The sequence below is a fragment of the Pogona vitticeps genome, chromosome 2 (genome assembly GCF_051106095.1).
Source record: "Pogona vitticeps strain Pit_001003342236 chromosome 2, PviZW2.1, whole genome shotgun sequence".
Classification (NCBI taxonomy): domain Eukaryota; kingdom Metazoa; phylum Chordata; class Lepidosauria; order Squamata; family Agamidae; genus Pogona; species Pogona vitticeps.
Window position 1 is genome coordinate 121,958,762 of NC_135784.1, and position 51,785 is coordinate 122,010,546.

Genomic DNA, 51,785 nt, shown 5'->3' on the forward strand with positions numbered 1-51,785 from the left:
GTAAAAGGGAACTAGCAATCACTAAGTACTGTAAATATGCAGTGTGTTATTATAGATGTAGTGCTATGAAATACAATTCTGGAGATTTGAATCCCCACTCCGCTATGAAAATTCACTTTGGCGGGAAACTGCTCCTTAAATATCTCACCTACCTTGAAAGCCCTCTTAGGGTCGCTGCAAGTCAGTCCCAACTTGATGGCATGTAACACCAACAACCAATAGGGCAATACATGCATCAAGTCAAGAGGTGTTGTCATGCCACCAATGTCTTTCCCCTCCTGCCACAACGGTTCACATTCTCACCACTCTTATTGTAGCATTGATTTAAAATAGCAGAATGGCCCTTATCCAAGCCATCCCATTTGTCAGTCATTGTGCCTGGACAGAGTGGCTCCTGTTCACATCAGGCTGAAATGACTGGGATTAGCTCACAAACCACCTAGCAGCACAGACTACCAGGGAATCTCAACTTGCCTGGATACCATATATGGTGGCAGCCATTCACAAGTCGAGAGGAACACAGGAAAAGGATGAGAAAACTGAGAAAGCAGACACATCAGCATACAGTGCTTGTGAATTATTTAATTTTTTTCCTCACAAAAAATGTACAGAAGAACAAATTAGCAAAGTGGTATCTTCTTTGTATCAGGAGGAGAGCATAAGAGCACATTTTGTGAGCAGAGTAGTGGGGCAATGAACACAATAAATTCTAAATTATTTCCTTAAGTAACAACTGTCTGGCCATTATGAATTTTTAAAAACTCCATTTTGACAAGATTGCAATAATCTCTCATCAGCCCGTACCTTTAACCCATAACCTGCTACAAAGTTCCATAAAAATAAAATTACAAAACAACTTGCATACCCTCTAGACATAACTTGCTTCACCGCTGTGCCACATTGAACTGTGTTTGCCTACACATTAGCATCAATCAACAAACGCATCGAAAAGAATTGGGAAATTTTTGCACAGGTAGAAGCCACTGAGCAGTGCCCTATGATTCTAAGCAGTCTCGCCTCATCTTACTCTGTTACAACCTAATGTCCCCCTGAATAGAAGACCTAAAAATTTACAATCACACTGTTTGCATGCTGTTGAACACTCAGCTGCAAAGTAAACTATATTATAACAACGTCCTTTGTGGTCGTCATCTAGAACCTGTAGAGGAAGCCTGGAACTGGGAAATATGATTTGAATTATTCCACATGGTTAACTGTTTTGCCTAAGTTCAGAAATTCTCAGCAGAAGCCAAAAAGAAAAAAGCAGGGACTTTTTAACAATAGTCAGCTCTCTAACTAGAACGTTGTGAGTAGATGGCTGCACAGCATGAAAGTTTATTACCAAGATCATACTATATACATTCAATTATGGTACCCACCTCTGAATAGAAGTGACAAGAATTTGTGACCTTTTCCATTTTTGAAGCAATAAATTCTACAGACGGTTTGGGTAGCTTTTCATTCACCCATTTAGTGCATGTTCCTATAAGCATGATTCAGCCCATTAGTACTGTATATAGGCAGGCATGTCCCCATTAAATGCAATGCTTTTCACCTCCAGTGTGCCATAAAATAAGACCTAGCCCCTCACTAAAATCAATTACCCTCTTAAAATTCCCTTTAGCAAAAAGTATACTTTTTAAAAAGAGACTATATTCATTTGTCACCTGTATTATACATTTGTGATGAATGTAGCCAAGCAGGTCCAACTTTCACAATTCACCAGGTATACTTCTGAAAACTTGTACCCCACCTCCCCAACACATAAACAGCCCCTCATGCTGTTGGCCAAAGAAACCAAATTCCACACTGGCTGTATCTCTATAGCAAAAAGCTCTGCTTTGCAAAACTATGTTAACATTCCCAGCCCCTCCTCCTGTAATTCCATTTACCTACTGCAGGAAACGATGAAACCTAACATAACTATACCTGGTTTTCATTCTCATTGGCTCTACTATTTAGGTTTTCCCAAGCTCTCGTGCGTGTTTTTGTGTTCGGAATGCTCAAGACAGATCTTCACCAACAGCTGCTCAGTATATGCATGCTCTCGCCTTATTAACTCTTCAGCAATAATTCCTGTCAAGATTCTTTTTACTGGAACATGTATCAGTTCTACTTGTACGTGAAGCCTTTAACTCATTGTCTGCACTTGCTCTACTCCAGTGTATTTATTGTTGACCTTTCTTCTGGTAATGATTAGTAAGAATGTTTTTGTTGTTGTTAATGAGTGCCCTAAATGAAGCTAAATGATGAAGATCCCGTACTGTTCAAAAAACCAAGGTAAGTACTATCTTTGTCAACCCAGTTAAGAGTAATAATGTGGTACATCAAAATGGCCGCTCAGTGGAAGCAAAAACCCATGGTGCATGTGGATACAAGAAATATTTCTGATTATCACTTGGAGGTTAGGCAGTAAAACATTCAGTGTTTAAAGAGTGCAACTCAAGTAGACATAGTACTGTATTTTCTTTGAAACCAACTGTCATTTAGTATCTTAAATCACTGACTGTTCATCCTTCAAAGACATTTCTCCCTGTTGCAGAGTTCATTTTGAAAAGGACAGATCATCTAGAAGGCAGTCAATAGCCCATCTTTAAACATCCTCCATATGATTTACTTGCCAGAAGACAGAATCATTAGTTACTTAAATATACATTTCCTAGGAAATGATATTTATGTAGTTTTGTCACCTTGCCAGAATAGAACTGAAGTGATAATAGTTATGTTTATACAGAACTTTGCTTTAACAAAGGATCCCAAGCAAAAACCAGAAATATTTGATTCCTCGACCATCTAATATCTTACAATTATATGACTGAACCTTTAAACAGCAACAAAGATCCAGTGGGAAAGGCTGCAGAAGACCTCCATTTTTAAACTATTAATTAAGGTGACTGTCCAGTTTAGATAAAAGCATGCATATGGATGCTTTGAAAGTAGCTATTCAATAATTGTTTCAGGGACCAAGCAAACTTTTCCTTATTTTTTTTCTATCCAAAAATATTTCCTTCTAGTTAGGAGTTCCCTCTGCAGTCATGTGTGTGCCTTTTCCCCTAGTCACAAAGCACATCAGGAATTCTAATTACATCCACTACACCTCTCCAGATTTCTAGCTTGTTAACCAATTCAGCATAGACCTTGGTTACATGTTCTTTATTATGAAACTGATACAAGTTGTCCAGAACTAAGTTAAAAAAAAAGTAGCCTGTTTAAATATTACAAGGGAGGGGGGAGATCAATTATTATTTCATCCAAGGTAGCTAAATAATCTTTGGTTGATTGCAGAGTGTCTGGAAAGGAAAAAATACAGCATATCAGTGAAATTGCATTCTAGTTTTCATCATTTCAAGTCCTAATGTCACTTTTCCTTTAGTGCTCAGACTACTGAGTCTAGTCATCCATATTTTAGGCAACTGTTGCTAAGCAACCACCATATTATTCAATAATCAGCATGTCCTTGATTCACTTTATGCCCTTTCAGTGGGACATTTCAGGGACCCACTTTGCTGAATGGAAATCAAGACATTATTTGCTATACTTACCATAATCCCATGAAATTGGAGGTTGCATTATGGGTACAGAGACTGTGCCAGTAAATATGTCAGATGCTTTTTCAAATGTCATGAGAGGAACACCTGTCAATGACATGTGGCTCAGCCTGTGCTCCTCAGGAACTTCAAAATTCTCAAAGTCTGTTCAATAAAATATCAATAATGTAGCATTACCTTCCATCCTTGAGGAGTAGAGACAACATTTAAAATCAGTCTACTTAAGTTTCAATCATATTTTACATACTATACAAATATTAGGTACATATTTACAGTCACGGCCAAAAATATTGTCACCCTTGCAATTCTGTCAGAAAATGCAACCCTTCTCTCAGAAAACTGTTGCAGTTGCAAATGTTTTGGTACTCACAAGTTCATTTCTTTGGTTTGCGTTGGAACAGCACAAAAAAAAAGAAGTCAAATCTGATACAGTCCTACACAGAAACCCAAAAATGCACTGTCCAAATCAAGCATATAAAGTCCATTTAATGTACAATGTTTGACATCCCATCATAGCCCACTGTCTGGATGGTTAAAATTTGTCCCTTGATGTTGCTAGCTATAAGAATCAAGCTGCCCTCTCCATTTTGTCAAGAAGACCCAAAATGTATTATTTAATTACCTAGAGGATTATAGAAAAACAGATTCTCCTTCTCTGGACAATCTTCAGTAACAACACTGCAGCTTTCAACTGTGTTCGTCTTCTCAGTAGCCTTAAGAGAAAATAATTATAAAACATGAGAACAAAAAGACTATGCCCTCATGTGTTTTCCCCTTCTGGATACCTTAGCTAGAATTTCACTACTGAAGTCAATGCTGGTAGATTACACCCCTTCAATCCTCCTCTACTGGGCTATTCTTATTCCAGGTCCAAACTATTGTCTAGACTAATAAGAACTCCTATAACTCTTGTAGAGGGGGTGCCCAAGTTGCTTGTCCTTATATGACATAATTCACATTGGAAGCCAATGAACAGGGACTGTCTTTTTGTCATGCTCTTATGTGAGCTGATCTGAGAGGCTTTCTCAGCTGAAGAACTGAGGATGGAAACTAAATAGGGTTCCCACAGTTACCACAAGCACAGTGTGGGTAAAACAGGACTGTTTTTGCAAGCTTTGCTGGAACAATAGCACCCTTTCCCTGGAGCATCCCATTAGAACTAGAGAGGGAAAAGGTTTCCCAGCAGAGTAATTTTCCCAGTCATTCATGTTCCTAAACAATTTATTTTCCAATAACACATAAAATTGGTAAAAGCTATACTGATGTGTTCCAGGCAAGCAGTGAAACATGTTACATCTGCACCTGCTACCTCAAACATTAAAAGGAACCACTGTATATTTAGATTGTTATAGCATATCACTAAATTCTCCTCTCCTGGCAATAGGTAGTGTAGATCCCATAAGACAGATTATTCTAGTCTTGAAAAGGGCAAATATAGCCTGCATTGAAATAAGTTATGCCCATCTTATGCAGAACTCCTTGACAAACACCTGCATTGTCTTCTGATCTCATTATCTTACTGCTGATACTTCAGATTACTGACTCTGCAGTGGGACTTCATTACAGAGAAAGCCACCAAGAAGTTTATTCTTTATTTTTACTTTGCTTAACTTTAGAAAATATTTTTAAGGTGTATTTTTTTCCTCTAATTTTTTACTCCATTATTGTGAGAGAACCAGAAGACAAGGAGTAAAGATTTTCTTCAGATGTCTGCCATGCAAAGGTTATCCTCAGTCTGTGAAATTTGCATATGATCACTGGATCTCTCAAATCCTGGGGTAAACAAAAAAAGGATTTCTCCTTTAGAGTTGGATCTCTATCTTTAGTTTCCCCAGATCTGGGTTCAGAAGCCCTGCCACTAAGCTTTTCCACAAAAGCTCTAGCTCGTCACCCACTTCTTCACCTCAGACCTCTGACTAAAAGGTACCCATGGCTCCAGAAAATTCAGTTTTAAACCTTGGCTTCACTGGATTATTTTGTATCCCACCACTGGACACCAATTGTGACGTTTACCCCATGGCACGTTTATTTCACCAAATCCAGAGCTCACGAAGGTATCCCAACACACCTTTTAACACACTGCCACCAGTTGATCTCTTTATCAACCTACATTTCCTATGAAAGACTGAAGTCCATTCAGTATTGAACTTTTAAACAGAAACAGGTTTATTAATTACAAGTTGTTTTAGGACCAGTTCTTAAGCACATTCTTAAAGTTACACAAAGCTTCGGTATTTTACTTTAACCTCTTCTGTCTTAATACAGATCACACTCTGACTAATCACTCCTTAAACACTCTCCCTGCCTCAAACCCAAACTATCTTCTCTCCTCTCTGTCTCTGACTGAACTAACTAGACTCTGACTCACCCCTTTCTTCTAGTTTCTCTGGCTCTGCCTCCCAACAGCTCTCATTGGTACATGCCAATAATCTTCTACCTGAGCCAAAGCAGGGTGATGGCTACACTAACATTCTACTCCATCACCACTATGAGTTTGGACCAGTATATGATTTTTGCTTATAATAAGGGCTATTTAAATGCCAACATTATCAGAGCATTCCTCATATCATTGATTGCAAATGTGTATTCTTCCTTTACATTTCTTAGTATCATGTCTTTGGGATGTAGGATTGTAGTTTCCTCAGTGTATGGTTGAGAAGCCTTTAATTTTTACTTTCAAGGAATCTACCACTTAGTTCCATCATTTTTCTCTATGCCAAAAAAAATCCATTAGGGATATCACATTGTCCCCGTTATCATTGTGCTTTCCCCAGTGAGGAGACCTCAATGTGCAACAAAGCTGATTCCAAGGTTGCTGGCTGAAGCTTCATTCCTACCACTGGCACAGATGTTCAGAAGGCTTCACCTGCCCTGTGCCTTCCCACTTTAGGAAAGACAAAGACAGGCAAAGGCCCACACCCTGCTATCTGACCAGAAATAACAGTAGTTTCCTTTTATGTCACTTGTGTTCAGAACTGGGAGAGCAAGCAGCTCTGGGCAGGAATACTCCTGTTGGTATCCCTGTTGGATCAAAATGTGATCCATCATACATCCACAACCCCAATCAAGAGGGTGAATGGAGCAGGTGTCAGAGAGGGCAATCTGATGAGGGCACTCACAGTACAAGTTTGGCCTGCAAGCCACAAGTTCTCCATCCCTGGTTTACTGCAAATTAAGGAATCCCTGACTTGCTTGTCAAAGCACTCCACTTTTTTGTTACTAATCCAGAATAAATAAAGAGAAAGAGCTTCAGTTACTTAGTGTTTTGACTTTAGGTCAGCTGACAGGCACTACTCATTACTGCCGGATAGACTGAGGCACATGTCTGAACCATCCTGTTCAACTTACCTAACTAAAAAGCTAGCATGAGCTTTTTGATTTTTTACTCACAATTGTTATCTGGTCAAAATTCAGCACCAACACACTTCGGTCTCTGTTAAAATTTTGAATTTATTTTAGACAGAGTATTGGTTCTACTAACCTTTTTTACAGAGAACTTTTTTCCTTTACGAAACTGAGTCATTGTAGTTGACAGAGGCCGATTCAAGTTTCCTAGAGCCTTCCTGACCGACTGGGATGCTGCTGAATTCACATTGGCTGTTCTTCCAACAAGTGGAGTCCTAGGATGAGACTTTTCAACAAAAGTCTTTGCTGTGGAAAGAAATAAAACTCACTAAAAATGCTTGAAGAAACTAGCACATTTTAAAAATCTCTCTTTTACATGCATGCTATTACACATAATAAGATTAGATTGACCAGAAGCCTATTGCGCATATAACCTGCAATCTTGCAACCAATTCAAACAATAGGGCAGTTGCTAGAAGTCTAATTTTAAAAGTGCTAAGTATAACAACTGAAGTTAAGATGGTATATTGCAACTCCACTCGGCCTTCCTGAGATGCAAGGGACAAATTTCAGTATACTGTAGGTTGAACTACCATGAAGCTAAACAGAAGGGTGATCAATGATATTTCTCATAGAACTGCAAAGCACTCAAAATATTAATCCAAATTAGTACTTTTAAGCAAATTGCTGTATCAATTATCTAAATTAGTTTTAAGTGTACATTAATACAAACTCACCAGGTGCTGAAAGAAGTCTCAGTTGATCCTTAGAAGTAGCAGTCGTGCCAGTTTCACCATTCTCTTTGTCTATGAATATGTGTGTTGCCATGACTTTGGCATCAGATGGCCACTGAAACAGATAGCGACAAGTACTGTTAGGATTGCTTGCTTAGCTATTTCACATAATTATGTTAAAATATTAGTTAATTTGGCCTGGGCTGGATGGGGTTATACTCCCTTTGAAAACAGAAGCTGTTGAGTTGCTCCTAGATTTATCTCTGAGCCTAGATGCCCAGGTTTCAGTGGTGGCCAGGAGTGCATCTGGCCAATTAAAACTAATGTCAGCTGTGCTTTCTTGGAGGTCTGATCTGGCTACGTTAACATATTTGTATCCCAGCTGAATTACTATAATGCAGTCTATATGGCACTCCTTTTGGAACATGCTCAGAAACTTCAGCTGGTCCAGAACAACACAACCAGATTGTTAACTGAGACAGGTCACAAGGATCAACCCTATCGCTGCTATCTTTCTGCAAACAGATGAAGACCTCTCTCTTCAGATAGACTTTCCATTAATGATTGGCTGTCTGAGAAGGGCTTTTTAATGGAGTGTTGTTCCTTGTTGAATGCGTTTTTGGTTTTAAGTGCCATTTTTAGTGTGGTATTTAATTATAAAATATTTGTATACTTACAGTTTTTAGCTTTTAAATATTGTCTTTTAATTATGTAAGCCACCTTGGTCCTTTTTAAGGAGAAAGGTGGGGTAAATAAAATATTTTAGTTAAGTAATAAATAAATAATATCTCACTGGCAATACAGCAGTACCATTCAAAAGCTCTCACAGAATTCTTCAAACCTGCAGCAACCACTGTTTTTACACAAAAATATGTAATGCTTTCTTCAGCTGTCTGACTCAGGTTCTTTTATTTACCAGCACCAGTTCATTCCATCTCAGGCCCAAAGAAAAGCTATTCTCTACAGCTGTTTAAACAAACTAAACCTGTTTAATTTGATTTAACATATATTAAGTAATAGATATATATTGTCAAGTATATCAGTACAGCCATTAGGATAATTTGGCTGGAATCCTGCTGTTTGGTTAATTGCACTACAGTAAACCCATTGAATCTGTGGAGTTTGATGAGCCTAAGTTACTTTAGCATATTAAGTTGCAAATAGAGAAATTGATTTACCAAATTCACAATGATTCAATTTCCTAAACTAAGCAATACAAGTTCAGTCTTTATTTTGAAAAACACGGTGCACACTTCGATTTAAACAAAACTATGTTTGTACTGTATCTCTAAAATACAGACTTGTTACATGTTTAGAGACCTTTTTTCCCCAGGCTGGCACAAAGGCTTCAGATAATTCTATCATTAGGTGAACATCCTCCACTAAAAACTCAGCATTATATCTCAATTGGTAATGGTCTCAAGTAAACATGGGCAGAATTGAACTCTTAATTGCCTCCAGTTACCGCAGCTCATGAGTTTAACGGCGATAGAATTCACGTTTTTAGCTTAATCTATAAAAATTTCCCTTACTTACCTAGACTATAGTCTTTAAAAGAAATCCCGGTACAGCGACACTACCAAAGGAAACACCACGGTAAGAGAAACTATCCTGGTCTGTGAAGAAAAACTATGAGACTTTAGCAAAACTACCCTAAATAAAGGCAACTATTAAAAAATGCAAAACATAACATGCTTACCAATTACACCCTCTACTCTTTCCCCTTTGTCATCCTTTTAATTATCGCCGCAAAGGAAGTCTGAAGCATTTGGAAAACATCCACCCGTTAATTAACAACAAACAAACTTACCGCAACTCTAATGCAAAGTATATCGCGGTTCCGTTTTGACCACCGAACACTTTTAAATCATGGTTCTCGCACCTCATTGGCTACCGCTGCCCTCGTGCGCCGCTAACGCCTGTGATTGGCTGTTTCGCTAAACCCATCGTAGGGAAGAGGGTGGGCTTGGCCTTGGTCCCGCCCCTGACACAACTCCCGTTTGCAAATATAAATGCAAATACTGTACTGTACAAGATGCTCTAGAAGCCCCCTTTACCTCGTTGGGAAAAAATCCAATGCATCCTAAGGCTTATTTCAAACCAACCACCCGTCCCAACATAGAACTGTAGCGCTGGAAGGTCATCAAATCGAACCCACTACCAAATAAATAAAGCATTCCTGACCTATGGCCAGGCAAGATCATGAAGGAGTTCCTACCGCTTTCCCTGTCCATTCCACTGTTGGTGTCATACATACTAATCCCAAAGTAGATGTTATTCGTCTTGTATTTGTCAGCAAAATAACAAAATTCCGTGACATTTCTCTTAATCTTCAAATTGCCTACTATGGACCAAAAAATACAATGGATTCAAGCAGCAAAGTAGTTCTTTCAAGGGAGAGTTTAAACGTGTTACTCGAACATCGGGTACCATCATGTTAAGCCCTCCCTTATGCAAAAAAAAACAACAACAACAACAACAACGAAGTATCTTGTACTATAATGACTGACTACAATTGTGTTCATGTCTGTTAAAAGTCCCATCTTTCCTTACTCTTTCGGTCAAGCATATGTAGGAGTGCGGCCTCACACACTTTTATCAAGACGCAAGCTTTCACAGATTGAAACTCACGTCATTAAGTGCATGAAGGGGCTCTACCCACCGTTGCCCCGTCTGCTATTAGGAGGCCGACTTAAATTCTAGAGCAATCCTATATACGTACATCTGTTAAAAGTGCCGACAGGACTACAACCTGCGCTGCTCGGGAACAGCAGCAAAGAAGCCTTTGTGGATAAATTTTAAAAAAACGCGAATTTCCTTCCTGTGTAATCCGGGGCTCCAATACGGTGCGCATTTAATTGGGAGTAAAACCCATGGAAGTCAGTGGGGTTTAACTCTGAAAAGATGTCGATAGGATCAGGTGTTTGGGAGGAATGTGGTTGTTCTCTACGTATTTCTCTTTACCAAGGCGCCAGAAGGAATCTCTCTCTCTCTCCCTATAGATATATATAGGGAGAGAGAGATTTTCCAATCACATTCCTCCCAAACACCTGATCCTATCGACATCTATTATCTCTACGTATATATGGAGAGAGAGATTAAATAATCGGCATGACGAGTTTCGACGACCGCAAGCGCTCCATCCAGTCTCCGCCCCCTGATCCTTGAACGTGGCAGTCACCGTCAGTTCAATGGGACACAGAAAAGAGAGACTCAATCGGGGTCGGGCGCCTTGCTTTGGCACTAAATAGAGCGAGGGCCCTTTAAGAATAGCGACGCCTACGCGGCCGCGCTGCCTTATGGGAGGCCTGCTCAGTGTCGTAGCAGAGCTGGCGTAGAACAACCAGCAGAGGTTGGTCGTTTGGTGAGTTGGGGAGGAAGGGTCCTTCGGTTGTTGAATGGTGTTCGGAAGTGTGTGGGGGTGGTGAGGTGAGTCCGTGGGACGCGGAGGTGCTCTCCCTCTCTCTCTGTGTTAGTCTTTCGGCAGGTTAGGTCGGCTCATAGAGGGCGGACTCGACCTACTTCCGCCCACCCTATAGAAGTGTACAGTGTCTTCTGGGCCCCTTCGTCTAGTTCCGATTTCAGGGCTTCCTCGGCAGTCAGTCCTGATTATCCTCTTCCCGGCAATCGTCGGGTTTTGAGACCTCCTCCTTACTTTTCTGAGGTGACTTGTCTAAATGAAAACAACGACGGCAATGTCCTAAGCATTTCCTCCCTGTAATTAATTCCTTCCTCTGCCTTCGGGCTCTCTCTTCGGGTCCTGCTCCTCCATTGCCCACCAGCCCCAGCCGGCGTGGAGAAGAGGGAGGAAGAGGATTGGGGTTTTAATCATCAACATCTGTAGAGCCACAAGTTTGGGGGTTGGTTTTTTTTTCGTGTGTTTGTTTCCACGTCTGGAGTATGTTTCGTTGTTAATGGTCCCCAACCTTGAGCCTCCAGATGTTCTTGGACTACAACTCCCAGAAGCCTTCACCACCACCTCTGCTGGCCAGGATTTCTGGGAGCTGAAGTCCAAGAACATCTGGAGGCCCAAGGTTGGAGAACTACTTACCCGCCATTCTCCTTAAAAAGGACCCAAGGCAGCTTGTAACAATTAAAAATCAGTATCTGGGATTAATAGCCATCAGTATGCAATATTAAAGGATCAATGAAAAGCAGGAGCAACACCAAAATGCATTCAGAGCAGTAAGGCACAGCAATCCATTTTTAAAACTCCACTCAGCAGTCTGCACTGAAGGAAGGCTTGCCTGAAGAGACCCGTTTTTGCTTGCTTGAGGAAGGGTGGGAAAGATGGGGCTGGGCTGGCCTCCCGTGGGAGGGAGTTCCAAAGTCTAGGAGCAGCAACAGAGAATGCCCTCTCCCCTGTTGCTCCTGTGAAGGTGGTGGACCTGACAGAAAGGCCTCTCATAAAGGGTTAATAACATTTTTCAGAGAGAAACTTCAATGAGTGTTAGCACTGGCAGTATTGGAACTCTGTATGTGCTGTGCTACAATCTGAGTGAATTGTAAGTACTGTGTATAAGAATACACAGAACTTGGAAATGTCTTGTTGGACTACAGTATCCAGAATCCCCTGTTAACCTACATTATGCTGGTTGCTGGATTCTAGGAACTGACAAATATGGCAGTCAAAAGTGCCTATATTATGGGAAGAGAACTCATTTGGGAATAATGTGCATGCTTACTACTTTAATCCACAATGTTTCTAGTTACAAGGACTTAAAGCATCAGGGCTAAAAAAGACAACCAGCTACAGCTGGATGCATGGACTTTGAATTCAATAGCTTCCTCAATGGAAAAACTTCTATTTATTCAAGTAACAATGTGAATTGTACAGGTGTTTAGAAGTTATTTCATAGCTGATCTAATATAACTAACAGATTCTAGCCATAGTTATACAGTCCTGCATGCTTTTGTTCTGGAACCTTGATTCCAGAATCATTTCTTAATTCCCTTCATCTTTCTCTATCAACTTGGCACCACACTCATCTCTGCCTCTCTCCAGGACATGAAAAAACTATAGTGTTCAGCTTCTTATCATAGGTCCTCTGCAACATATGGTAGCAAACCAGATCCCACCTACTATAAGGAGGCTGATGGTACAATAGGGTAACAGGGAGGGAATATATCTGAGATGCTTGATACTGTATATTGAACTCATAATATTTTACTGATAAGGACATTTATTAAACTGTAGTGGTCTGTTTGTGTAGATGATACGTCTGCTTATGTTAGTAGGAAAAAGACAATGGAATCTGGAAGTGTGGAAACGATAGCCACTAACCCTTCTGGAGGGTCCAATGGCTTAGAAGAGCCTAAGAAGATGACAAGGGAGGACTGGAGGAAGAAAAAAGAATTGGAAGAACAGCGAAAACTGGGCAATGCACCAGCTGAAGTGGATGAAGAGGGAAAGTAAGGCTTGTGTGCCATTCTAAATATAATCTTCTCTATTACCTCTCCTAGCAGTTCCCTCTGATTATTCTAAAATTTATGCATAGCCTTCTATGCTTTTTAAGTGCACTCTTAGACAACAAGAGTATGTCTTGAAAGAATCTGTGGCATCTTTGTTTGTATAAGTTATTCTGCAGCTAATTTCTAAATGAAGTATGAAGTTTATCCCTGCCTTAAAACTGTGTGATCTTCTCTAGCCTTTCCAGAGTGGACAGGCAGTTGGATAGGCTGGCAGTCGTAACATGTGAGCTTGTAAATACTGTAGAACCCTAAGTGTTCTGTTGCAATCTTTTCCTTACATTTAGCTCAATTATATGTATATTGGTTTGGAAGGACGTCCACCACGACTACCAGGTTCAATAGACTTACTTCCTAGAAAGTGTGCACAGCTCTGTGGCTTTATCAAGCAGTTTAACAAGACAATCTGAAAGGCAAGGATCCATTGATTCGCTGGAGGCTGATCTGTTGGAGTTACCTTGAGGAAAAGTCTGCTACATCTGAATATTAATTAGCAGTAGAGGGAGGACAGTCATTGGGAGAAGAAAATCAATGCTGGCATAGAAAAAGAACCAGTAATTACCGTATGTCTGTCATGCCCATGGGTATTAAACAGCCAGTTGGCCATGACTGTACCATCCTGAAGAATCCTGATCCCATCTGATTTCAGAACCTAAACAGGGCTGGGCCTGGTCACACTTTGATGAGAGACCACCAGGCAAAACCATGTGTTGTGTTGGGGAAGAGCTGTATCTCAATGATACAGCACATGCTTTGCATGCAAAGGGGTCCCAGGTTTAATGCCCAGCAGTGCCAGGTAGGGTTAGGAAAGAGTCCTGCCTAAATGCTTGGAGAATTGTTGCCAGTCAGACCTGACAATACTGGGTCATCTGCCAGTTTCAACACTTGCATATAGGTCTTCTACAATGGCAGCTAAGGGTGCTAGTAGTCCAGGTGCCCCTGTATGCATCAAAAGACCTTATACAGTAGTACCTCGGTTTATGTAATTTCCAATTTATGAACAGAAATCTGTTCAAAATAATGCCTCTGTTTATGGAGGGGAGGTTTCGGTTTCTTTCACTTTGCAAAGGAAGTTCCCCCATGCCTGGAAGTTTGTAGCACCACCGCTGCCGTTGCTACAGCAGTCCGCGTTCCAGTTTACAGATTTTTTGCATGATGTAATGTCCCAGAGGACACATTGATTTCATAAACTGAGGTACTTCTGTACATAGTCCCTTGTGTAGTGGAGAGTGGTTTGTGTCTTGCTTATGTAAAGTTGAGATATTGAGTGAGGAGTGTTTCTCTGTGCTGTGCAGAGGTTCACAAGAGTTGCCCCTTGCAACCCCCAGGAGTGCATGACACTGAGAGCAGGGAGAGAGCAGCCTTATGCCACATGACTGGCCATTTGAATTACAGCCCTTGTGTATCTGGGAAAGAATGGGTGGTCTCCCCCAGAATGAACTCAAAAAATGAACCATAAAGTTTGTTTAGCAGATAATTTTAATCTTTTCCATGTTTTAATCTTTTATTTTAAATTATATATTTAATTTGTCTTTTAATATTTAACTTTTTGTGTTTTAATTGTGTTAATTTTAATGCTGTGAGCCGCCTTGGGGCCCTTTATTGGGAGAAATGTGGCATACAAATAAAACTAACAACAACAACAACAACAACAACAACAACAATAATAATAATATTGATAGTCAGGTGCACTCATAGAGTGCTGAAAGCTAAAACTGAGTCTGATTGTTCCAGCACAAGGAGGCCAGGGAAGGATAGCTTTTCTGAGTTTCTTGTCTTCCCCTTCCATTGAACTCTGTGGAAGGAAACTTAGTTAGTGCAGCCCTTCCTTTTATCTGATCTTACATTATCAAAATTAAGAGGATTTGAGTGATGCATGCATGTTTTCTGTTTACATGACAAAGTGTGGGAGCCCGAGCAATCTAAGGTTCTTTGCCTAGTTAATAAGGGATTTTCCACATTTCCTTTCACGACTAGCTTTCTAGACCTTGTAGAGCAGTAAGGAACAGCGCCATGCCATTGTATCTTCCTTCGTTAGATCCTGTCTTCACTGAGTCTTACCGTACAAGAAGTCTCTGTAACAGACAGCTGTCTCCAATATTTTTCCTATTTATTACAGGGACATCAACCCTCATATTCCTCAGTATATTTCCTCAGTCCCCTGGTATATCGATCCTTCCAAAAGGCCTACACTAAAGCATCAGCGACCTCAACCAGAGAAGCAGCGTGAATATACATTGCTAGGGGAATGGTACAAGCGAGGAGTCAAAGAAGTAGGTAACCTTGTATAAGTTAAGAATAGCAGAAGCTAGAGGGTGAATAAATCCTAACCAGTTAACTATTCTTTTTTCTCCCCCCCCCCCTTTTTTTTTGGTCTCATGGGCAGGGTGGGGGCGCATTCAGAAGGTTGACACTGTATCTTGCATTTTGAGTATCAAGTGTTGCAAGGTTTTATATTGGATGGCACATTGGATACACACATCTCCTTAAGGATAAAATGTCATGAAATTAGCATTTTAGGACAATTTCAGTTGTCTAGCCAAGATGCTTTTTTAGAGTTCAAGTGCATCCCATCATATTTCGATTGAAGGAAGGTGGTTGTTGCTGTGAAATACTCATTTGTTTTTCTTTCAAGAATGCCGTTACAACTAAATATCGCAAGGGAGCATGTGAGAATTGTGGTGCCCTGACGCATAAGAAGAAAGACTGCCTGGAGGTAAGAATCATGTTTTTTGGTGATCATTTAGATTGGATGCAGTTATATTGCAAAGATGCTTCTGTTTCAACTTTAACTGCAAGATAATTATGAATTAAAGCTAACTTCTTAAGAACAGTTGGTGTGCTGTTGCATGCGTTCTCCTTTTCACAGTTTTAAAATCAGTTCCTTGAAAGCCTGCTAATGCAGTGTTACGGTGGGAAGGCCTACAAATTTGTCTCTTCTCTAAGTAGGCATCTGAAGTATGGCAGAAAAAACGATCTATCTCCAGATTGCAGTTGAGTTGTGGGGGGTTTCAACTTAAAAGCAAATGGTTTTCTTTAGGAATGTCTCTTTGAAGTAGACTTGCTTTTGGTTATTGTGGGTTTTTCGGGCTCTTCAGCCATGTTCTGAAGGTTGTCCTTCCTAACATTTCGCCAGTCTCTATACCTGGCATCTTCAGAGGACAGCACTTTGTGCTCTGGTGCAGTTGTCTACACCAGAGCACAGAGTGCTGTCCTCTGAAGATGCTGGCCACAGAGACTGGTGAAACGTTAGGAAGAACAACCTTCAGAACACGGCCGAAGAGCCCGAAAAACCCACAACAACCATTAGATCCCGGTCATGAAAACCTTCGCGAATACATTAGACTTGCTTTCTCTGGCAATTCTTTTTCGTTGGCAAGTGGCAAACACTTCAAGAAGGTGCCTAAACACCCAGAATTGTCCTAAGGGGCACATTATAAAATGGTGCAGTATTGAGGTGTAGTGGTTATTTTGTGCATACTCCCTATGTTTATGCTCCTTGATAGAATTGGGTCTAGGAGAACTGAATTTGTCCTTTCAGTGGTGGAGACTGGGGTTTACTATGTTGTCATTGAAGCGTGGTTGCTGCTCTCATACAGTCAGGGCAGTGTGAGAGTGACAGATGACATAGTTAACTTATTACGCTGGAGCTGAAGTTCCATGGGATTGGTGGTGCTTTGCTTTGTAAGCAACCATATTTTTTCCAATTTTATGTTGTTGTTCTGTTTCCAGTCCTGGTACTGTTGGATGAGACCCAGCCACTTGGGGGCAACAGACATATAGATTATGAGAGTGGAGGTGGTCAGATTTAAGACAAACCTGCAAAAAGGACAAAAATCAGAAAAAATAATCTTCTGTGCTGTGTGAAAAGTTGATCCTGATGTGTGCTGCTTTGCCACACTTTTCTGTTAAGATGCAAATAATGATACAGCCCATTTCCTTTCCAAAGACCAGGGGTTTGGTGATTGTATTTTGTTTCTTTCAGAGACCCAGAAGAGTCGGGGCAAAATACACAGGAACAAACATTGCACCTGATGAGCACGTGCAGCCTCAGTTGAAGTTTGATTATGATGGGAAAAGAGACCGTTGGAATGGCTACAATCCAGAAGAGCACATGAAGATTGTGGAAGAATATGCTAAGGTTGATCTTGTAAGTAGCACTTTCTTCTTTTCTTTCTTGGTCATACTAACACAACACTTCGGTAGCTGTGGTAGAAAATGATGCAAAAATAGAGAGATTTTGCCTCTACAGTCAAATTAACACACATTAACTGAAATGACCATAAAACATTTGAGGTAAGGAACAGGGGAAGCCCCCTGAGTCCCAGCCTTGGTCTTTTGAGCTCAGTGTTGTCTACCTTTACCTGAAACCCTGGAAAGCTGCCCACCTCTCTAGACAGCACTGACCAGTGGCTTTCCAGATTTCCAAACCTTTCCTTGCCAGAAATCCAGAGTTCTGTATGCGAAGCATGTGTTCTGCTACCAAGCTATCCCTCCCCATTCGAGATCAGCTAGCCATTAGCTTAGAATGTAGTGGGTTTAGTGTACTCCACTTGGTTCTTAGTTGATCATTAATGCTTAGTCAGCATTAGAGAAGTAATGTTGGGCTAAACAGCAGTTTTTCTCTTTTTTTTCTCTACTTATTAACATTAATTTAACATTAACTGGACATTAATTGCATTATGATTAAATGCTCACCATTGTTCCCTTGAAACCACAACTTGAAGCTACGGTCTGTAGTGGGTTTGCAACTCATTGGCTAGATCCAGCTGTAGCCAGTATAGGTAGAGGCTGGCCATATGGCACAGTTTTCTTCCTTCCTTCCCATATTACAGCTTCCTGAAAGCGACACCCAATGGGTAAAGAGATCTTTGAGAAATTAGGAGAGTTTAATAAGCTTGTGTCATGCAAATGAAAGTGCCTTTCCATTTGCACAAACCTGTCTGTTTCTAAATGCAAGCTTTCTGGAGAATCCGGATAGTTGAGGGCAAAGTATGTACCACTGTTGACCATGAAAAGCAAAGGTAGGGCGGGGAAGCAGAGGCATGCTCCCATTTGCAAACCACCATTCGCAAGGAACTATCTGCATCTGGAATTGGACCTCTTTGCCTTGAGATGGCAACTAGGATTTTAATAGAACTACTTTTAAGGACTTGGGAACAGGGAAAGAAAAGAAATGTAGGAAAAAATTTAATGGGTCATGGATTTCTATTCTGAGGTTTGCCCATACTTACCCTAGTTTCCTATGGCAAGACGTAAAGTGAGTTGAGAGACTGTGAAGGAACAGGAAAGTAACTTTCAGACAAAGTCTGGTGAAAGTCTGAAGTCGAGCGATAACCCTATCATGGTTTTCTTTCCACGGTCATTTGTAATTCTGTATAATAAACTACAGATAGCATGATGAATGAAATTATGGATTCTTTTCATACAATGTGAATAGTAATCCCGGTTTCCTTTTAATATAAAGGCTAAACGCACACTCAAAGCACAGAAGCTACAGGAAGAACTGGCTTCAGGAAAACTGACAGAGCAGGTGGTAAGTGAACTGAAGAATTAAAAGACAATTTTTAAAACCAAAGGTTGTGTGTGTGTCTTTCCTTCTCACATACCGTATTTTTCGCACCATAAGACACACTTTTTCTGCAAAGAAACATGGGGGGAAAAGTGTGTGCGTCTTATGGAGCAAATACTGTCCTCCCCATACCACCATCGCTGGCTTCTGAGGCCTCCGTAGGCCTCAGAAGGCCCCGTGGGAGGTCCCCCCGGCAGCATCGCTGGCTTCTGAGGCCTCAGAAGGCCCTGTGGGGATCCCCCCCGCCACCATCGCTGGCTTCTGAGGCCTCCGTAGGCCTGGGAAGGCCCCGTGGGGGGTCCCCACCGCCACCATCGTTGGCTTCTGAGGCCTCCGTAGGCCTCAGAAGGCCCTGTGGGGGGTCCTCCCCGCCACCATCGCTGGCTTCTGAGGCCTCCGTAGGCCTCAGAAGGCCCCGTGGGGGGTCCCCACCACCACCATCGCTGGCTTCTGAGGCCTCAGAAGGCCCCGTGGGGGGTCCCCCCGCCAGCATCGCTGGCCTCCATAGGACTCAGAAGGCCCCGTGGGGGGGTCCCCCCACCAGCATCGCTGGCTTCTGAGGCCTCCGTAGGCCTCAGAAGGCCCCGTGGGGGGTCCCCACCGCCACCATGGCTGGCTTCTGAGGCCTCAGAAGGCCCTGTGGGGGGTCCCCCCACCAGCATGGCTGGCTTCTGAGTCCTCCGTAGGCCTCAGAAGGCCCCGTGGGGGGTCCCCACCATCACCTTCGCTGGCTTCTGAGGCCTCAGAAGGCCCCGTGGGGGGTCCCCCCGCCAGCATCGCTGGCCTCTGTAGGCCTCAGAAGGCCCCGTGGGGGGTCCCCCCACCAGCATCGCTGGCTTCTGAGGCCTCCGTAGGCCTCAGAAGGCCCCGTGGGGGGTCCCCACCGCCACCATGGCTGGCTTCTGAGGCCTCAGAAGGCCCTGTGGGGGGTCCCCCCGCCAGCATCGCTGGCTTCTGAGGCCTCCGTAGGCCTCAGAAGGCCCCGTGGGGGGTCCCCACCACCACCTTCACTGGCTTCTGAGGCCTCAGAAGGCCCCGTGGGGGGTCCCCCCGCCAGCATCGCTGGCCTCCATAGGCCTCAGAAGGCCCCGTGGGGGGGTCCCCCCACCAGCATCGCTGGCTTCTGAGGCCTCCGCAGGCCTCAGAAGGGACCGTGGGGGGTCCCCACCGCCACCATGGCTGGCTTCTGAGGCCTCAGAAGGCCCTGTGGGGGGTCCCCCCACCAGCATCGCTGGCTTCTGAGGCCTCCGTAGGCCTCAGAAGGCCCCGTGGGGGGTCCCCACCATCACCTTCGCTGGCTTCTGAGGCCTCAGAAGGCCCCGTGGGGGGGTCCCCCCACCAGCATCGCTGGCTTCTGAGGCCTCCGTAGGCCTCAGAAGGCCCCGTGGGGGGGTCCCCCCACCAGCATCGCTGGCTTCTGAGGCCTCAGAAGGCCCTGTGGGGGGTCCCCCCGCCAGCATCGCTGGCTCCTGAGGCCTCCGTAGGCCTCAGAAGGCCCTGTGGGGGGTCCCCACCACCAGCATCGCTGGCTTCTAAGGCCTCAGAAGGCCCCGTGGGGGGTCACCACCACCAGCATCGCTGGCTTCTAAGGCCTCAGAAGGCCCTGTGGGGGGTCCCCCCACCAGCATCGCTGGCTTCTAAGGCCTCAGAAGGCCCTGTGGGGGGTCCCCCCACCAGCATCGCTGGCTTCTGAGGCCTCCGTAGGCCTCAGAAGGCCCCTTGGGGGGTCCCCCTGCCAGCATCGCTGGCTTCTGAGGCTTCTGTAGGCCTCAGAAGGCCCCATGGGGGGTCCCCACCGCCACTGTGGCTGGCTTCTGAGGCCTCAGAAGGCCCTGTGGGGGGTCCCCCCGCCAGCATCGCTGGCTTCTTATGCCTCAGAAGGTCCTGTGGGGGGTCCCCCCCCGCCAACATTACTGGCTTCTGTAGGCCTCAGAAAGCCCCGTGGGGGGGCCCCTCGCCACCATCGCTGGCTTTTGAGGACCTCCAGGAGGCTTTGGACCGGTAAGGGGCTGCTTTTTACTTTTAAAAAAATGTTCTGGGTGGGTTTTGGAGGGTAGATTTGGACTGCGGGTGTCTTTCTATGTTTAAAAATTAAAAATTAGGTATTTAAAAATTAGGTGCTCTCTGTTTATTTTTACTTTATTTTTTGGTATTTAATTATTAGGTGGTGCTTTTTACTTTTTAAAAAATGTTCTGGGTGGGTTTTGGAGGGTAGGTTTGGGCTGGGGGGTATGTTTCTATGTTGCTTTTTTGTGATTTTTTTACAGTCCAAGCGTGGGACTTGCTCTGTTTATTTATTTTTACTTTATTTTTTGTTATTTAAAAATTAGGTGCTTTTTACTTTTTAAAAAATGTTCTGGGTGGGTTTTGGAGGTTAGGTTTGGTCTGGGGGGTATGTTTCTATGTTGCTTTGTTTTTTGGTGATTTCTTTTTTGCAGTCCCAGCACGGGACTTGCTCTCTTTATTTATTTTTATTTTATTTTAAATTTTGGTATTTAAAAATTAGGTGCGTCTTATGGCTAGGTGCATCTTATGGAGCAAAAATACGGTAATCGTTCTCTACTGTAGAGCGGTGATAGCTACAGTAAGCACTGGACAAGTTTTAAAGCCATAGGAATGAATGAGCTTGCCCTTCATTTTGCAGGAAATTCTGTTATTTCTTCACTAGGTGGCAATATAAACTGTGCTAATAATGCTGAAGCTTCCCCACAGTGGAGGAACTAGAACTATTTCTGGGTCGGATATTTTCATTCTTTGAACTCTCTTGATCTGTTTCAACGATTTGATCATATGCTTTAAAATATGTACTCTTCTGAACTTTAATGCAGAGAAATAAAGTAGAGTTGCTAGGGTTTGTCACAGCCTCTAATCTAATAATGTTCATGCTGTTACATCAGTGCATAGATACAGAGATGTACCACATGAACATTTGGAGAAGAGATGTATCGGAAGGAAGAGGAGGGCTAAAATCAATATAAAGTAACACCAATAATCTTCTGTTACAACATGGGAACAACCTTCACTTTAATCTTAGACAATAGTTTCTGAGAAGTATCTGAATAAAATATTAATCCATTATCAGATGAGACTTCTGATAAACAAGTGTGCTGTGGCACCAACAGGAAGGTATGGAATAAAACCAGCTGTTTCTTTCTAAACATCTTATTGCATTTGGATTGCTAGCAAGCATCTTTCCTCAAAAATGCAAAATCTTCCTCAGTCATGTATCTGTAGCCCATTAAAGCAAGCTGACCTGTCACACTTGTGCTGCATCAGCTGTTGTATATAAACAGTTACAGTCTCAATAAAATTCATTTTGATTCTGCTTAATGCTGAATCCAAAGGAATGAATTAGAAAATAAATAGCATTTTAAAGGTTTCTTTGGAGGATTATTGCAGTGACAGATGATGAAGGGAACAAAGCTCCATGTTTTCAGGCTCTAATTTTTGGATTAAATTAAATATTGAAAACAGCCATCAGACCACCACTTCACTTACTGAGAAGGTGCCAGGCCAGGAGCTTTTTCACACAAATCTGCTCCATCAAAGCCAGTTTTCCAGGAAGTGGGCAGAACATGTGCTGTGTAGAAGGTGCATATTCTGCTGCCTCTCACCCCAGGATTGCAGAGTGCATCACATTTGAGATGACAAGAACGGAGGGGGTGGTTGCAGAGGAGCTGTGGTTTCAGGAATCTTCTGCAGTCTGGGCCAAATGGCATCACAGTCTGCTCTGGTCCTCACCTCTGCTTTTAAGGAGTTGAGTGTTTCCTAAATTTGATCAGTTCTGCTGTGATGTGAACTAAGGTTGCTTCAGGATTTTTCCACTCCGGAATACTCAACAACTAGGATGATACTTACAAGTGAAAACTGGCCAAATGATCTCTCAACATACCCTCTAATTTTCGGGGGGGGGGGGGCGCACTGGGTTCCATCATGACCAGAACCTCAGGCAATCGCTATGTGGAGGAGGAAGATAGCTGCACGCAGGGAGGCAGAGACAGGCACAGGCGCGCGCACCGAGCTTAGCTGGAACCTTGCATATAAGCATTATGTGGAAAAGTTAATTCTCTGAACTGCAACTATGTTGCCTTCGAAACTGCAACCAGGGTTTCCTAAAACTGTTATGTGAAGAAGACAAAATCTACTTAATATAGCCAGTTTATTTTGTCATCTAGCATAGTATTGTCAACTTTAATTCACTGTGTTACTCTGGAGCTTAAGTGCACTACAGCTTTGCTTTAAAACAAGCAGGCTTTTAATTTATCTGTGTCACAACAACTTGTGTATTTTCAATAATTATATCATGCATTACATATTAGATTGTGTTAAACAACCAGTCTGCACCGGAGCCTTATCAGGAAGGCTCATTTGACTATATACAGTTTACTCTTTATTAGGTTCCACCCTTAATTCTCCTGCAAGCAACGATTTTAAAATAAGTAACATTATGAATGAATTACAGTTTGAACTGTTCCATTAAAATGGTAGCCTTACAATCACTGGTATTTGTTCATATTCCATAGTTTTAGGGAAATAGTAATATCCCTAAACATGGTTATGAATGGGGTTAATCAAAGAGATGTTTGTGTATACGTACACACAAACATTTTAAAGTTTAATTCAGATGTTTCTATTTTGTCTTGAGGAGGTCAGTCATCTTTAGGCAATACTTGGCCACTCAAGCTTGCTTCAGAGTGTCTTGCATAATCAAGACGTCTTACAAGTTGTAACCTATTTTGTTCTAGCTTTTTGGTTTCAGGGATAGATTTTCTTTTAAATCACACCTTTTCATGTTGTCAAGCAACTCGTTCTTCATCCTCATCCTTCACTTTACTGTGTAGTTTTGTGCTGATACATTTTTTATTGCTCTAGAACTCCCCACGACATCGATGGGACGAAGAAGAACCCAACTCACAGACGGTGAGAAATGTTTCCAAATGAAAGTCACAAAATGCAGGAGGGAAGAAGTGGTGGTGTTATTGGTTTCTTTTGCATGAGGGGGTATCGTATATCCATGTTCTGATGAGAGTTCTTTCCCTTGTCAGAGATGAGGCAAATGTTGCCATATTGCATGGAGGTCATTGGAATGAATTTAGCTGCCTTTTCAGCTGCTTTCTGCTGGCAGAGGAGGAAGTACCAGCTGGCAGGGGAGTTCGCTGTCCAGTTGTCCATGTTTCCCTTGATGCTGTCACATAAAAAAAATTGACTTTGACCAATCCTGTCCCACTCAGATCCAAGCAAACTTTTGGATCTTGCATTCACTTCCCACAGATGAAAAGCTTCCAATGTCAATGGAAGTCTTCCAGTTCATTATGAAGTATTTTTGTGAGTGGCATGAAGGTGTGATGTTTGTTGATTTCTCCTCACCTCATGCAGTCCTCCAAGCCCCACAAAAATCTGGGTTGTAGGTTGTGGGACTTCTTGTGAAGGATGGTGGAGAAGACGTGTGAGTTGCAGAGAGGGGACTCAATAAAAACTGCCTTATCTTTATCCCTCCCCTAGTGGAAGAATTTGGAACAGAGTACTGTACCATTCAGGGAATCTTCAACAGTGCAGTGGAATACTAAATCATATGTGCTCAGACTGCTACACAATTTATGTTGTTGGTAGCATACTTCAACATCTCCATTGAGAATGCCATTTATAAATTAATGAGAATATGATTTTTTACAGTGTCTAAATAAAGGCCTTCATGTAACAGGTTAACTGTACAGTATATAGTTCTTACCTATTGCTGTTTCACTTAATACAGTTTTCTGTTTTCAGGAAAGAGATCATAATAGTGAAGGAGAAGATGAAGACAAATATGCAGATGATATTGATATGCCTGGACAGAATTTTGACTCTAAAAGGCGCATCACGGTCCGAAACTTACGTATTCGAGAGGATACTGCTAAAGTAAGGCAACACAGGTTACTTGAAACTCTTGACACAGCTCTTCTGCTCCATGTTATTCTAATTCTTCCCTTAATTCATTTCCTAGTTTTCATTCAAGCTATTATATTTACCCAACAATCTCACATATTCAAACTAGGACCAAAAATTCTTAAGAGTAATTTATATAAAAAGTAGATGTACACCAGACAAGATTCACTTGGATCCTTCTTAAGAAAGGGCCCTAATTCTGCCTTGAACCACTTTGGAAGGTAATTTGACTCTTAAATTAAAGCATTGCTTTAGAACAGTGGTTCCCAACCTTGGGTAACCCAGTTCTTGGACTGCAGTTCCCAGAAACCCCAGCCAGCACACCTGGTGGTGAAGGCTTCTGGGAATTGCAGTCCAAGAACACGTGGCTTTCCCAAGATTGGGAACCACTGCTTTAGAAGCTCCAAAGTTTCAAACGTCTCCCCAATGAGTGATCCATACATGGTTGTAACTTTTTTGAAATATAGAATTGGTTGAAGTTTGAAAGCAAAAGTGAAAGATGGCATGGGATTGCAGTGCATCACAGCCTGAGATGACCAAATAGTTTTCAGACCTATGGAAAGCTAAGGGGAGCCCTCCAGAAGGAAGTTTAGTAACATTTTGGGAAGGCCTTGTGTTAAGCAAGGTAGGTTATCAAAACAGCACTGAGGTGAAGTGTATGGTCATCTTAAGGTGATTCTGCTATTTATCAACATTGATTTGTTGAATGTTGTCATATTTTTTCAGTACTTGCGGAATTTAGACCCCAATTCTGCATACTATGACCCCAAAACAAGAGCAATGAGGGAAAATCCATATGCCAATGCCGGAAAGAACCCAGATGAGTAAGTATGAAAATACTTTGTTTCGGTGATTCAGAGTGATATTGTGCTGGACTCTCTCTGTAAGGCTTGGTACCAATTGCTGTGTGAAGGCTCAGAAGAGAGGTAGGCAAGCAGACACCACTTTACTCCTCTTCTGTTGCTGGACTGCCTCTCCCACCCACTCCAAAACTGTCTACCACCAGATGCTTTTGAGTTCTTGTTTTTAATAGCTTTCAAAGTTGTATTGATTAATGCACTTTTATCTTGTCTGTGAGCTTGCCTGTCAAAAAAAATTATTTTCTTTATGTGGTACCTTGGAGAGGACTTCTGAGTTGCAGGGGGAGGACATTGCTTTCTGTCCTACGTACACTTCAGATTCCTTAAGGTTGTTATCCTTTGATGGTAAATTATTTCTGTGTCTGCAAACTGCATCTGGAAAGCTGACACACAGCCAGTTGGTTCCCCTAGAGATGTGGGAGATTACATTTCATTGGTTTGTGGGAAATTAGTCACTTGGCTCATTAATTAAGGTAGAACATTTCCATGCCTTTTTTGATAGGGATATGAATCCTTCTGTTCAAAATGTGTCATGCGAAATGGTGCCAAATTATACTACATTTGATGAGCAAGAAAGAGCTCTTAGTGTAGTGCTGTTAAACTTCCACTTTCTGTAGACGTGGGTTCAGAGTAATAGCAACAACCTGATTGCTTACAAAGCCGAATGCTGTCTTTTCTTACAGAGTCAGTTATGCAGGGGACAACTTTGTCCGTTACACTGGGGCTACCATCTCCATGGCACAGACTCAGTGTAAGTATTACATCTGTCACCCTAATGTGCTCTGTAATCGTGGCATTTGTCTTTAACAAAATATATTTTAAATAAGTGATTGCTTTTAGGAAGAAAATGAGGCCAGTTAACTCTTTAGAGGAATATGCTTTTTGACATCTGGGGGCCCACATCACAGAGAGGGGACAGTGGGAATGGGTCCCTACTAGTGGCATCTCCACCAGTGTTATTTAAAAAAATCTGAAATTATTAGGAGGACTCCGTGTGAATACCTCTTTTGCTCTTAAGTTGTGACAAGGAGGCAAGGGATGAGTCTGCACCTTCCAAGAAGCATTGGCTGTAGAAAATAGCATGCCATTGCATCATCAGTTACAGTCAGGTGGGGCTAGGAGCCAGGTGGACTAGGAGCAAAGGGCTTGATGATTGCTTTCCTTTGGCATGGAGCTGCAATGACCTACTTATTCTCCCAGCCCAGTTTACTTATCCTTTGCTCATATCCTCAGAGAAGAAAGTGAAACTAGTGTGGGGAATGTGCATCCCACCCACTCACAACTGATTCTCTTTCTTCCCTCACTCCCATCCCTGAAGAGAATCCATATCTCAACTCAGTTAGAAACTGTGGCGAGTCCTTGTGAGTGTCCTTGCTCTGGCAGGCCCAAGAACGCTGTTCCTGAGGCTGAAAGGCATTGAGGGGAGGCAGTGAAAGATTGAAAGAAAGTGAGGGGGGGAGAAACACTACCTCTTTGCCTTGCCTTTCTTCACTTTTGTGCCTTTAGTCTTGGAAGTCCCATTATAAGATCTGATAAATAGCTTGATATTTGTATGTATTGTGGAAGAATTGATTTCTTTTTCCTTTTTCCTTTCTTCTTTTTAATTTCTCAAGTATTTGCCTGGGAGGCCTATGAAAAAGGCTCTGAAGTTCATCTCCAGGCAGACCCTACAAAACTTGAACTCTTGTACAAATCCTTCAAAGTGAAAAAGGAAGACTTTAAAGAGCAGCAGAAAGAAAGCATCTTAGAAAAGGTAAAAAATAAATTTAAAAAAAATCAACCAATCAATCATCTTGGGAATAATCTTGTTTTAAGAAAAGAAAAATGTTATTATAGTTCCCAGAAAAACTAAATAGATAGCAGAAACATCCATGAACTCAGTAGATTGCCCATACAAAGCCACTCTGATTTGGGGATGAGAATCCATTTAGAACTTAATCTTACAGTGGGTTTTTCTTTTAAAAACTTCACTGGAGGATTTGCATGAGTTTTTTTAACAACTTAGAAATATGGACAGGGAAATCAGTATAAAGCATGTGAAGTATGATGCTTTAAAGGAGCACAGAAAAAGAGAAAGCCAAATAATATGACCATTATAGTGGTTTGTAAAATCCTTATTGTTATTGTTGCTGTTGCTGTTATTGTTGCATGCCATAAAGTCACTTCCGACTCCTCATAACCCTGTGAATGAGCAGTCTCCAAAATATTCGATCCTCAACAGCCCTGGTCAGCTCTTTTACAATACTGTATTATTAATTTTTAAAATATTTTAGATAATCCTTTGCTAAACTGTTATACTTGCAGTATGGAGGACAAGAACATCTGGATGCCCCACCACCAGAGTTGCTGCTTGCTCAGACAGAAGATTATGTTGAATATTCCCGACATGGAACCGTTATTAAAGGGCAAGAGAAGGCTGTTGCTCGCTCTAAATATGAGGAAGATGTAATGATCAACAATCACACGGTTAGCATCTAATATAAGAAATGTTGCTAAATAAGACTGTTGGGGTACATTGATTGCACTTACTACTTTTCAATCAGGAGTCTTATGTTCAAGTAGCCACTGCTGTTTGATATTATTTAATTCTACTAAAAACTCAGTAGAAAGCAGGTGATATGCTTTGGCTTTTACCACCCATTCCCTAAAAGTGTTAAAATTAGATTAGTCTGAGAAATAGAAACTGGCTGCACCATTTTCATGGCAGGGAAGAGAGAAAGCTGATAGAATGACTGTAGTCAGTCACTGAATCAACTCAAATTGTGTACATTGTGAAAATGAAAGTCGAAGATTAAGTTCGTCACCATGGTCATCTTATACCATATAAGCATCTATTTAGGGTGAATAATGATTTCTGACCTAATTTCCTTAGAAATGAACATGACAGTACTGATCATGACTGACCTTTTCCACAGACTTCATTGGGATTTAATCCCATTCACATTTGTCAGGTCTGAGAGCCAAAGGGAGTCTAGGTGCATCTTCCTTAGTTTTCGTTTTGAGAAGATAATTGACTCTTCTTTTATTGGGTCTTTACTGCTAATCATTTCTGCTTTAAAAATCTTCTGGGAGGAAAAACTGTAAATAGTGGTAAATTCACATTGGTAGACCTGAGAGCCTGCAGAGAAAATGTCCATAATTTTGAACAAGTGATAATAAGAAGCAGTGGTTTAACTAATTGCAGTGGTTTTAACCTGTTCATGTGGGAGAAACGGATTTAGAATGTTGAAACAAATAATAAAACAGTTTCTGCAAATATGATAGTGAAATGTTGTTGTACTGGTGTGTAAGAATTACCATAAACAATGGTATTGTAAATTCATTAAGGCCGTACTCCGACCAAATGATGCATTTCTGTTTCTTACTTATTTCAGAAGCAGAATTGAGCACTCGCTTAAATAATTCATTGAGATAAATTAACGGGACTAAAAGGAACACATATTTGTGTTTTCTTTGTTAATATTTGTCTTTTTCATATGTTTTTAAAAACATTGGGGGGGAAGGGCGTGAAAGACATTTTCGATATTTTCATGCGTTACTGAGATTTTTATTAGGCCATGTTCCAAATTCTGGAGTAATTGCTTTTTGTTTCAGTTCAGGAATTGATATTTTTTATAATAATGTCTCTTCATATCAGAGAAATGATGATATTTCTCTTCACTTATTCTATACTGAAAGTTTGTCTCTAGTGATTTTATAAATTCTGAAGAGATTGGATTTCTTTTTTTAGATAAAAGCAAGTCATTGTGATAAGCCGATTAACAGTTGTCTTTCTCCTCTTACAGTGTATTTGGGGTTCCTACTGGAAAGAAGGCAAATGGGGCTACAAATGCTGCTACTCATTTGTCAAGTACTCGTACTGCACAGGAGAAGCTGGGAAAGAAATTGCTGTAAGAAACTAGCTTACCTTCCAGAACTATAGATGTCTGATTGTATTTCTTTTTCCCCTGAACCTATGTTTGTCACTGCTTCTGACAGTTAATTTCTTTGACCTTTGCCTTCTGTATGCAGAATGCTGATGAAGAATTGCCAGATGACCTGCACAAGGAAGAGTATCTAACAAAACCCAAAACTTTGCTGGAGGTAAATTGTTTTTTCTTCTTATCTCTTTTCCTTTCTGTAAAAACTTCTTAGCATATGTTGAGGGAGCAGGAGAGAGATTATTGCTGAATATAAAATATAGTTTTGCTGATCAAAATACCATTTATATGCTTTGCCTAGCCTTGCAAAGGAGAAGGCCACCCATCTGTGGGTGTTCTGCTACCCCAGTGTCACAGACTCCTTCACAGCCCCTCACATGTAGATTTTGCAACATTTCTTTTCTCAGTGGCCACAAATACTGTATCTTCTTATATCCTAAATAACAGCCCATTCTGCGAGCTTCATGGCACAGATGGATTCCTTACTTTCTTCATAATCCCTTTCTGTTGCATGTGCCCATGGGACGTACCCCCACAGCACTTTGAGCTAGGCTGAGATGCAGCTGTGGTGAGGGGGGCCATGTGCCTGTGATAGCCATATGTTTGTGCAGCTTTCCCCACGTTGATAGGAAAAGAAGAAACTTCTGGACATATGGATCCTTCATGTGCACACCACTGCATCTGTACACATAATTTTTCCTGCAGCTTGGGGCAGACACCTTCACACAAACCTTTGCAGCATACTGTTTTTATACTATGGCTCTTACTCTCACTCAACAGTTACATCAAGAAAAGCAAAAAGAGGAAAAGAAGAAGAAGAAGAAACATAAGAAGAGTACAAGTTCTGATAGTGAGGGAGAAGACAAAAAGAAGCAGGAAAAATTGAAAAAGGTATGCTTGAAATAACCACCTGTCTTTTATAACAGTGACTGAGATCCAGTAGTAAGTTGCAAGTGGTCTAGGCCAATTGAATCGGTGAGGATTGGTTGACTCAACATCTATGTAAGTTCATTTAAATTAAATGGACCTACTCTATTTGCAGCTTACCTCTAGATTTCAGCCAGTGATTCTCAGATTTCCCTCATGGGATTATATGGGTTAAGCCTGGCTCAAAGTTCCAAGATAGGATAGGGCACCTGAGACACATGGTATTTTCTCTCACTACCAGCCAAGACCTACATGGAGTTATTACTTTCCATCACCCTTCCTGCAGTAGATCTTCACTGGATCTTGAGCAGAGAATTGTAGCTTTTCTTGCCAAAGTGCTCTGGCAGTCACAACGTAAGCACTGTTGTTTTGTTCTCATAGTACCTTGGCTTTAAGACTGGATCTGAGAGATCCTGTTCTATTTTAATGCCTGATACAAACTGGGGCCGAAAGTTAGATCCTCACACACAACAGTAGGCTGTATTCACATAGCTGTGTGCAAAAATCTCTGCGTTCATTTGTGTTATAGGCTGTGGCTGCAGCTGGACTGGAGGGGTGACAAAAAGGCAACACAAGCAGAGAAACAGAAAAAGTACAAGTTAAAGCTTGAAGTCATTCTAATGGCTCATGTAACTCTCAGGGACAGAAAGGGGATATTTGACTTCTGTTTACAATGACTTCTGGTTGTGCTTATGAGGTCATGGAGACTATTGCTCAGTGATGGATATCCTTTGTACCAAACCCAGCCCACACTAGGCAGCTTGACCTTTTGAATGCTAATGACAACCCCCTCTCCCCTTTCCATCTTCTTCCCTGCCTACCGTTCAGTGAATATCTAGTCTCTGACCTGGTACTTTCTGACTGATTACTAGCTTAGGTAAAGCTAGAGCACTCTTGTAACCTGACTTGGGATTGTGCTTTCACTTTAGGCACTCAATGCAGAAGAAGCCCGCCTCCTTCACGTGAAGGAAATCATGCAGCTGGATGAGAGAAAGAGGCCATACAACAGCATGTATGAAAGCCGGGAACCGACAGAGGAAGAAATGGAGGCTTATCGGATGAAGCGGCAGCGACCAGATGACCCAATGGCCTCTTTCCTGGGGCAGTAATTTTGGGAAAAGAGACTTGCTAGCCCACAGGATGTGGCTGCTGTTACGTTTGGTGACCAAATGGGCAGACCTCTGCCAATTCCCTTTCTGGATGTGTGTGTGTCTGGCCTGAAAAAGATGTAGAGTTTTATACTGAGTGGGGTTTTTTGTATATATCTTTTTGTTGGCCATATTAATTGACTATGCTGTACCTGCTGCTCAAACATCTGATAGATTTAAGATTAAAAAAACAAAAAAAGCTGCCACCAGTCATGAGTATCGGATGTTTTTAAAAAAAAAGAGTAAAAGAGGCAGGCTGGGAGAGAAGGGTAGTAGCAGAACATGTCCTATTCCAGCAGTTGACCGGTTGTGCAACCCATCTCAGTGTCAAGGAAAGAAGAGGCACTCAACAGGAGCCTGCTAGAAGTGGGGGTTACATACACTGTCCTTCTACTCCATACTTAGGCACTAGGGTACTTGTTGGCTAATTTACTCTACCAAAGTGTGTGATAGCCTACTTCTTTGTATAGATTATTGTGGATTTAATGCAAAAGTATTTGCAAAGGCTTTCACAGTTGGAATCTAATGGTTGTTGTGGGTTTTTTGGGCTCTTTGGCTATATTCTGAAGCTTTAAAGTTGCTGTGTAGGAAAACAAATTTTTAATCAGAAGCTTTTTTTAAAAAAGGGTTCTGAAAGCATTTTTCTGGATATATACTCAGCTGTTGACTTCTTCTCATTAGAAATGAATTTAGTATGTATTCCAAACACCTTGGGAAGTTCAAAGAGTTCTGTTTTAATGAGGTTACGTACTTTGTAATTTTTTTTAATAATCTCTCAGTGAATCAATTGGGAATGATCCATCCTTTCCCTATACCTCTTCCCTCACCTACACACAGAATGGCATGTCTGTGGTGATGCCTAAGCAAGTCAGTTCCTCATTTTCTCTCCCCTTCACATGCAGAGCTCTATATGCAACATAGAAGTTTAATTGTGCTCAATTTTCAGTGATAACTCTGAACTGGACTACTCCATGTGGATGAACTGGATTTCCTAGGCACTTAATAGAGGCTGTACACCTTCTTTTGTCATGCCTGTGACTTCTTACAACAGCTGTAGTTTTTCATTTCTTTGTTATTTTGGGTTCTCATGGATTATACACCTGCAGGGTGCTTGTACTCCTCAAACTGCAGTAGCAGTCTTATGTCCTGTAGAAATTATTGTAGCACTCCCCAAATTGCCTTCTAATTATAAACTTCTAAGAGTTTGGGAAACGCTCAGAATTACAATTATTTATTTATTTATTTATTTAATTTATATGCCGCCCACTCTACCCAAAGGTCTCTGGGCGGCTTATGCTACATTCAACAAAAATGATATAGTCTGTGGCCTCCAAAGATTAATGGATCTGTCATAGATCTCATGAATGACAGCTCCTTGCATCAAAGGAGTGAAATTATGCCCTCAGCAGAAAATATGTGTACACATATGAGCATAGAGGAGGTGGAGAATAGGCCCAAAGGAGGAAAAATATAAGGAAATGTAGGAGGTGTACAGTGTGTTGCTTCAAGAATAGTATCAGACAGTTCCAATACAATGGCTGAAATTCTGTTGTGCAAGTCCATGTGCTAGGGATGATGTAATAAGTAGCAAATTGCCACTGATTAATCATGATTTTGGGATGCACAGGACTCCTGCACAATGCAACATGTGCCCCAGTGTCTCTAAAGGAAGCCTTTATTCAGTGGCAGTTTGCTGGTGATGATAGTGCCAGTACTCATGGAGCTGTGTAACAGGATTTCATCCAATCATTGGAACCCAAGCAAAGGACCACAGCTAGTGAAAAACAATAATGCAAAAATAGACAATATCTTTATAGACCAGTAAAAACTCATCACATAATGAACAAGCTTCATGGATTAAAAACCATTTCATCAGGATTGTATTGGTGTGAAGAAGTCCAAAGATACATGGCAAGATGATTTTTTTTGCCAGGAAAGTTGCTCTTAGATGTTAAGTCCAGCAGTTGAAGTGGTGGTTAATGCACAAAAGCTTGTTTATTGTGTGATAATTGATTTTAGTGGTCTACTGTATAAAGGTATTGCTAATTTTTGCATTTGGATTTTATTTTGTTTTGACGACACAACTGCCCTTTACATCACTGAAAAATACTAGTTAAGCAATTTGACACTGAAGCTGTTTAATAGTGATTTTCAGGTCAATAGAAAATCATCTGGAGAAATTATATTGTTTCTTATTAGTCTTTTTTATGTCAGATTGTTCTCTGTTTATTGTTTTGTATTCTTTCTCCTGTGATGACAAGAAAGGCATTGCTGTTTATGACAGAATTTATCACTGTTGTAAAATAAGCTTTTATTGCTATGACTAGATGTCAGTTTCCACAGGATTTGCAGAACTTCAGCTTCAAAAAGAGAAACTGCTTTCAAACCTCATTATTTTGAACACAGCTTTGCCTTTTCCATTCTGAATCAGCATTCTCATGATGTTGGCTTCCATCCAATAGAGGATATACTTTCCAGTATGCTAATAATTTGTTTCTGTGGAAGAGAGACACCAGTCTACCTTTAATGCTCAGGTACAGAAGTAACAAAAAAAAATGCAAGGAGGCTAAGAGATTCCATGTGGAAAAAGGCCTTTGTTTCAGTTATGTATATTTTTACTCCTCCAAATCATAGTTTTTACCCATGAAAAGCAAGCTGGCTGGAATAACATTTGCTTAATTTGTGGATTTCTATACCTGCTGGTCCCATGAAACAGTGAACAAAGTCCAACACCAGGGGGGAAAACTGGCCCCAAAAATATTAAATTGCCCTTCCAGAACCCTTGTAGGGGAGAATATGAGAGGGTCAGGATGAGGTTGCAGCAAGCCATGGTCCAGATGTAGGTAGCAATGGTCCCTGGACCACGATCTGATGTTGCACACTTGCCATCATAGAACTTGTTCCTGCACATTAACTGTATAAAAAGGCAGAAAAGCCCCTTGCAGTAGCTATTGCCAGGCTGATTTCTGGTCTGTTATCCCACCCCAAATCCCATTCCTGCTTATTTCCAAGGCTTCTGTCTTAATGTTCTAGCATCTCTAGCAAGAGTCCTTTTCACAGTTTTTATGTGTTTATTCTTAGTCAATATTCACATTTCTTCTAGGAGCTTCTCTCTTTTTAGTGTTCCCTGTTCTATCATCTCTGTCTTGTCTCTTTCTCATAACATTAAAGTCTGGCATCTCCTCTCTCCTGCTTTAATTTAGACTTTTATTTCAATATTATTGTCATCTGTAGCTCTGATTACACAATCCTTCCTTTAACCTCCCTATTGTGGGAATCAGCTTAGAGTGGTTGCTTAGTGAAATTTTTTTAAAAAAGTTGATGGGGCCAAACAGTTTAGTCTAGTGTAGTGAAAATCTACTCCACCCCTTTGTTCCTCTAGACATAAATCATCCCTTGTTTATTATTCTGTTCCTTTTATTAAATGGCTAGCAAAATTAATTGTAATAAAGTGCAACTAAGGGTGCTAGATTGGTAAGTGAAAATGCATCTGCAAACTTAGATATACTGTACAATCTAGGTCTATTTTTCTTTATAGGAAGGAAGTGCTGATAAAAGATTCCCAGCCCCAAAGACAGTCATTTTCCTAAAACATTGTAAATAGGTCACAAGGAATTCCTCTCCTAGTGTGTCTATATACTTACTATACAACATTCCAGATTATTTTCTCTTTTTTGAAAGCTACTGCTAACTAGAAAATATGAACCCCTTGTTTTCAGCTTAGTCTATGTTCAAATGTTGGACTTTGCCTGACCTAAATCCCTTTTTATAGGCTTGGTTAATGTTCCCTTGAGATCCTGCTATTGCTTTTCTTGGTCTGCTTTAAGTCTGGGAAAAATTACACAAAGGCTTTTTGCTGTAATAATGGTATGTCTACATAGAGTAACTAAGATTGACTACTCTTCATGAAACCAAACATAGGCTGAAATCCTGTTCTGGAGCTCTGGTTGCATAGCTTGAAGTTGCTCAAGCGGTAGAGACAATTAAGCTAAGGCAGAAGTAGTACAGTGGGGTCTTGACTTAAGAACGGCTCGAGTTAAGAACATTTTGACTTAAGAACCACTCTCATAGGAAAATATTGACTTGACTTACATACTTAGATTTGAGTTAAGAACTGAAAAAAAACCCACGTGGGAGGCAGGGAAAGTGCAAAATGTGAACTTTCAGTTAACTGTTGGCCAGTGAAAAGGGTGCCTGTCTGCTTCCTCACTCCTCCCAGCGTTTAGAGAGTGGATTGGGAGACAGTCTTCGGACTGCCTGGTACTGGACTGCCTGGACTGTATTTTCCCTGCCTTCCCTGAACCTTTCTTGACCTAAGAAAAAAAGAAACAAAATATCCCCCTCTAGTGGTGGAAGGCGGAATAGCAGCTTCCCATTAGTTTCTATGGACGGAAAAGAGCAGATACGGATCAAATGGTTTTCAATGCATTCCTCTGGGAAATGCAGATTTGACCTGAGAACTTTTTGACTTGAGAACCGCCTTCCAATATGGATTAAGTTCTCAAGTCAAGACCCCACTGTATTCATGAAGGAATTCTGCAGGTGTGTTGTGTGACAGCCATGTGGTCAACTGCGCAGTCAGATGGCACAATTCCCACTGGTGTAACTTTACAGCAGACTTCAACAGGATTCTACCTATGAATCTCACTACTTTTGTTACTAGAGTTACTTTATAATGCATTATCTCCAGGAAGCTTACCCCAACAGTCCCAGCAAGTGCCAGTACAACTTGTACCCAGTATTCAAGTAGCTAACAAATATAGTCCTGATGTTGTCCCTATAGGAGGGATGCCCACCATACTTGGCTGGATACCAGAGCAGCAAATAAAGGTTATTTGTCAGCAACCACAGAAAACAACAAAATGCCCCTTGGGCACTTATAGAACAAAGCAACCCCCTCCCCAGGAGAGCCTTCAAGTCAAATACACAATTTGTTAGGTTAAAAATATTAGACACCAATTAAAAGTGAGAGGAACAAAATCAAGAGCATCACTATACAGTAATATAAAAAAGGGATCTGAGCTGACACCAGCAAAGAATGATAATTTTACCCTCCTAAATGAAAACCAAGACCTCTCCTGCATGCTCTCATTTGTTTAGGCAGCTCTGAGTGAGATCACTAGACTGTGGCAGACACTCTCCAAAATAATTTTTATTTTTTCCTGCTGTGCAAAGTGAGGAATAACTGACAAGTTTCCCTCTCTTCCCCGCTCCCTCCCCCCCCCAAAAAAACATACTTAGCTACACCACTAAGACTGCATGGGTGTCTGCATGCAAATGAAAGCCTGCATTCTTATGGTTAGGTCAGAACCTTACTTTAGGATGCTAGGATGTTTCCTTTGGTTTCTCTAGTGGTGATATCACTGCCAAAGTTGCTAATAAGTGCCTCTGGCTTATTGTCTTCTTGTGCTCTCTGGGCTGGACATGGACAATTAGCTCTGCCAGAAATAATATGGTGCTGTTTTGCTCCCAGTCCATCTCTAGTCATAGTCATGTCTCTACGTATTTGCAAGAACTGGGATATTAATAGAGATCTGGAAAAGCACAGATACCGGCATGGACACAGATAAGGATTGGATTGGAGTATGTCAGAAAGGGTACAGGATGGGTTAGGCCCTGACCTGTGTGCCCTTATTTGGGCATGGGCCACTTGAGAGAGACAGAGCACCTCTGCTAATGTAGTGGTCCCCAACCTTGGCAGCTGAGGTGTTCTTGGACTGCAGCTCCCAGAAACCCTGGGCAGCACAGCTGGCGGTTAAGGCTTCTGGGAGTTGCAGTCCAAGAACACCTGGCTTACCCACGTTTGGGAACCAGTATGTTAATGTATAGCTTATAGATGAGAAAGCAAAGAAAGCTAGGGTCAGAGGAAGCACCTGAATGAGAGAAGTCATCATGCATGAAGTAGGAATGAGAGAAGACAACAGTAGTTTCAGTCAAGGCTCTGGATTGCACAAGTAAACTCAACATGTTCGCTCAGTGTTCACAAAAGAGTAGGTAATAAAGGGGCAACTTGTGAAGGAAAATTTGTACAAGAAACAATGGCACAACCTAGAAATCATGCAACACCAAACGAAAAAGAAAACAAACGTGCTGTGGCACCTTAAAAAGACTGCTGTATTTTAATGAGAGCTTTTGTGGGCAAGTCCACTTCTTCAGATATAAGAGTGGGCTACCTGGCAAACATTCATACATTTATAGAGAGACTGTTTCCTGGGCACAAGTCGTTGATACTGTGGCATTTCACACCTGGCAATGACCCTTTCGACCCTCTTGATTCGCAGTGCCCCTCCCAGGAAGCATTGTTCTGTAAACAGTGACAATGATTGTTGGCAAAATTAATTCTACAGGAGGCAGTGGAAGACTGGCGTACTCTGGTCCATGGAAGAGTCTGACACGACTAAACAACAACAGTAGATAATGAGCAGATACCACATATTGATGGGTATCTCTAATCACCAATGGAACTTGTGAGGTGGCACTGGTTTGTTAGTCAGGAAGTACAGCTTGGAATTCCTGCAGATACATCACAACATTTTACAGTTGATGATGGCCTAAGAAACCTTGATTTATACTGAGTCCATTGTAGGTCTTTCACAGGTGTGCTATAGCGCGACGTGAGTGCAACAACACTTTAAAAATGTATCATTTATTTACAGGTAGGACAGTAAGTAAACTCTGTCCCACCCAGCCCGCCATTTGGCAGAAGTGCCAGGAGACTGAGAAACCTTGCTTTTGTGGGACTCATCTGACTTAACAGGTGATCTATTGGTCCTCTCTATTCCTGAAAGCCTCATGCCAGCTTTGTTCGCCCACACGCGGGAAACGGAGAAGGGGCAACTCCTGATTACTTATTTTTTTAAAAAAGCTATTTGAGCAGCAAAAGAGCGCGGGGGGGGTTGTTGGCCCATTTCCGCCACATGTGCTCCGTTTTCTTCTCGATCTCACGTGACGGGAGGCAGCAGCTCGGGCGCATTACACCATAATCCAAATATGCCTCAGGCACAAGGCAGCCAAGAAGAGCTGAAGCGGCTGCAAGAAAGAGGGAATGCGGGCAAAAGGCACTCGTTCTTACCAAATTCGGGGAAGACCCTGGGGAACGGGAAATTTCAAGCCCTTTATTGAAAGGAAGTCCTCTGAAACGAAGAATAAACGATCCCACAAAGCTGCAGCATAATGTACCACGGGGGAACATCCATTTAAGACCCCGCAGATCCCTTCCCGGGTGCCAGAATCTTCTTTGCGCTCGTGAGTAGCACTTGATTTAAAAGAAAAGAAAAGCTTATTTAAATGGGCTCTAACTGCAGCTTGCAGCCATGTTTCCTTGGAAGCGAGTCCCCCCCTTTAACTGCATGTCTCCTCTTCCTAAATTGTCATGCGTAGGAACGCAGCCTTGAAAGGGTTAATTCTGGGAAGTCTGTCTGGAACTAACAGGACGGCTACAGTACTTGTGAACTAACTCGGAATGTCTCCCGTTGCGTTCCTGTGAGGAACTAGCCCAGATAGCCGAGGCGAATGTTTTCTATTGCATAGGAAGAGAGCGCCGGGCGCCCCACTTTTGCAGGCTCCCTGCCTGAGGATGTTCTGCTGCTGAGCTCCAAAGTTTAAAACTGAGGAAAGAAGGAAGAGGCCACGCTTTCACTCTTGTTTCTTGCTGAAACGTTATCAGACCATGACGTCCTTTTTAAACTGAAGGATCATAAGCAAGCATTAACAACTCAAGGACTGTTCTTTTTAATGTACTGAGCTTTTAACCGAAGCCAGGCTATCACTAGGACACTTAACACAATCCATCATTTTAGGATATCATAAATTTACCATAGGAGACAATTATGTTTTAGGCTTGAGCTTCAAATTAAAAAGGACAACTGAATTTGTTGTGGTGATTCAATCTGTTTTGCTTATATTGATAATGATGATTATACATCTTGTTTATCAGTATTGCTGTTGTGAAGGCAGACTGAAGGGTCAACCAAAAACATTAGGAGACAAGTCGGAAATTTTGGGGGGGAGGTGACATGTTTGCAGAATCAGTTTTTTTTTAAATTTCGGGAACTAAAGAAGCAGCTACTGGCAATTATTACAGTATTTGTCATAATAGTAGTAGTACTATTATTTATTTTTTTATTTATTTTATTTATACCCCGTCTATCTGGTCATTGTGACCACTCTAAGCGGCTTGCAGACAATATAAAGAAAACATATACATATACCAAGATAAGAAAAATAAAGACAATATAAAGCAATAAGACATAAACAATAAACAGTAGCTTGCCCAAGGCACAGGTGGGGAAATGAATTCCTGACCTCTGTAGATTCTCAGATCACTCAGCTATCTAGCCAGCTCCATTAAAACCAGTGACTAATTAATAAATTTTATTTACGGTATTTAACAGACTAGAATAGAATTTCTTTGTTATGGTTGGGTGACCAGCTCATAAAACATATTTATGGCTAAAATATACAAAATGCAGTTTAAAAATACACAAGCAATTCATTACACATGTGGCTAAAATATACAAAATGCAGTTTAAAATGTACAACCAGTTCATAAAACATATTGTGTGGTTAAAATATACAAAATGCAGTTTCAAAAGAGTACAGCCAGTTCATAAAACATATTATATGGTTAAAATATACAAAATGTAATTTAAAAAGTGCAACAGATAATTAATTGTGTACTGGTTGTAAAATATGGGAAGAATCAAGTACAGCATTTTTATATCTATCCTTTGAACCATTGGATCATCTGCGCAAACTGGTTTGGACAGGGTCTTTGGGTTATAGGAACTCCTTCCTAAGTACACTATTTGTAAAGATTTGTAAACTTTATTTATTTAACATATTTTACCCCAGCTTTCCACTTAAAAGGGGCCCAAAGCAACTTACAATATTTATTTTTTATTTTAGTCATAAACAATAATATAACAAAAAGACTGAAAACCAAAAGAAAAATAGCTGACAACAAAAGATAAACTCAAATCAAAACTCATAATACATCCAAGTCTTCTCCACTGTTACCAGCCAAACCTGGGTTCTAAGATTCTCTGGCAAGGAATCAGGCATAGATGCTGCAGCTGAACCAAAGGCCCAATTTCATTTGAATAGCAGCAAAGAAAAGGTCAGCTGGGACTTCCCTTAAAAGCAGAGAAGACCCCGAAAATACAGTGTACATATCTTTTATAATGATACAAACAAAGAGTCCTAAAATACTACGATTCTATTGGTTATTTGTACCCCAAGTTTGGATCCAGTCCCTCATTGGGTAGTGATGCCAACTACGCTGATCTATTGGTTCCCTATAGATATGCAGATTATGTGTCCTTGGGCTATGCCCAAGATGCGCCTGAATGTCTGGGGAAAGAATCTTATCTTTTGGTATGTTTATGTGTAGCCTTCCTGGGTCCTGATATATGGCCTTTACTCTCCAGCTCCCTGGTGTGAATGTTTTGGCCTGTCATGGCTGGTTTCCTCCTGCCTGCATTCCAGGACCAGGCCATCTGCCAGGTCGAAAGGAGGATGGGCCAAGCAAAAGTGTGACAGTGACCTTCCGTCTGATGTGTGAATGTTCCTCTATTGGCCTGAGCTAGTTTCTCTGAGGCCTGTGAGTTTTCTCTGCTAAGGGTTATGCGAAAATCGCCCTGATTCTCAAACAAAAAAAGAGATTCTTGTCCTGGTTTAGGGCCTCTACATTTTGCAAATACATAATATGTATTTGGGAAAGACAATTATTTAAAGCTAACAACAGTAAATATACAAATACTGGAAAGGGTCAAATACAGTGGTGCCTTGACTTATGAACTTAATTGGTTCTGGAAGATGGTCGTAACTCGAAATGGTTGTAAGTCGAAGCACCATTTCCCATTGAAATGCATTCAAATGCAATTAATCCATTCCGGCCGAAGAAAAAAATCACCAAAAAAATCACTGCAAGACTCATTGGAAATGTGATTAATCCCTTCTGGCCAAAGGGGGGCGGAGAGAAAAGCAATCAAGCGTGCGACCCATCGGAAATGCACAGAAAACAGAGCAGATCAGAAATGCACAGAGAACAAAGGGAGCAGATCGGAAATGCAAAGAAAACAAATGGAGCAGGTCAGAAATACACAGAAAACAAAGAGGGCAACTTGGAAATTCAAAGAAAGCAAAGCAAAAAGCAAGGGACGCATGCAAGACCCAGCAGAAATGGGGAGGGAACCCAAAAAACAACCAAATCCCCCAAGACCCATCAGAAATGGGGGGAACCAAAAAACAAACAAATCCCCCAAGACCCATCAACAGTCGTAAGTAGAGACGTTCGTAAATTGAGGCACCACTGTACCAAACTACAACATAGAAAACAAGCAATAATTGTGTGCTGTCAAGTCAGTTCTGACTTATGGTGACCATTTCAGGATTTTCCAGGTAGAGAGGACTCAGTACTTGGGGGGGGGGGAGTGTTGGGACTGTGCAGTTTGCTCAAGGCCACACAGGCTGGCTCTTCTCCTGGGAGGCACAGTGGGGAATGGAGCTCCCAATCTCTGGGTCCATAACCAGGTACCTGAACCACTGAGCTATTCAGCCATGTTCATTTATAGTTTTTAGTATTTACATAATTCTCAAGAAGCTTCCAGGGTTGTTTAAAACCTGAATCTTTGGTATCTCATACCCCACCAGTCACTCTGCCAAAAGAATCAAAAAAGCTGTCAAAGGAAGCAGGTTTAGGAGAAACACTGAGTGTCACAGATGAATCAGGTCAGCAGGAGGCAGCACAGCATACTTGCAGGAGATACAGGATTGAGGGATTGCCTATAATGTATTCAAAGAGGTTGCTTTGTTACAGCAGGTATAACAAAACAACAAAAGTCTTGCGGAAATTTTAAGACTGATTTATATCAGTGTGAGCTTTTGTAGGTTACAAAGTGGACTGTAACCCATGGAAATTCACACTGAAATAAATCTGTTAGTCTTTAAAGCAGCCGTGACACAATGAATTCTTATTGACTGTTACGCAACCCCTTTGTCCCACCAGCGGCAGACCTACCACTGCTTCAGCCCCACTGATCTATCTATACTGACGGATGTGTGCAGTTCTGCAGCTGCATTTCCTAAACACCCTTGCCCGACCCTGTGTCTCTGACTGAGGGAGGAGGGCTGGTTTCCCTTGAGAAAAGCAAGAGGGGCAGAGAGAAAGAACAGGGAAGCCTACAGGAATAGGAACAGGTCTTTGAGGACTGGTGGCGCAAGGAGACCCTTATGACCAGTCTGGAAGCAAAGGGAGCTCTGGGTGGGTTGCTATTCAGACGAGCTGTGTGAGGAAAGCTCTGGAAAAGGAGGCCTAAAATCACTAGAGCTGTGCAGGTCTGCTATTGATGTGGTAAACAACAGAGCCTGAATGGTTAACTTTGGATCGAGTTCTTTGGGGTGGCTCACTGATGGGCTCTGTTGTTTTCTGCTAATTCATCCTATTCAGATTACCTGTTACTTCTGTCCCCATCAGTGAGATTGCTGGAATCCAATAAAGGCTGTAGAGAGGATGTAAACTTTAAAACTCCTACAGGACTTACCTCTAAATCCTGCTCCCACACAGGATGGCCTATTTGCATAATTATCCACAGAGTTATATATTAGTACAAGGGCCTTTCTGGAAGCCATTATGTCAGAGGTAGTTGATTTAAAATTCCTGAATGAAATTCTTGTTTTTCATCTCTTATTGATTCCCAGCCGTCTAGAATGCTACACGGACCACCTAAGTCATGTCCTCGGCATAGGACATGGACTCCATCCAGTGGATTAAAAAAAAAAACCCAAAAACACCTTATCTCCTTCCAGTATGATTCCTTCCCACTCCCCATATTGTTCCCTGTATTTGGCAATGTGTTTGAGACATCGTATAGAAGTGCTCTCCACCTCTTTTGAAAATGTGACTGTATTTGACTCTGTCTGTGCCTCAGGCAGTCTTAAAAATCTCTGATTTTGGAGCAAAAGTTATTTATTTATTTATTTTATATCCCACCTATCTGGACAGTTATGAGTTAGCAATATTCTGGTTCTTCTCATAGAAGGATACAGAGACATTTTGAAAATGTGTTTACCTCAAGCAATAAGCATTCTCATTGATACTGAAAACCATTTATTTAACATGTCTCCCTGGACGTTGTGAAATAGGCGACAGCCCAAGGGGCAAAGGAGGACCAGCTTGCAAGCCAAGTGTCACCAAACAAGAGACACTTGAAGCAGAGCAGTGCAGTACGTACCTCTTTCCACCACTGAGGCATAAGTTTGCACGTCTTTGCTCCTTTTCGCAGCTTGTTACTTCTTCCTCTTCTTTTCCCGGCAACAACATGAAGTGGAGATGATAGGAAAAGTGTGTTTCATCAGAGGGTGCCAAGGAAACAAAAAATAAATCTCCCCCCCCCCCGCCAGCTTCTGCTGTGCTCACCACCTTGCAGCTGCTCTTTTCACCCTAGCCTAGCTATGCTGGCTCCAGTCCAGTTAGACCAGTGGTTCCCAACCATGGGTAACCCAGGTAGGTGTTCTTATATTGCAACTCTCAGAAAGCACAGCCAGCACAGTTAGTGGTGAAGGCTTCTGGGAGCTGCAAGCCAAGAACACGTGTTAAATTAACATCTACATGAAACCACTGGGAGACGTTTCCAGAGTTTTTGGATCCTGTGTCACAGTATGCAGATGATACCTAACTCTTGTCTCTCCTTGCCATCTGAATCTAAGGAATTGATTTCGGTTCTAGATCAGTGCCTGATGTCAGTAATGGACTGGGTGAGGATGAATAAACTGGAACTTAATCCAGATAAGTCAGAGGTGTTCCTGGCCAGTCAAAAGGCAGAATGAGGAATAGGGATGCAGCCGATGCTGGATGGGGTTACACTCCCTCTGAAAACACAAGTGCACAGCTTGGGGGTGCTCCTAGTTTCATCTTTGAGCTTGGATGCCCAGGTTTCAGCAATGGCCAGGAGTGCCTTTGCACAATTAAAAACTACTGCAGCTCCTGTATCCTTATCTGGCCATACTGGCACATTGCCTTCGTTGCATCCCAGCTGGATTATTATAACATGCTGTATATGGGGCTGCCTATGGAAAGTGTCAGGAAACCTCAGTGGGTTCAAAATACAGCAGCCAGATTGCTGACTGGGGCTGTTTACAGGGATTACATAACACCACCACCACCACCACCCCCGGTTACAGCAGCTCCACTGGCTGCCAATCTGTTTCCAGGCACGTCAAAGGACTGGTTCAAAGTAACCTATAAAGCCCTAAACGACCTGGTTCCAAGCTCTCTCAAGGGCTGCCTCTCCCTTTCTGTGCATTTACCATTTCTCAAAGTGGTCTTTCTTTGTTCATTTTTAATATTTGTACACATACTGTTTTTATCTTGCTATATTTTAACAACGTTAAGCCACCTTTGTACGTATACTCATATTTAGCTCTAAATATTGTCCTTTAATCATGTAAGCCACCTTGGGTCCTTTTTAAGAAGAAAGGTATGATACAAATATTTTAAATTTAAATAAATAAATAAATAAATAAATAAATAAATAAATAAATAAATAAATAAATAAATAAATAAATAAATAAATAAATAAATAACTAACCCAAATTTGGGGACCACTGCCTTCTAGATACTATTGAGCACACTGTGGCTGCACATTTTTTTAAAAAAATAATCCTGGGCTGAAATGTGTGAACCAATGTGCCCCATGCTAAAGCCCCGATACTGATGTTTATCTGAAGTGAAGCTCCTGTTACTGTAGACAGGTAAAGGCACATCCTCTTCAGTGCCACCATACCTGAAGGCTGGCATTTTTTGATCTCATTATATCAATTTGCATTCAATGTGGCTTTTCCAAGCAACTTCTCACCAAGAACTCTGGATGTTTTGTCTCAGCTCCTAAGCAATGAACTCCACTTATTCTCTGAAATTTGTCATTCCCCATGGGCAAAACTGCATCGTTGCAAAGCTATCTCTTGTGCTCATCCATCATTTTACAGTGTTAAATGTTGGGTCTTGGCAGATGAGGGAAGTTTGAAGGAAGGAAACCCCTAGGTGCCCTCTGTTTAACTTTTTACCTAGAGCTGTGCTGAAAGGAGGAATCTTTGGCAAAACAAAACAAAAACACCTCAAGATTGAGCAGACTAGGATATTTGTGGGAAAGGAAAGGGCTCCTTGCCAGATTGGTATGAAGGCACCTGTTTGGACATTACATCATGTGCTATGGAAATCTTGACACAATCGTAGAATAATTTTCACTGGCTATCATTACTTGGCAATGAGAAGGAAATAAATACTTTGTACCTGTTCAGAGGTATTCTTCACTTTCTTCCCTCCTTACCAGACTGAATTTTGGAAGGCCTTGTCTCATTAGAGAATCATGGATGTGCCCTCTGCTTCAGCTTTCTTTTACCTCTGTTTTCGCTAGCAAAATATACATGGGATTTATTTGAGTTCACCTATCTTTTGTGTCTAGTTCTGTACACACACAAGATTTCTAATCGATAAGAACTTGTTAAGGGAACTGGCACCATGTGTATAACCTTTCACCAGGAATACTGTAGTTCAATATTAAATAACAAGGGGGAATGAGGGAATAATAGCTTGGAAACATCTGGTTTGCAGAGTCATTCTGTTGCCCTGACATGTTTATATATATATCTCAGTGGCTGAGATACTTAATAAAAATAATTTGTAACATATTTATGCCACACGTAATTGGGGATAAGATGATCCAGGCATAGCCAGAGATCCAGTGTGTGTTTTATCTGTACCCCACCCCTCCCCATAAGGCATACACATGGCTAGTTCTTCAGTTAGTTATCTCTAAAATCTTAGGATGTGCTTAGAAGGTTATGATTCTGTTTTAAGCTCTTATTTCCCCACTCAGGTAAGAGATTATAGGACAGGGGTCTCAAACATGTGGCCCGGGGGCCATTTGCGGCCCGCTGGATGATAGTTTGTGGTCCACGTGTCCTCTGCTTTCAAGATTGAAATAAAATGCCTCGCCTTGCTTGCTGGCTCTCTCCCAAGACAGTGCCTCTGCGTGCGTGCGTGCGCACTTAACTGTTGGGGCCCCCGCCCCAATCTGTTTAATTTTGCAGGTACCGATGGGGGCTTTTCTCCTCTGGCAAGGCGATTCTGTGAGGTTTTTAAAAAATTTTATGTCGTGCCCCCCCCCCCGGCTAGGCGGTTGCTGGCGCTCCCTCCCTTCTCCGCTTCTTCATCCTGCTGCTGCTGCTGGTGGTAGTGAAGAAGGAGCCAGGGAGGGGGTCGTGGCCAGCAATGAGGGCTTGCACGCCCCTCCTCCTTGGAGCCCCAGCTGGGCTAAGGAAACTCCTGGGCAGCTTCCTTGGGCTCTTGCTCCACTTGGTGGAAAATCTGATGCGGCCCAGACTCTGCCTCCAGCGGCCCCCAGGTAAATTGAGTTTGAGACCCCTGTTATAGGATTTCAGCACACTATTAACTTGAACACCCAGTTTTGAGCAAAGGACAACACTCACATCCATTTTTCTTTCAAAGATAAAAGCATTATATCCAAAAATGCTAGCAGTTCTTTCCTCTCATGAGTTATCTTTCAGAATGATGAAACTGGTAAGGAAAGATAAAAAGCAAAAGAGAAAGGAAACATTTTAAAAAAATAAAACTGCATCACCAAGGAGAAATTTGAAATGGGTCATCAGTGGGTGGCATCACAAGAAAAAGAATGACCTGTCCAGGAATTTGGATGTAAAGGAAGAGAACTGACAAAAAACTGAACATCCATGTCCTAACTTTGTGTTTTGACCAGGGCCATTTCATTTGCTGTTGCTATATAGATTGGTGCATGTTGGTGACCCCTATTAATTGACATACGCCTTCTACTGGCCATGTTGTCTAGGGTATCCTGGGACGGGTGGTTCCCAGACTTGGGTTTTCAGATGTTCTTGGACTGCAACTTCCAAAAATCCTGGCCAGCTAATGGGGAAAGCTTCTGGAAGTTTTAGTCTAATAACGTCTGGGGACCCAAGGTTGGGAACCATGCTTTAGCATCTAGTGTTGGCTGAAGGATTCTGGGAATTACAGTCCAAAGAGGTCATTTTTAAAAATTTCTATTGTTTTTTTTTTCATTCAAACCTCTAGAACCCCCCCCTTCTGTTCCTTTGCCCCCATGGCGCCCCTTTTCATTCTACCGCTCCCCTGAAAAACGAAATCGCCCCTTGGGGGGGCTTTATCGCCCACGTTAAGAACCACTGCTCTAGAACTAATCCACTAGCCAAAGCCTGCTGTAAAAATGGGCCCTTTAAATGAGCACAAGAACTGTATCACAGTCCTTCTGCATAAAAAATCATTCCTGATTACCTCAAGCTTTCTTCACTTCAGCACTACAATTGAAGGCAGAAGAAGTTATTTTGCCACTGTTAGGAAAGAGTTGGGAGAGAGGCTAGGATTTCTCTTTGCTGAAAATCATCCGGAGAGATGTCAGAGGATTACGGCACCTAGGTGCTCCATAATTTATCTATATGATATGTTAAATGGGAAGTCGTTTGGACTTTAACTGAGGATGGATTTAAATCAGGGGTTAGGTAGTTTCACCTCTCAGCTGGCTTTGGACTTCAGCGTTCATGACTCCTCACCATAGACTGTGATGGCAGGTTGTTGTAGGCCATAAACAGCTGGGGGGGGCCACAGCTGCTCCTCCAGTTGAATTCCAGCACATCTTCTCTAAGTTATTGTCATTTGTAAATGCCTTCTGCCAAACATGTTGCAATATCTGCCTCTCTTTTATTTCTTACAGATACCACAATGATCTTCCTTGTTCTCTTTGCCTGGGTTGTGCCTTGCATAGCCAACCAGCTTCTCAGCAGCTTTCTAAAAGCAGAAGGTTCCAGGCAACTCATATGCAGTTTGCCAGGACCACAAGGTCCTCCTGGTGCCCCTGGACCTCCAGGTGCCCCTGGAAATATTGGAAGGATGGGCTTCCCAGGAAAGGATGGACAAGATGGAAAAGATGGGGAGAAAGGAGAGAAGGGAGAGGAAGGTAAGATGCCACTTAAGTGTGATCTCATATGTCCTCTGGAAGGTTGGGAGGTAGTCTAGGGGCTGAAGAAGGAAGGTAGATGGATGAAAACAGCCTCCTGTCCCCTTTCCACCAGCAAGAACACTCTTAAGGAAACTCTGCTTTATAATCTGTTCCAGAATTTTCCCTGGGATTGATGTCAAGCTGACAGGCCTGTAGTTCCCAGATTCCTCCCTTTAGCCCTTTTGGAAGATAGGGACAACGTTAACCCTCCTCTAGTCATCTAGCACTTCACCCATTTCCCATGACTTCAAGAAAATAATAGACTGAGAGTTCTTCAGCCAGTTCCTTCAATATTATTGGATGTAGTTCATCCAGCCCTGGAGATTTGAACTCACTCAAGGTAATAAGGTATTCCTGGACTGTGTGTTTATCAATCTCCAGCTACACTCCTGTCCTCTCCACTTGCACTTCACATTTGTCTGGAAGGTCATAATCTGTCCTTTGGGAAAAAACTGAGCTAAAATAGGAATTGAGCACCTCTTGTCTTTTCTTTGTCTTCTGTTATCATTTTTCCATCTCCATTGAGTAGCTCAGCCATTGTTACTTTTCTTTCACTTTGCTACACACATTCCTGAAGAATGTTTTTGTTGCTTTTAATGTCTCTTGTTAACCTCAGCTCATTCTCAGCTTTTGCCCTCAGAATCACCTGCAAAATAGTTTCCCTGGGGCATGTGGATTTGGGGAGAGTGAACTACACCTCCCAGTATTCCCCAGGGAGCTACATTGCTAGATTTCTAAGAGTTCTGGTTGAAAAAAAATGCAATCTGCTAATCTCTGTTAAAAGGCTTTCCAGCTGCATGTGCTGTGACTCCAAAAGCACCCTAAAGTTCTTGTCCATTCTTGTTGCTTGTTTCAACCCTCACTGGAGTATGTTTGTCTCTTAGGTCCACAAGGCAAAACAGGAAATGCAGGCAAACAAGGACCAAAAGGAAAAGCAGGGGCCATTGGCAAAGCTGGGCCCCGGGGCCCAAAAGGTCCAAAGGGAAACCCTGGGAAAAGCGGTGGACAAGGAAAGAAAGGCCCCAAAGGAGCACAAGGAGATCTCGGGATGCCAGGCCCTTGCAACTGCAGGGCTAAGAAAGCCAGGTCTGCTTTCTCTGTTGCTGTGACCAAAAGCTACCCAAGAGAAAGGCTGCCCATCAAATTTGACAGGGTCCTTATGAATGAAGGTGGAAATTACAACACCTCTAGTGGAAAGTTCATATGCAGCATCCCTGGCATCTACTACTTCACCTATGATATCACATTGGCCAATAAACACTTGGCTATCGGACTTGTGCACAACGGCCAATACAGGATAAAAACATTTGATGCCAACACGGGGAACCATGACGTTGCTTCTGGATCCACCATCCTTTCATTGAAACAGAATGACGAAGTCTGGTTGCAGATATTCTACTCTGAACAGAACGGACTCTTTTATGATCCCTACTGGACAGATAGCCTTTTCACTGGCTTTCTCATATATGCTGACCAGGATTATCTCAATGAACTATAAGGGGAAACTGTCAACACCAACCAACCCTGGCTGAACATGGAGCCTGAAAATGTACAGCTATAATGTATATGTGTTTTTTGTTTTCTTGAAACCTCCCTGTTTGGAAAACAGACCTAACCAGGACAGTTGACCAAAGCTACTACTAGTGCTATAATATTTATAGATCTGCAAAATCACTGTTTTTCTTAGTCTCAGCCTGTGCAACTTGTTAAACAATAATACCTGTCAGTAAACTGGGTGTGGAAATAATTCATGTAAAGGTGTTGGGAAGTATGTATGTATTATGTGCCATTAAGTAAATTCTGATTTACGACAACCCTTTCCATGGTTTTTGAGATAGAGAATAACTAGAAGTGGTTTACCATTCCCTTCTTCTGGGGGTGCCCTGGGATTGTGCAGCTTGCCCAAGGCCACATGGGTTGGCTCTGTTCACAGGAGGCACAGTGGGGAATCTAACTCCCAACCTTGGGCACTGCAGCCAGATACCTAAACCACTGAGCTAGAGAGAAGAGTGAATGCTAGTCACTCAGTTGAGTTGCATACTCTGAAAGGAAATGTCTGCATGGCACACACTGTAGTACAGTGAATACTGAAGACTCCTTTGCTCAATGACTTTTTGCCCTTTATTGCACAGTGCAAGGCAGTATATGCTGCACAAAACCAGAACATGGAAAAATTACATTGTAGATTAGAGCTCCCAGAATTCTCTGAGCATTATGCCTAGGGGATTATGGGACATGCAGTCAAAATGTACATTTTACAGGCTCCAGTTTTACTGCTGTTCTGTGGTCTCTCCTGTGCATGCAGAGCACTTTCTGCCCTTAAATCGCCTTCTTGATCACTGCCGTTGTCCTCTGATGGTGCCAACTGCATCAGATGCCCAGGTATTTTCTAGAGTTATTGCAAAAGGCAATGAAGGATGCCCATGTTACATGCATTTCACATTCCCACCATACATTCCCATTAACCCCCCCCCCTTTTTTTTTTGTCCTTTTCCATTCATCCCATCCATCAAGGCAAGAGAATAGAAGGGCCACTTGACATTTGTTCTCACGGGTGGGTAACAATGATGATTTGACTCCCTGACCAACTATATCTGGGCATCCAGATTTCCAAAAACCATATATTGTCTAGAAAAGGAAATGTGCTGTGAACCTAGACAAAATTTGATTGTAAAAGTCCTGTAAGTATGTAACATGGCCAGCCTTACCTTCCCCCATCTGTCTGTCTTATCTGTCTGGCTTTTGTGTAGTGTTACTGGTCATCAACACAGCTTATATTTTGTAGTGTTAATAATGTGCTAGTGCCATACACATGGAAATGGTCTTGGACTTAACATTTTTATTTGCTGGGCAAAAAAAACTGTGAAACATTAAGTAGCAATCATAGGCTCCATGAACTCAGGTTTTGAAAAATGATAATGAATCACAATTATTAATATCATTTTTAAAAAACATATGTGTGTATATAGTAATTAGTTTTATGATATCACACAACAATAAAAACTGGAAAACAGCAAAACAGAGTGAAACTAACTGAGGATATTGAATCATGGAGCCAACAAATACCACTTTTAAACATTACCACTTTTATCTCCATGCACTATAAATAAAATGTAAGAATTCTACCCTTCAAGTACTTCTTACAGACACCCAATGAAATTAGCATTCAGTGGCTAGGATTCTCTTGCTTAGTGCAGTAAATCATACAAAAGTGTGCCCACTCCTTGTGTAATTTCCATTGACTCAAACAGATTTACTCTTAATTGTGACTGACTATGCTAAAGATAAG

At 41.8% G+C, this 51,785-nt stretch overlaps 3 protein-coding genes across 11 annotated transcripts; 2 read left to right on the forward strand and 1 right to left on the reverse strand.

The window, feature by feature from the left end:
• Positions 1-562: 562 nt before the first annotated feature.
• PTTG1 (PTTG1 regulator of sister chromatid separation, securin) lies at positions 563-10,455 on the reverse strand. 5 transcript variants are annotated; one of them, XM_078385839.1, is made up of 7 exons: positions 10,350-10,455; positions 9,164-9,243; positions 7,631-7,742; positions 7,030-7,199; positions 4,171-4,261; positions 3,543-3,692; positions 563-3,290 (listed from the first exon to the last, which is right to left on the reverse strand). In XM_078385839.1, exons 3-7 carry the CDS (start codon positions 7,719-7,721, stop codon positions 3,217-3,219), a joined length of 576 nt encoding a protein of 191 aa, XP_078241965.1. In that variant the 5' UTR covers positions 7,722-7,742; positions 9,164-9,243; positions 10,350-10,455; the 3' UTR covers positions 563-3,216. The 5 variants fall into 5 exon arrangements, with proteins under 5 accessions (XP_078241965.1, XP_020664950.1, XP_020664949.1 ...); XM_020809291.3 differs by lacking the exon at positions 10,350-10,455 and adding an exon at positions 9,438-9,520; XM_020809290.3 differs by lacking the exon at positions 10,350-10,455 and adding an exon at positions 9,327-9,449.
• Positions 10,456-10,818: 363 nt separating this feature from the next.
• Positions 10,819-31,657, forward strand: SLU7 (spliceosome associated SLU7). 4 transcript variants are annotated; one of them, XM_072990295.2, is made up of 16 exons: positions 10,819-10,991; positions 12,863-13,039; positions 15,216-15,369; positions 15,732-15,812; positions 17,082-17,246; positions 18,564-18,632; positions 23,541-23,588; positions 24,435-24,566; positions 25,320-25,417; positions 26,137-26,204; positions 27,067-27,206; positions 27,758-27,919; positions 29,239-29,343; positions 29,465-29,536; positions 30,154-30,264; positions 31,230-31,657. In XM_072990295.2, the coding sequence occupies exons 2-16, from the start codon at positions 12,876-12,878 to the stop codon at positions 31,407-31,409; spliced, it is 1,749 nt and encodes a 582-aa protein (XP_072846396.2). In that variant the 5' UTR covers positions 10,819-10,991; positions 12,863-12,875; the 3' UTR covers positions 31,410-31,657. The 4 variants fall into 4 exon arrangements, with proteins under 4 accessions (XP_072846396.2, XP_072846397.2, XP_072846399.2 ...); XM_072990296.2 differs by having other exon boundaries at positions 10,852-10,991; positions 12,866-13,039; XM_072990298.2 differs by having other exon boundaries at positions 10,915-11,056; positions 12,866-13,039.
• A 6,767-nt stretch (positions 31,658-38,424) lies between these two features.
• Positions 38,425-50,310, forward strand: C1QTNF2 (C1q and TNF related 2). Of its 2 annotated transcripts, XM_020809269.3 has the most exons (3): positions 38,425-38,693; positions 48,212-48,454; positions 49,381-50,310. In XM_020809269.3, exons 2-3 carry the CDS (start codon positions 48,220-48,222, stop codon positions 49,992-49,994), a joined length of 849 nt encoding a protein of 282 aa, XP_020664928.3. In that variant the 5' UTR covers positions 38,425-38,693; positions 48,212-48,219; the 3' UTR covers positions 49,995-50,310. The 2 variants fall into 2 exon arrangements, with proteins under 2 accessions (XP_020664928.3, XP_078241964.1); XM_078385838.1 differs by lacking the exon at positions 38,425-38,693 and having other exon boundaries at positions 47,538-48,454.
• Positions 50,311-51,785: the final 1,475 nt, after the last annotated feature.

Excerpts from the sequence above, each read along its gene's own strand:
- PTTG1 (XM_078385839.1), bottom strand. The coding sequence starts at position 7,721 with ATGGCAACACACATATTCATAGACAAAGAGAATGGTGAAACTGGCACG. Across the intron at positions 4,262-7,029 it reads AAAAGTTCTCTGTAAAAAAG|GCTACTGAGAAGACGAACAC; the intron begins GTTAGTAGAACC and ends TTTTCTCTTAAG. Across the intron at positions 3,693-4,170 it reads GTTTTTCTATAATCCTCTAG|ACTTTGAGAATTTTGAAGTT; the intron begins GTAATTAAATAA and ends TTTATTGAACAG.
- SLU7 (XM_072990295.2), top strand. The coding sequence starts at position 12,876 with ATGGAATCTGGAAGTGTGGAAACGATAGCCACTAACCCTTCTGGAGGG. Across the intron at positions 15,813-17,081 it reads AGAAGAAAGACTGCCTGGAG|AGACCCAGAAGAGTCGGGGC; the intron begins GTAAGAATCATG and ends TGTTTCTTTCAG. Across the intron at positions 27,207-27,757 it reads AAGAAAGCATCTTAGAAAAG|TATGGAGGACAAGAACATCT; the intron begins GTAAAAAATAAA and ends TTATACTTGCAG.
- C1QTNF2 (XM_078385838.1), top strand. The coding sequence starts at position 48,160 with ATGCCTTCTGCCAAACATGTTGCAATATCTGCCTCTCTTTTATTTCTT. Across the intron at positions 48,455-49,380 it reads AGGAGAGAAGGGAGAGGAAG|GTCCACAAGGCAAAACAGGA; the intron begins GTAAGATGCCAC and ends TTTGTCTCTTAG.